A 72,089-nucleotide genomic window follows, 5' to 3' on the forward strand; every position below is an offset into this window, starting at 1 on the left:
GGTTGTTGGTGAAAGGTCCATCCAACGTGTGTCCTGCGGTGTGCGTGGGTTTTTTAACAATTTGTGTAAGACCGGCTGTCTCTAAATCTCCAAGTAGCGTTGTGGTGTCTGGGTCTTCTGAGACTTCGAGGTGAAAATTGAAATCCCCTAAGATGGTAAACTGTGGTGATCCAATTGACGTCTCGATTATGTGATCCAACCGTGATAGAAATTTAGCTCTGGATCCTGGGGGGCGGTAAATCAACATACCTTTGAATGTTGATTTGCTGGAGAGGCCTATCGAGAAAAGGAGGGCCTCGCATTCAGAGTAGGTTGTGTCTGCCGTAGTTATTTTAAAGTGGTTTTTATAAGTGATCGCGACTCCTCCTCCCTTCCTTATGGGTCTGTCTAACTTACACACACAATAATTGTTAGGTGTAGCGTCTCTGAAGTCTGGGCCGGAGGCCTCGTTTCCCCAAGTCTCAGTGATAAATAATATATCTATCTGTTGAGAATCTATGAAATCAGCGATTTCGATTTTGTGTTTTGGCAGTGATCTTACGTTTATAAGTGCTGCTGTTACAGGTGTAGGGTGTGTGACCGGAAGAGTAGGTGAAGTCTCGGTACAAGTGGGGCACTTAAGTGGTCCGATCCTAGGATTGTTATAGTTGAGGTGAGGTAGGGAGTGAGGGAGTCTAGTTGTTTGCTTGATGCTGAGGAGTTGGGTCGAGGTATACGTTATTGGTGCGGAGCTGGTGACAGGATAGGGGAGTGATGGATCAGGGGGGGTGGCCCTGTGCCCGGTCTCGGCGCGGACGAGCGCAGACGAGCTTGCCTTATGCGCACCTTCGGCGCGCATTGGTCGCGCCCGCTGCGCTCGTCCGCTGCGCTTAGGGATCCGGTACATTGTACATAGGGGAGATTTGGGGCGTGGCTGTGCCGAAGAGCGGCGTTGCTATGGCAACCCTGGTCCGCGTCAGCTATCAATCAGCTGGGCGGAAGAGTGCTCGTAGCGGCTGGTAGGTCAAGTTTTCAAACCCAAAGTGTCACGTTTTAAACACAAAGTATCACAGTATCACAGTGTAAAAGCAATTTTAAACGAGCGTAAAATCTCCCGGCTTCCGCCTCAGGAGAGAGTTTGTGCAACACGCGTTTGAGTTCAGCGCAAGCTTTTAAGCAGAGTGGCTGGGGCGAGGCCAACGCAAGTGGGCGTGGCTGTGCCGAAGAGCGGCGTTGCTATGGCAACCCTGGTCCGCGTCAGCTATCAATCAGCTGGGCGGAAGAGTGCTCGTAGCGGCTGGTAGGTCAAGTTTTCAAACCCAAAGTATCACGTTTTAAACACAAAGTATCACAGTATCACAGTGTAAAAGCAATTTTAAACAAGCGTAAAATCTCCCGGCTTCCGCCTCAGGAGAGAGTTTGTGCAACACGCGTTTGAGTTCAGCGCGAGCTTTTAAGCAGAGTGGCTGGGGCGAGGCCAACGCAAGTGGGCGTGGCTGTGCTGAAGAGCGGCGTTGCTATGGCATCCCTGGTCCGCGTCAGCTATCAATCAGCTGGGCGGAAGAGTGCTCGTAGCGGCTGGTAGGTCAAGTTTTCAAACCCAAAGTATCACGTTTTAAACACAAAGTATCACAGTATCACAGTGTAAAAGCAATTTTAAACGAGCGTAAAATCTCCCGGCTTCCGCCTCAGGAGAGAGTTTGTGCAACGATTCAGAGGATTCCTTTCTGGCATTGCCCGTCGGGAAGTTGACCCGGTTCCCGTGTCCAGGCACAGCCCGTCTGAAGTGCAGAAACTCAGCAGGTACACTTGATGGAGCGCCGGAGCACTTCCTTCAATACCGAGACTTTGTTTACTTTCATAAGCTGAGATATTATCAGCCCCTCCTGTCTCTCAGTTCGGTACAGCAGTCAGGGCGCCACAAATGATTAGCGGAGTGGGTTTTGTGTTAAAAAGATGTTCAGACACTGGATGAGTTGAAGTTGTAGTTTAATGATAAAACATCACCAACAGCTCTCAATGTCACAGCCAACTTCTCCAGGCTCCAAGGCTCAAGTGCTCATGGAATAACAAGGAGTAGAACAGAATGAGCCAGTAAAAGAATGTAACTATGTCATAAAATGAGTAGTAAGAAACAAGCATATGTACATTACAACACATCCCCATTACTAAAGAGAATGAAGAAAACAAGGAGAGAAATAAAAACAAAAACAAAAAAAAATCATTGAACCATGAGGAACTCACTTGAAAAGGATAAAGGATAAAGTAATCTAAACATAGTCTCTGAAACATGCAGGAGCTTGATGAGTTCTCTGAGGAAACCTTCTAAAAGGGACAGCAGCATGAGCATCAGGAGGGGCGGAGGGACAGGAAGAATCCACATGGGAAGAAGAAGAAGAATCCCCAGGAGAGAACTTAACAAGCCTAGACATGCTCCATTTACAACCATTTTGCAAGGTAACAACATTGTTGTGAATCTTGGTAATCCTGAAAGGACCCATGAACTCAGAAGAACCTTTTTTAGAAAATCTTGGTTTTTTAACAAGGACCCAATCTCCCACACTCCACAACATAGGTTTGGTAGAATTCTTCAGATCATAACGCTCTTTGTACCTTTGTTGGTGAGAAAGAATCCTATCCCCCACACTTCCCCTATCCAAGGGAAGAGAAGATTGAAGAGGAAGCCAAGGGGGGTTCAATTTGGAAGAGGCTTGCCTACCTCGTAGCAAAAAAAATGGAGAAGACTTGGAAATGTAATTGATGGTGGTGCGATGTGCCCACCAAGTATCACGCAAAACATCCTTGAGGGAACATTTCATTTCAATAGCTCTCTGCACACACCCTTTAACAACACGATTCATTCGTTCAGCAAGACCATTGGCTTGAGGTGCATAGAGTGCAGTTCTAAGATGGGATATACCATGGTCATTTAAGAAAAACTCCATATCGGTGGAAATAAACTGGACACCATGTTACATTCTATGTTTTCTCTGCCAATTATTTATTTATTTGTGCTTGTATGACATCACTCTGTTCTTCTGATGTCTGCTCTGCATATCATGTTATGATTCCAACAAGACCTGGAATTCTAGAAGGTTTAGTGTTAGTCAGTCAGTTGTACCTTGGATCTGACCTGTGTACCTGCTGATGCTGTGCTGGACATTAAATCTACTTACTTCTACAAATGTTTCCTGCTTGATTTCAACATATTTTGGTGACGAGGGAAAGAACCACTTTACACTCCTGTCATCTCACCAGCACAGGTACGGAGTGTCTAAAGATTTTTTACAATTTTCCTTAAATGTGCTCTGATTGCAGTTTATTTCATAAAATTCATTATATGTGTTTTGATAGCACCTGCGGCTGTATCTTTTTTATTGTGACCTTGGATTACCTCTATCTACACTGTTCCTGTGTTCGTTTTTCATTTTGTGAAGAATACCAACGTTTTATTCTATATTTTACCTGTCTTGGATTTTACCTTTGGAACGTTTCAAATTTCGTTTTCTTGTGACTTTCCTGCATCCAATTGCTTATTTTTGTGCATTTTTCCCATTTCAAAACTGTCAGCGTCATCTGCATCTTTTAATTCACACGCGAGCAGCCGCTTTCCTCCTACGTGAGTGTGTACTGTTGCTAAGGAAACATCATTTCTTCAGCGCGAGCTGTTGCCAAGGGAGTGCCTCGCACTGCTGTCAACGCGAGATTTTGCCAGCTTCTTCCAGCGTCTTCACGCAGCGCATCATCACGCGTCTTCGCATCATCACGCGTCTTCGCATCATCACGCGTCTTTACGCAGCGCGTCACAACGTCGGCGGCCATTTTAGGTTGCCAGGACAACGGAAAGTAACAATACACGGAGCTTCGATAACGAAGCATATTTCACATCAATTCCGATCGTTTTGGATGCAAATTTCCACACGGCAAGACTATTAACTTCAATTTTGTTTACATTTTACTTGTATATATACCAATATTATTTTTTTTTTCCTTATCGTTTTTCTGCATTTCATTCCTACTGTTTTAGCTATCTTGTTTCTTTATATTGATTCACTGAAGTACAATTGGTGTTAACTTACAGCTTTAACCTTTATACACCGTATTATTACTTATCAACTTCAATTCAATATGCAGTTTGACCCCCCAGCAAAATTCCTACAAACTAAGGGTGACCCTCCCATGCCCTGGGTAAGATGGAAGGAGGAGTTCATTACATATATGAAGGCAATTGATGGAGAGCGTATGGGGGCAGAAAGAAAGAAAAGTATTTTCCTTCATTGTTTAGGATCAGAAGGTCAGGTTATTTTTAGATCTTTACCTCAGGTTACAGTACAGAACGATGGTAGTGGTGACAATCTAAATGTCTATAACGAAGCCTTATTACGTATAGAGAAAAGATTTAAACCTGTCACCAGTATTGCTTTAAATCGATTTAAATTTTATACAAGGGCACAGAAGTCTGATGAAAACTTTGATGATTTTCTTACAGGTTTGAGATCATTATCTCTACATTGCAATTTTGGGTTGTTAACAGATGAAATGATCAGAGATCAAATCATAGTACATGTTAAAAATAAGAAAATACAGGAGAGATTGTGGGTGTTGGGTAATCCCACGTTATCTGAGGCTATTTCAGAAGCTAAAGCTTTAGAACAATCCGAAAAATGGATGGAAGTTGTTAAAGATAATGCTAATAAGAAAGTTACAGAAGAGGAAATATGTAATGTTAAACTCAGGAACGATAATCATATGCAACAAACCTATCAACGTTCTCAACCTTCACGTTTCCAACAAAATTACAGAGGAGTTTTCAATAGGAATTCTCAAGGAATGTTTGGTGGTATGACTGTTTGTTATAGATGTGGGAATAGATCACACTTAGCTTCTTTTCCTGGATGTCCTGCTCTTAACAAGGAATGTAGAAATTGTGGTAGAATGGGACATTTCACTAGTGTTTGTAAAGATATCAAACGGAATGCACACCCTCTAAGGGAGCAGTTTCATTTCTCACTTGTAATGAAACCGCTCACAATAGCGTTTTACAAGATTCATTACAAGAAACAGACATGATTGACAAAGGTTTTGTTGTTTCTATAATTGATATTGTTCCGGCGCACATAAAAAAATCACCCAATGCTGATTTTGTAATATGTCAAGTTAAATTATCCTTAATGGTAGACTCAGGTTCGCCATGGACAATTATGACAGAACATTATTTGCTTGAGAAGTTGAGTGATCATCTTTGTCTTAGTAAGTTGGAACAACCAGATATTAAGGCTGTTAGTTTTGAGGGGAATCAAATTGAAGTTGAAGGTTTTTTTGAAGTGTCTATACATTTTAAACACAGATCTGCTGACATAAAACTTTACATTGCAAAAAAAAGTGTCAATGTCCTGGGTTGGCGTGACTAATACAAGTTGGGTATTATATTAAATCCCAGGGCTAAGGAACCTGTTATGGTATGTGATGATACACTATATAACCAAGTGGCCACAGTGGAATATAATTTCAAGATTGATGGTGAAGAACAAAAACTTGTCAACTCTTTTAAAAATGTTTTTTGTGACAAATTGGGAAAGCTAAAGAGTTTCTTACACAAAATTGTATTGAAAGACAATGCTACACCATTGAAGCAAAAAATAAGGGGTGTACCCATTAGTGTAAGACAAGAACTGAAAGATATGTTAAAGGAGTTATCAGATGAGGGCATAATTGAAACTATTGAATCAGCAGAGTGGGTTTCTCCCATAGTTTTAGTCCGCAAGCCTGATCAAAAATTAAGAGTGTGTGTAGACCTCAGGGCGCTGAACGCTAATATTGTCATAGACTGTCACCCTTTACCAAATATCAACGAGGTAGTATCAATGTTTGAAGGTGCCAAAATATTTTCAACGCTAGATTTACGTTCGGCGTACCATCAGATTGAACTTAAAGAAGAATCTAAGAAACTGACAGCATTTATCACGCCTTTTGGTTTATATCAATATACAAGAATGCCTTTTGGCCTGGCGTCGGCTGCGTCAGTTTTTCAAAGGGTTATGTTTTTGATTTTCAGAGATTTAGATGAGTATGTTAAGTGTTTTCAGGATGACATTCTGATTTTCTCAAGAAATGAAAATGAACATGTAGGGCATCTTTATGAGGTTTGCAAGAGGTTAGAAGATCATGGCTTTACCTTAAAAGCCCATAAATGCAAACTGTTCCAACATTCTGTTGAATATCTAGGACATACTCTATCTGGAGATGGAATTATTAAAAAAAAAATAATGTTGATGCCATAGTCAAAGCACCATCACCTGTCAATAGAGATCAATTACTGTCTTTCACAGGAATGTGTGAGTACTATAGCAAATTTGTGCAAGGTTTTGCTACCAAAATGGAACCTCTGCGAAGTTTGTTAAGACAGAATGTGACGTATGTCTGGTCTAAGGAACAACAGGAGGCTTTTGAGTTGATAAAAAGGGATATTGTCAATGCCCCCACGTTGAAACCTTTCAGGATGAAGAAAGAATGTGTTATAACTGTAGATGCGAGTCTATATGGTCTAGGGGGTGTTCTGTCACAGAGAGAAGGAAAAGAGGAGTGGAATGTAGCTTTTGCTTCACGCACACTAAATGACTGTGAGAGGAAGTATGCAGTGATTGAGAGGGAGCTACTTGCATGTGTGTGGGCTGTTGAACACTTTCGGTTATATGTCTGGGGCTGTAGATTTGTTCTGCAAACGGATCATAAACCGTTAGTTAATATCCTATCTACTGGTGGTGGTTGGAATTCGACTGCCAGGATTGCAAGATTGTCATCCAAGTTACAGGAGTATAATTTCAGTACAGAATATGTTCCAGGTAAGAAAAATGTTACAGCGGACTTTCTTTCTCGTCTTCCATGTAAACAAGATGATGTTGATGTTATTAGAGAAGTTGATTTTTCCTTAACTATTGCTGATGTATTGGGTGATCAGTTTCAAGAGATTACAGAAGAGAAGTGGAACAGTTGCATTAGTGAAGATGATAAGTGGAGCACCCTCAAAAAGTTTGTGATGGAGGGTTGGCCCAAGAAAAATTTTATTATGGAAGAGTTGTTACCTTTTGCTAAGGTTGCAGATGAGTTAGAAATGGAGAATGATTTTTTGTTTAAATCTGGCAAATGTGTTCCACCGCAGGGTATACAAGACATGATTCTTAAATTGGCTCACAAGACACACCCAGGCATATCGTCTATGAAGAGATTGATTAGGACTTTTTTTTGGTGGCCAGGAATGGATGCGTACATTGACAGAACAGTAAGGGAATGTACCGAGTGTGTATCAAGTGAAAAGATGCTCAGAACTAATGTTCCACCTTTAAAGGTGGTGAAATGGCCAGAGATGCCTTGGAAAAAATTAGCTTTCGATATTGCAGGACCTTTCAGGAACTTACCAGAGAATTCACGGTTTGCATTGGTGTTAATTGATTTTCATTTGAAATGGCCAGAGGTGAAGTTTGTTTCTAGTGCCACCACCAATTCTGTTATTTTGTTTTTCAAGGAGATTTTTGCTCGAGAGGGCTGCCCTTCTATTCTGGTAACGGACAATGGTGTCCAGTTGAAGTCATCAGAGATGGAAAACTTTTTGAAGGGACATGGGATTGTGCACAAATGTACATCTTTGTATGAACCACATGAAAACGGTCAAGTAGAAAGGTTCAATAGGGTGTTGAAATCTTACATTGCTGATGTCATTAATACAAGTGGAGAATGGTTGAGTGAGTTGAGAGAGAGGTTGTGGGTTTATCGAATTACGCCTCATTCTACAACTGGAATTAGTCCTTTCAAATTATTAAAGGGTAGAGATCCGGCCTCTAAAATTTGTCCATGGTGGCTTACGGATAGATGTCAAGATAAATTAATTACTAAGGAATGTGTACATGACACTGCTAAAAGAGTTGAAGAAAAACAGAACAAGACCATGTGTTGGTACAACAAAAAATGGAAGGTCAAAATGCATGATTTTGTTGTAGGGGATTGGGTGCGAATTAAAAAACCTGGTATAATGACTAAAGGTTCATCTAAGTTTGGTAGACCTATACAGATTAAAAAAGTGTTCTCTAATTCTGTTATTACTCAGGATGGTAAGTTATGGAACACAAAAAGAATTGCAAAATGTAACTATGCTGTTCATGGTGCCTGTGCTAAGAATTTACCTAGTTCTGATATTTCAGGGCAGGGTAATCAAGACACCATTGCCTCAAGGATCAAACGTAATGTTCGCGTCACAAATAGACCTTTGAAATTGAGAGATTATGTTTAGTTTTATCTTTGTTATGGAAAAGGGGGATGTGTTACATTCTATGTTTTCTCTGCCAATTATTTATTTATTTGTGCTTGTATGACATCACTCTGTTCTTCTGATGTCTGCCCTGCATATTATGTTATGATTCCAACATGACCTGGAATTCTAGAAGGTTTAGTGTTAGTCAGTCAGTCGTACCTTGGATCTGATCTGTGTACCTGCTGATGCTGTGCTGGACATTAAATCTACTTACTTCTACAAATGTTTCCTGCTTGATTTCAACACACCATTATCTGTAATGATGCATTTGGGAATGCCTTCAGAAACAAATTCATCACGTAAGAAATCAATAACCACCCTAGAAGTGACTGTGGCTACACACTTAGTGGAAACCCATTTTGAAGTATAGTCAACAAGAAGAATAACAAATCTTTCAGAGGGTGTTAGTAGATCAAAAGTTCCCATGATGTCCAAACCCAGTTTGAACCAAGGTTGGTTAGGAACAGACACAGGAGAAAGAGGGGCCTTACTCACAACCTTGGACTTATCATTAGTGGCACACTGATAACAATCCTTAACCACTAGCTCGACATCACTGTCCATATTAGGCCACCAATACCTTTCTCTAAGGCGAGATTTAGTAAAACTCCTACCCATGTGTCCATCATGAGCAAGATTGATAAGTTTTGAACGCATCACGGAAGGAGGGATCAACCTCTCACCACGCATAACAATGTCATCAACAATAGTAAGTTCATGTCTTATTGACCAAAAAGGTAGAAGGTCACAACTGATGTCTCTGCTGTTACAGGGCCAACCTTTAACCACCAAATCCTTGACCAAAGGTAAGACTAAATCATTAGACTGAGCAAGTACCCAATCATCCAGAGAAACAGCACTCTCACAAGCCCAAGACACCTTGACAGTACCTAAATCTAGATGTTCATCCTGATTCTGTAAGGGTAAACGTGAGAGACAATCCGCAATCTTATTCAATGATCCTGGAACATATTGTACAACAAAATTAAATTCTTCTAACCCCTCACTCCAACGTTTTAGTCTAGGAGTTAATCTCTCACTCTCCATACAAGAGAACACCTGAATTAAGGGTTTGTGGTCCGATTTTACAATAAAAGGAATACCCCACAAATAAAACTTAAAGTGTTTAATAGCCCAAACCACAGCAAGAGCTTCTCTTTCTATACAAGAGTAATGTTGTTCAGCCTTTTTTAGGGCTCTGGAGGCAAATGCCACAACTCTTTCTCCACCATTGTCCACTTGAGAAAGAACTGCGCCCAAACCGGAAAGACACGCGTCAGTTGAAAGAATCGTCTTTTTCTTGGTATCAAAGTGACCCAAACTTGGTAACTGACTGATGGTTTTTTTTACAACAAGAAATGCACCATTGCAATCATCACTCCAATCAAAATGGACACATTTTTGAGAAGATTCCTAATAGGCTCCACAATAGAGGCAAAGTTCTTTATGAACTTGGAATAAAACTCAGCTAGGCCAAGAAACGACCTGACTTGGTCCTTATCAGAAGGGGTGGGAGCCTCAGCGATACTTTTGGCTAATTCCAATTTGGGTTGTATACCTTCACAAGAAATTACATGACCAAGATAGGTAACAGAAGTTAGCTCTATCTTGCACTTGGCTTTGTTAACTGTTAAACCTTTATCAGCCAACCTGAAAAGAACTGCCTTCAAAACTTTTTCATGTTCCATATTGTCTTTGCCAAAAACCAAAATGTCATCTTGGAAAAATATGACATTAGGGACATCTCCTACAACCATTTTCATAATTCTCTGAAAGCAAGCCGCAGCGGATGCCAGCCCAAAAGGCATCCTAACAAAACGATAAGCTCCTAGAGGAGTAACAAAGGAGGTGAGGTGTTTGGAATCATGATGAAGTGGGACCTGGTGGTAAGCTGAGGACAAATCAAGAACAGAGAATATTTTAGCCCCTGCAAGCATAGTTATGGACTCAGGGATATTAGGTAGGGGTTGCCGATCTACCCAAATACATTTATTTAAACCCCTAAGGTCCACACACATGCGAATGTTCTTTCCTCCATCCTTGGGGGCCAAAACTACTGGGGCCAACCACTCTGAAGATTCAATTTCTTCAATAACATTCAATTCCATAAGTCTAGAAAGTTCTTGTTTAAGAGGAGCAAGCATCATGTTAGGAACTTTCCTAACCTTAAACACACATGGAACAGCATTTTTCTTTAAAATAATTCGATGTTGAAAATCTTTCAATAAACCCAATTTGTCAGAGAAAACATGTGGAAATTCATCAAAGAAAATGTTGGAGATAGAGATTTGATCAATAAGCATGACCTGGTCAGAGGGTTTGAGGGCATTAGGATTAAGAATAATTCCCAAATTTCTCTGGTGTCTCCAGCCTAAGAGATTGTCACCTCTGTAAGCAACATAAATTTTTCCCACAGTTTCGCGACCTTTGAAATGGATTCTCATAACAGTGTAGCCTGATACTTCAATATGAGAACCATTGTAACTAACAGCATTAATATCAGGTTTGAACAAGTCAACTTTAGGAAATGTTTTGTTCCAATTCTCATTTCCTATTAGGGTAAAGGGAGAACGAGAGTCAGCTAAGACAACAAAATCTTCCCCACCAATAATCACATTACACTCAGGCATGACAATAGGATCAGCATCAATGTTCCCATCACTTGTAACACTAGAAACAACAAATCTAGGAGAATCTGGGGAAGGCATGGAACATTCGATAGAGTGTACTTTGGTGGAGGATTTGCATACTCTGGCATAATGGCCTTTAATACCACATTTGATACAAGTGGAAGATTTGGCATAGCGGTTGGGAAAGGATGAAGAATGATTAGGGCTGCCACATCTGTAACACTTGATCTTACTACGATCAAAAGCAGTTTTAGGCTTGGTGTTTTGCATAACTTTACAAATAGTATCTTCAGAGATGGGAGGTTGAGAAGAACTGAGAGGTTGAGCAACTTGATGAATACTACTGGAGGCGGAAGAACCATCAGGAGAGATTTTGTGTTCCTTCATCTCCTTAGCCCAACCAGAAGTATTCTCAATACCCTCAACAATGGCTAATGCTTCTCTGAGGGAGGGATTTTTAGACAAGAGTTTCTCTTGTACTCTGGGGTTATTTGTACACCTTACCAACTGGTCACGAATCAAGGAATCAGTGAGTTCTCCAAACTCACAAGTACGAGCCAATGTCTTTAAGGAAGCAACATACAAACCAACCTTTTCCTTAGGCTCTTGTACTCTTGCAAAGAACTTATGACGTTCTAAAACTACATTAATTCTAGGACCAAAATAATCCTCTAACATTTTTAAAGACATGTGAAAGACATCTGTGGGAGAGTCACCAGAACCATCATTGATGGGTATTTCATCAATACTGTCATAAATATTACGACCTTCTACACCTAGATTGTGCAGCAAAATTGCTTGTTTTCTTACAGCAGAAAATTTTTCACCACCTATGGCCAAAAGATAAGAGTCAAAAAGATTTTTCCATCCTTTCCAAGGGAGAATAGGTTCACCCTTTTCACAAAGGAAAGCAGGGGGTTGGGTCATGGAAGAAGAAGAAGCCATTATGTGGTGAAGCAACACAGAACTAAGTAAATAAATAAAACTGCAAATATGTGTGTGTGTATCACAGAAGATACACAGTCAAAAACAAAAAAGAAAAAAAAAACGTAGAACCTGAATACGCCGATATATGAGGATCGAAAGTCGTTATGAAAACAAGGCAAAGTCACAATGTGAAGATCTATACAGTCCGGCGAAGGCGCTGATGTTCCGTGAAAGCGCTGATGCTTGGTTACTAAGCAACCAGTCAAACGAAGATGGCGGCACGTATGCGCAATGACGTCACAGCGTTTAGACGTCGCGCAAGGGAAGCCGGGATCTCCAGGGGAAAGCAGAACTCGATGGTGAAGTTCTATGTCGAGCGCGGCTCTTGCGCGAATGTCAGCACCACTCCAGCGTGTTGAGCAGATGGCCGAATGGAGAGAGAACGATGCAAACTCTCGAGGCAATGGCCGGAGCGCGCACAACGGCAGGTAAGACCGTTGGAAGTCAGAAGTAAACAGGGCAGTAAATTCAATGGGAAACAAGCAAAAATGGGGAAAACAATACAGCGAGTTACCTTGAAGGGAAAAAACGTGGTTAATAAAAGGTAACAAGACAAAGTGAAATCAGCGCTTCACATAAGTAGAAAAACCAAGAAAAAGAAACGCTCTTATTTGATGAAAAGCCAGAAAGTCACAAATCCAGGGAGTCTTAAATCCAGAAAGTCTCAAATCCAGAGAGTCTTAAATCCAGAACAGGATAACGTTAAATCCAAGTAAGATAAATCCATAGATCCATAACGTATATGTTGAAAAGCCAAATCCAACTAAAATCCAAGAGAGTGGGTTCAGGGTTGAGTGGTGATGTGGCTTGTCCCTTCCAAGCTGCCAATCGTCGCCAGTGTTAAAAAGATGTTCAGACACTGGATGAGTTGAAGTTGTAGTTTAATGATAAAACATCACCAACAGCTCTCAATGTCACAGCCAACTCCTCCAGGCTCCAAGGCTCAAGTGCTCATGGAATAACAAGGAGTAGAACAGAATGAGCCAGTAAAAGAATGTAACTATGTCATAAAATGAGTAGTAAGAAACAAGCATATGTACATTACAACACATCCCCATTACTAAAGAGAATGAAGAAAACAAGGAGAGAAATAAAAACAAAAACAAAAACAAATCATTGAACCATGAGGAACTCACTTGAAAAGGATAAAGGATAAAGTAATCTAAACATAGTCTCTGAAACGTGCAGGAGCTTGAGGAGTTCTCTGAGGAAACCTTCTAAAAGGAACAGCACCATGAGCATCAGGAGGGGCGGAGGGAAAGGAAGAATCCAAATTGGAAGAGGAAGAAGGATCTCCAGGAGAGAACTTGACAAGCCTAGACATGCTCCATTTACAACCATTTTGCAAGGTAACAACATTGTTGTGAATCTTGGTAATCCTGAAAGGACCCATAAACTCAGAAGAACCTTTTTTTAGAAGATCTTGGTTTTTTAACAAGGACCCAATCTCCCACACTCCACAACATAGGTTTGGTAGAATTCTTCAGATCATAACGCTCTTTGTACCTTTGTTGGTGAGAAAGAATCCTATCCCCCACACTTCCCCTATCCAAGGGAAGAGAAGATTGAAGAGGAAGCCAAGGGGGGTTCAATTTGGAAGAGGCTTGCCTACCTCGTAGCAAAAAAAATGGAGAAGACTTGGAAATGTAATTGATGGTGGTGCGATGTGCCCACCAAGTATCACGCAAAACATCCTTGAGGGAACATTTCATTTCAATAGCTCTCTGCACACACCCTTTAACAACACGATTCATTCGTTCAGCAAGACCATTGGCTTGAGGTGCATAGAGTGCAGTTCTAAGATGGGATATACCATGGTCATTTAAGAAAAACTCCATATCGGTGGAAATAAACTGGACACCGTTATCTGTAATGATGCATTTGGGAATGCCTTCAGAAACAAATTCATCACGTAAGAAATCAATAACCACCCTAGAAGTGACTGTGGCTACACACTTAGTGGAAACCCATTTTGAAGTATAGTCAACAAGAAGAATAACAAATCTTTCAGAGGGTGTTAGTAGATCAAAAGGTCCCATGATGTCCAAACCCAGTTTGGACCAAGGTTGGTTAGGAACAGACACAGGAGAAAGAGGGGCCTTACTCACAACCTTGGACTTATCATTAGTGGCACGGCAACCCCTACCTAATATCCCTGAGTCCATAACTATGCTTGCAGGGGCTAAAATATTCTCTGTTCTTGATTTGTGCTCAGCTTACCACCAGGTCCCACTTCATCATGATTCCAAACACCTCACCTCCTTTGTTACTCCTCTAGGAGCTTATCGTTTTGTTAGGATGCCTTTTGGGCTGGCATCCGCTGCGGCTTGCTTTCAGAGAATTATGAAAATGGTTGTAGGAGATGTCCCTAATGTCATATTTTTCCAAGATGACATTTTGGTTTTTGGCAAAGACAATATGGAACATGAAAACGTTTTGAGGGCAGTTCTTTTCAGGTTGGCTGATAAAGGTTTAACAGTTAACAAAGCCAAGTGCAAGATAGGGGTAACTTCTGTTACCTATCTTGGTCATGTAATTTCTGGTGAAGGTATACAACCCAAATTGGAATTAGCCAAAAGTATTGCTGAGGCTCCCACCCCTTCTGATAAGGACCAAGTCAGGTCGTTTCTTGGCCTAGCTGAGTTTTATTCCAAGTTCATAAAGAACTTTGCCTCTATTGTGGAGCCTATTAGGAATCTTCTCAAAAATGTGTCCATTTTGATTGGAGTGATGATTGCAATGGTGCATTTCTTGTTGTAAAAAAAACCATCAGTCAGTTACCAAGTTTGGGTCACTTTGATACCAAGAAAAAGACGATTCTTTCAACTGACGCGTGTCTTTCCGGTTTGGGCGCAGTTCTTTCTCAAGTGGACAATGGTGGAGAAAGAGTTGTGGCATTTGCCTCCAGAGCCCTAAAAAAGGCTGAACAACATTACTCTTGTATGGAAAGAGAAGCTCTTGCTGTGGTTTGGGCTATTAAACACTTTAAGTTTTATTTGTGGGGTATTCCTTTTATTGTAAAATCGGACCACAAACCCTTAATTCAGGTGTTCTCTTGTATGGAGAGTGAAAGATCAACTCCTAGACTCAAACGTTGGAGTGAGGGGTTAGAAGAATTTAATTTCGTTGTACAATATGTTCCAGGATCATTGAATAAGATTGCGGATTGTCTCTCACGTTTACCCTTACAGAATCAGGATGAACATCTAGATTTAGGTACTGTCAAGGTGTCTTGGGTTTGTGAGAGTGCTGTTTCTCTGGATGATTGGGTACTTGCTCAGTCTAATGATTTAGTCTTACCTTTGGTCAAGGATTTGGTGGTTAAAGGTTGGCCCTGTAACAGCAGAGACATCAGTTGTGACCTTCTACCTTTTTGGTCAATAAGACATGAACTTACTATTGTTGATGACATTGTTATGCGTGGTGAGAGGTTGATCCCTCCTTCCGTGATGCGTTCAAAACTTATCAATCTTGCTCATGATGGACACATGGGTAGGAGTTTTACTAAATCTCGCCTTAGAGAAAGGTATTGGTGGCCTAATATGGACAGTGATGTCGAGCTAGTGGTTAAGGATTGTTATCAGTGTGCCACTAATGATAAGTCCAAGGTTGTGAGTAAGGCCCCTCTTTCTCCTGTGTCTGTTCCTAACCAACCTTGGTCCAAACTGGGTTTGGACATCATGGGACCTTTTGATCTACTAACACCCTCTGAAAGATTTGTTATTCTTCTTGTTGACTATACTTCAAAATGGGTTTCCACTAAGTGTGTAGCCACAGTCACTTCTAGGGTGGTCATTGATTTCTTACGTGATGAATTTGTTTCTGAAGGCATTCCCAAATGCATCATTACAGATAATGGTGTCCAGTTTATTTCCACCGATATGGAGTTTTTCTTAAATGACCATGGTATATCCCATCTTAGAACTGCACTCTATCCACCTCAAGCCAATGGTCTTGCTGAACGAATGAATCGTGTTGTTAAAGGGTGTGTGCAGAGAGCTGTTGAAATTAAATGTTCCCTCAAGGATGTTTTGCGTGATACTTGGTGGGCACATCGCACCACCATCAATTACATTTCCAAGTCTTCTCCATTTTTTTTGCTACGAGGTAGGCAAGCCTCTTCCAAATTGAACCCCCCTTGGCTTCCTCTTCAATCTTCTCTTCCCTTGGATAGGGGAAGTGTGGGGGATAGGATTCTTTCTCACCAACAAAGGTACGAAGAGCGTTATGATCTGAAGAATTCTACCAAACCTCTGTTGTGGAGTGTGGGAGAATGCTTCTCTGAGGGAGGGATTTTTAGACAAGAGTTTCTCTTGTATTCTGGGGTTATTTGTACACCTGACCAACTGGTCACGAATCAAGGAATCAGTGAGTTCTCCAAACTCACAAGTACGAGCCAATGTCTTTAAGGAAGCAACATACAAACCAACCTTTTCCTTAGGCTCTTGTACTCTTGCAAAGAACTTATGACGTTTTAAAACTACATTAATTCTAGGACCAAAATAATCCTCTAACATTTTTAAAGACATGTGAAAGACATCTGTGGGAGAGTCACCAGAACCATCATTGATGGGTATTTCATCAATACTGTCATAAATATTACGACCTTCTACACCTAGATTGTGCAGCAAAATTGCTTGTTTTCTTACAGCAGAAAATTTTTCACCACCTATGGCCAAAAGATAAGAGTCAAAAAGATTTTTCCATCTTTTCCAAGGGAGAATAGGTTCACCCTTTTCACAAAGGAAGGCAGGGGGTTGTGAGGTTCCATGACGATTTGAACCCGTGTTTTCAATATTGTCGGAAATACATAATATTGGTATCAGCGAACCGCAAATGATCCATTTAGCATATCCTGGTGTTTTCGCTACGCTACGAGCAAGAGTACTCCTGTAATCAACACATTTCTGATCTACCCATGGCATCCATCTTAGATCATGTCAGCCATTTTGTGTTTCTTGCCCTCACATACGCAATAACCTCTGATCACTTCATTTCAATTAAGGACACGTAGCCTTAGCCGGAGATTCACCTCTCTAGTGACACGTGCACCTTAGGCCAGATCACGTTGTAGCTGCATGACTCGACAAAGGCTGCCTCCTATGCCCGAGGCCAGCCCTGCTGAACTGGTTCTCGTGTCCATTGGCCTGATCACGATTAGGCGACCGAAGCTGGTAGCCTTGCCCATTTACAACCCACAAACATCTCTTATCCTGCTTTTCTATCTTCTGCACCTGGCTCTGCTCCTTTCCTTCTGGGCCTTTATTAGGGGGAGGTAACGAAATTTACGATGAGGCGGTCCGGGTCCTGAATGAAAAGTTGACATGAGATTATGATGGAAAAGTGGGAACCTCTCATTCGTAATGTTGTGTCATCAGATATTGTCGACGATTCCTGTGCAACGCCAAATATTTATTATTTAGGACACAAAGGTTTGGGAATGTACTAACATGTGAAGAATTTGCCCGAAGCCCAATTTCCAGTATATAAGGAGCAACCCTCTTTGTACAAATCGAACAGGCTCCTAGATACTGCCCATGCGTAGTTTCTGTGACTTCTGTGTCCCTGCAGTAATAAACCTTTGGTCTTTGACGCCACCATCGAGAAGCCCGTGTTTCTGTTTATTTGTGCACCAAGACAGGTGGAACTCCGGGGTCTTCGGGTGTTGTTCCCTGACACCTCTGGACGGAACCAAAAAGTCCAGAACTCCAATTGGCACCCAACATGGGGCGACGTCATTCGGTACCGGTCCAAAAGCCTGAAGAGTTCGAGAAGCTTCGTGTGAAGATTCCTGAGGGAGGCGCCCCACTTCATCGATCCCGGCATATCGCAAAAGTGGCCCGAAGTTCTCTTCCACGAGGGTTCCCGTTCAGGACGGCTGCAGTGGGCCGTTGCCTTGACCGTCGCCCTGTCTTGGACCCGAGGTGCAGTCCTTAGTACGGCGAAACGTGACGGGTTTCTCCTTGGTGACGTCTTCAGTGCCTCAGTTAAGTATTTAGTGGTTGCTAGTTGGTTACTTCGTGAGGGTTGTTAAAATCCTTTTTGGTTCTTGGTTTGGTTTGGTTTCGTAAGATTATCACTGGTTGTTCTGGTTACGATAATCTAATTGGTTTAGTTTGGGTATCGATACATCAGTTCGTTCTTGGTAGGCCTAAGTTCTTGGTTCAGGTGCACATATCTGTTTCTTGTTTTGTTTGTTCTGTGTTCCGGATTGCAAAATGGTAAGTCGGAGAAATTGTATGTTGTCTTGTTTTGGTTGCAACAGTGATTCACGATTGGAGGACTCATGTCTGGTTCCTCCGATTGGGACTCCCTTATATGATCTGTACTGTAAGCATGGTGTGGGTCCTATATCTTATAATGAGGTATGGGTCCGCTATACGGAAAAGGATGGTGTCCTTAGTTGGCCACTGCATGGTAGTTTTGAACCCGAAATCCTCGATAATTTAGAAGCGAAATTGTTTAGGAAGAAAGCCCGGCCGGCAATGTTTGATTCTTTCCGTTACTGGCGAAAAGAATCTAAACAGAGAGAAATTAAAAGGTTGAAGAAAGAACAGAAAGAGCAAGAAGAGTTGACTTTAGAACAAGCGGCTAAACAGCTGCAAGTTAACGAGTCTGAGAAGGCCATAGAGGTGGCCATTAGAGAGCATAATTTAGCGATTGACAAGTGCTATCCTGCCTTGCCATCGAAAACAGCTAAGATACTGGAGGACCCCGAAAACGATCCTCTGTTGTCTTATTTGTTACGGTCACCTCCACCGTATGCACAAGGTGCTACGGCTCCACCTGTACCGAATGTTCAATTGCCGGTTGCTGGACAACCTGGTATTCCTGCTCCTGCCCCTCAGAATCAAGCTCCTATACCTCCTGTGGTCAATGTGAATGTTCCTACGGCACCTCCTCTTCCTGGGTTGCCGACTTCTATACCTGTACCTGTATCGCTTACACCTACTGTTCCACAAGCTATCTTCCTCGATACTCCTACTGTTCCGCTATCTATTCCAACTGCTACTGTGTTCTCTGCATCTGCTAGTATGTTGACTCCGCTTTCTGTTCGTCGAAGAATCACTGATTCTGTCTCTAGCATCCTGTCTCCTCTCTATAAAACTTTAATTAAGACTCCTACTTCTGACTCTGTACAAAGACGTAGTCAGCTTCCGAGTACTGAGGAACGGGGAATATTAGATTCCACGGCTCTCAGATGGATTTCGAAGAGTAGGAGATATAGCACGAGAGATGTACTAGATACATTTATGCAGTGGAATGAACCAACGCAACGATATGTCTTTGACGAGATGTGCTCTCTTTTACGTGATGAGTTAGAAGAAGATGACTCTGAATCTAATTTAGAAGACTTAATTAAAGTTCAGAAAGAGTTTGCTGCAGGAATGATAGTAGGTCAAAATATAAAAGAAGCAATGGAACTGATTTTAAGTTATAGAAATGATCCATCACTTCGTTCACCGAGAGACTTAGAGAAAGGTAGCACGAAGCAGACTCGCCAATATCCAATGAGGGAGGTTTCTCCAATTTGGCGCGAAGCTGTGCAAGCTGATGTACCGAATGGTATTCTTGCTGCTCCGGCCCAATTCCAAAGAGTGTGGATACACATTCCGTGGAAGCGAGCCGAAGTGTTAGCAGTGAAGCAGGCCTTGCCAGATCCGCGTAAGAATCCTGCTGGGTACTATAAGGAACTAGCGCAAACAGTTGAGGCTTGTGTAATGAACTTAGCGGACATCGACATGTTATTTGGGAATGTAGTTCCACAACCAATTTGGGCTAAAATTCGTAAAGAGAATCATCCAGTTGCCCTAGGTGGTGATTGGGCAGCTATCATTGCAGCGGATGGTCAGCAAATAGGTGGTTCCAAACCCGAACCTCTAATTGCTAATCTTCCAGGTAGGATAATCGACTTAATGAAGACTCTGATGCCCGCATTGCGCGTTAATTGGGACAAGTTGTCCGCATGCAGGCAGAAGAAAGACGAAAGTGTCTCCGACTTTTTCACGAGGTTCGAAGAGACTTTTGTAGATCATAGTGGTCAGGATATGAGCACAGAAGGAGGACAGAGACTGTTTGTCGATAAATTCGTACATAATTTGTTACCTGAGTTATGCAATAAATTAAAAGATTCCGAGAGTGCGTGGGCTGTCTCTACAACTGCGCAAATACTTGCAACTGCACAGTATTATGAAAATAGGGATAAAGAGGAGAAAGAGAAATCAGATAAGAAAACGAAAGACTTAAAGACTAAAGTTCTCTTGCAACAGGCGTATCCGCCTCGCATGAATCAGACTAATACGCAACAAGGGTCATATCAAAGGACAGATTATAGTTCACCGAGACCTCAATATCAGTGGAACCAGTGTGCGTACTGTAAGAAAGAGGGTCACTACAAGAATGAGTGTCCAGTCTTAGCGCAAAATAACGAAGCAGCAGCTCAGAGAGGTCGTGGTGGTTTTGTGCAGAATTCTAGAGGTCGAGGACGAGGTGCTATGCCTCCACAGACGAATGATCGCCCTTCCAATCACTTTGATCAACGAAATGGACAGTCTGCCCAGCAAAATAGATCTCAACAGTATCATGTTGAAGACTATTGTGAAGTGGATGAGGGATTTCAGCAAAATGGGTACTAGGACAGCCATGGACAGAGAGAGGGAGTAGTATCAGTTCCAGTGGATCAGAGTGGGCCTTATGTCGCAGTAGCAACATCAGGTGTAGTCGAACCGTTTCTGTTGGATACTGGTGCAGCAAAAAGTTCTATCATTCATGCGAAACTCCCTGGCGCACCTTTGTCCGGCTCAACAAATATTTCTGTAGGTTTTTCAGGCGCCCCTGTTTACAACCCCATATCTGGTCCTTTGTCTATTTCTGTTGGACCGTGTCAATTGAAAGCACCCCTGATTTTGACGACAGGTTGTAATGAAAATCTGCTTGGTTTAGACTTGTTAAAACGCCTATATGCGACATTGTACTGTTCTCCGGAAGGAGTACAGCTTACATTGGGCAAAAGAATCACCTCTCCGATGTACTTGTCAATGGATGCACTCCCGCCAGAGCTGCGTTCACTCCCTGATACTCTTTGGGCGACTGGTCCTAACGATGTAGGCCTTTTTGAAATACCACCATATGTAGTCACTTTGAAAGCAAATGTAAAATTTCCACGAATTCCTCAATACAAAATATCTAGTGAAGGTGAACGAGCACTTTTATTGATTGTACAAGATTTGATTAAGAAAGGTGTGGTTGAAGAAACTAGAGGAAATGTCTGTAACAGTCCTGTATTACCGATTTTGAAACGAACTGATCCTACAAAGCCTCCAGTGTATAGGTTTGTCATTGACCTCAGAGAAGTTAATAAGATTGTGATTCCGCAGTTTCCTGTAGTTCCAGACATTACTGCCTTGTTAACATTGATTCCTGCTACAGCCACATGGTTTTCAGTCATCGACTTGAAAAATGCCTTTTTCAGCATTCCGATAGCCGAAGAAAGCAGAGATATTTTCGGCTTCTGTCTAGGAGGTCGAAGCTTCAGGTTTAAACGCGCTCCACAAGGCTATTGTGAGAGCCCATCCATTTACAGTCAGGCATTAAAAAGTCAGTTAGATTCTTTTGTACTTCCTCAAGGTTCGGCTCTAGTACAGTATGTAGACGATCTTCTAGTGGCTGCCGATGACAAGGAAACTTGTAAAGCAGCTACGATTTTGTTATTGCATCATTTGTCCAATTTGAATCATAAGGTATCACCTTCGAAAATGCAATACTGCTGCCAAGAATTGACCTACCTAGGTCATCTCTTGTCAAAGGAGGGAAGGAAGTTGACCCCAGAGAGAATAAAAGCAATTACGCAGATGAGTGTTCCTCGCACACAGAGAGAAGTGCGTGCGTTTTTGGGTATTACCTCTTACTGTAGGCAGTGGATCCCAAATTTTTCTCTTTTAGTAAAACCGTTGGTAGCTTTGACTGGGAGAAATGTTCCGAGTCCGGTGCCATGGTCTGATGAATGTCAGGAGAGTTTTTCTGAGTTACGAAAAGCATTGTGTTCAGCTCCTGTATTGGGTACACCTGATTACAGCAAGCCATTCACGCTCTATGTTCACGAGAGAGAAGGTTGCGCGTTGAGTGTTCTGACACAGAAATTTGGTGATAAACAACGCCCTTGTGCGTATTTTTCATCAACATTAGATCCAGTAGCTAGAGCGTTACCTAGTTGTTTGAGAGCTACAGCGGCAGCTGCGGCTTCCATTCGACAATCTGCTGGTTTGGTGATGAACAACATGCTAGTGGTCATGGTTCCTCATGCAGTGGATACACTCATGAACCGAACCAAGACGCAACACCTTACCAGTGCGAGATTATCTGGCTACGAGCTGACACTGCTAGCGAGTCATATTCAGATTAAAAGATGCAATGTATTGAATCCAGCAACATTGTTGCCGACTAATCAAGAGTCGAGTGATTCCGAGCCCCATGATTGCTGTTTTAGAACCGAGGAAGAGACAAAAGGACGAATCGATTTAAAAGACACTCCGTTGTCAGATCCAGATGGCACGTTGTATGTTGATGGGTCATGCTTTAAATTGGAGAATGGTGATGTGACTGCTGCCTATGCGGTAACGACTCTAAGAACGATTGTGGAGACTGCAAGAGTGAGTCAGAATTCTGCCCAAGCTGCAGAATTGATAGCTCTAACAAGAGCATGTGTTTTAGCTAAGGGAAAGAGAGAGAATGTGTTTACAGATAGTCAGTACGCGTTTGGTGTGGCCCATAGTTTTGGCCGTTTGTGGAAAGAAAGAGGTTTCATTATGTCCCATGGGACTAAGATTCAACATGGTCAACTAGTTAACGACTTGTTGGAATCTCTAACCTTGCCGACTGAAGTTGCGATTGTGAAGTGCAGTGCTCATAAAGCAATCACGGATGATGTTGGTCGTGGGAATGCTTTTGCTGATGAGACCGCTAAACAAACAGCTAGAGATATGATGAGTAGAATGTATGTTGCTACGTCTGCAAGATGGATTTCCGAGTCTGGAATGTGTGAGGATACAGTGGAAAGTGTGAAAGAGATTCAGAAAGAGGCAACTGAGGAGGAAAAACGTGCATGGAAAAAAAGTATGGGCAAGTTGGATTCGAGTGGGTGTTGGATTGATTTGTCAGAACAACAGCGTTGGATGTTGCCTGATGCGTATGTACTTGCAGTGGTGACAATGGCGCATGGAGTAGCGCATATAAGTTCTAAAGGAATCTGTAAGATGTTGGCTCCGGTCTGGAAGAATGATGGGATCAGTAAATGTGCAGAGAGAGTGGTGAAAAATTGTATGGTATGCCTGATGCATAACCCTGGCAAGGGAACCCCAACTCCTGCTGGCCACTTCGCTCCTCCTTCTTGCCCCTTTGAAGTGATTCAGCTAGATTTCATACACATGGATCGCTGTAATAATTTAAAATACGTCCTGGTGGTAGTCTGTGAATTTTCCAGATGGATCGAAGCATATCCACTAAAGGACAATACTGCCCTATCAACTGCCAAAATTCTTCTCAAAGAATATTTCCCTAGGTATGGAATGCCACGGATTGTATGGTCAGATAACGGAAGTGAGTTTATAGGGAAAGTTATGCAGAGTGTGTGTGCCGGTTTGGGCATTAGACAGAAATTTCATAGTGCAAACCATCCCCAGTCTGCTGGTTTAGTTGAGGGTTACAATGGCACCCTCAAATTAAAACTAGCTAAAATACAGGCATCCACGGGTTTATCCTGGCCAGACGCACTACCCTTGGCTTTGTTATCAACGAGAGCAACTGTACATTCTAGAGTAGGGCTTAGTCCCTACGAAATTGTTTTTGGCCGTCCGGCAAATGTGTGGGGTGTGCCTAGGCCAAAGGAGTTTTGTTCTCTAGAATATCCTATGTTGATCGATTACCTTTACGACTTGACTACTAAATTGAGTCTTATTCACCAACAGGTTTTCGATGCATTGCCAAAGCCTCCGGAGAGTCCAGGGCATCAGCTGAAACCTGGCGACCACGTTGTGGTCAGAAACTTCGCGAGAACGAAGAACCTTCAACCAAGATTCGTTGGCCCCTTCCAAGTGTTGCTTGCGACAAGAACCGCTGTTCGTGTAGCTGGTCGCAAGCACTGGGTACATGCGTCCCATGTCAAACGTGTGCCCCTACCACTTCCTTACGACGACTGGGTGAAGAAGGGAATTGGTGCCTCCGAATTTGAACAAACGCCAAAGTTCATCCCTTTCAGCGATGCCGAATTGATTACCGACACTCTGAACTCTGACTCTCCACTTGAAAAGACTCCTTTGAACTCTGAACATTTGTCCTCTGCATCAGAAAAAACTCTGTCATCTGCGAACCTGAACACTGCAACAGCTACTAGTGATACGTTATTTGCCGATCAAACAGTTCCTGCAAAACAAAGATACAACCTACGACCTCGTAATATGGACAAATAAAGCAGGCAACTGCCTATTGTGATATTTTGAAATTTTGAACTTTTGCCTTCAGCCAGGAAGTTTGTTATTGTTTTATTGTTTTTAAAATTGCCTTGCCGTCTGGGTAGCCGTAGGGTCGTGGCTGTGTGCCTAGTTGAATCTGCGGGGGTCTGACACAAGGTCGTTCTTTCTGTTGGTTCTGGGAACTCCCAGGGCTGATAGAGGCATTTTCATCTACGTACACTTCATCAGTGGTCGCGAGCGGATTGTAGAAGATGGAGCTTCCTGCGCTGCAACGAGAAAATGTGATTTATGTTCGCAGAAACAGACTTTACAGAATTCTTCACAGCAAATGCTTTTTGATACAATGTGCCATTACATTTTTGATTGTTTTGATAACGTTGGTGGGTGGAATCGTCTTTGGTATGGGTTTGATTTTTGTACCAGTAACTACAGTACCTCCCCTTGATCCTGCTACTTCTACTGTTTCTTCCATACACTCTTTTCACTCGTTTCCTGAACATGAGCAAGCTCGACGCTCTGAATTCATCAATAACACTTTTGTACAGCTCTTGCACCAACACCAACTGGTAGTTAACACTACAGACTGCTGGGTGTGTGGCTTGATACCCCACACTATGGATAAAGGCATTCCTTACCTGGTTTTGCCTTTTAGCTATAATGGATCATTTCAGGCCCTTCAAACCATCTTTGCTTATGCCCTTGAAACCTATCCTCCACGTCCACCACGTTCCACTAAATATAACTCTGCCAACAAAGCCTTAGTCCAGGGAATTATTGACATGATCAAGGACGTCAATAATACTCCATCTTACCCTAGAGACAAATTACGAGTATATTTGAGTTGGAATTCTTCAGAGTATCGCCTTAGTTTGGGAGAAAGCAAGCGTAAAAGCTCAACTCCAATCTGGTTCGTACCTCACAGAGGTCAAGTCTGTTTGCAAGGTAATGGGAGAAATCCGAAAGCTCAGCTAGGGAGGAGTGAATGCGTAGAGACTTACGTGTTTCCGTCTATCTCTTCCCCTGCTTTTCTTACTGCTAGGGGTACTTACTTCATCTGTCGAGACAGAGCGTATACATGGTTGCCTGCCGACTTTTCAGGATCATGTTATATTGCTCGATTATTGCCTCCAACATACACTGCATCATCTGACTACCACAAGACCAGAGTAGCAAGAGGTGTCTTCAGTAAGGAAGATACCGCTGGTCAGGAAGCTGGAAACTTCTTCAAAGGTTTCCTTCCGTTCTGGGGGCCTATGGCCAATAGTAGAAACATACGTCAGCTAACACGGGTAGTTGAATCTACTATTACCGAAACTGCTGGTGCCCTTAGCAATTTGACAGCTGAGCTTCAGGCGGATAGACTCATGACGTTGCAGAACCGTATGGTTCTAGACGTAATACTTGCAGATCGAGGTGGGGTATGCAGAATGATCCAATCGAGCTGCTGTGTCTTTATTCCCAATAATGCTCCAACAGTCTATGAGGCGATCTCTAAGCTACACAAGATTTCCGACTCTATACACGTAGACAAGGGAAACTGGTCCTTCATGGAGTGGTTTTGGACTCTGATCTCAGCGTGGGGATGGAAGGTTCTGATGGTCATTGGTGTCATCTTAGTATTCCTATTCTCATGCTGCCTGATTATCCAGTGTGGTCCAGCCCTGTGTAGTCTTTGTGCTGCAACCTGTTTTAGAAAACCACCTGCGTTTGGAGAAAAGGCACGAGAAAGGATGATGATACAACAACATATCACTGACCTGATGAGCATAGAATTAGACTCTGACATAGACTGAGTAATTGCCTATGTAAGGGCAAAAGGAGGGTCTGAGGTTCCGTGACGATTTGAACCCGTGTTTTCAATATTGTCGGAAATACATAATATTGGTATCAGCGAACCGCAAATGATCCATTTAGTATATCCTGGTGTTTTCGCTACGCTACGAGCAAGAGTACTCCTGTAATCAACACATTTCTGATCTACCCATGGCATCCATCTTAGATCATGTCAGCCATTTTGTGTTTCTTGCCCTCACATACGCAATAACCTCTGATCACTTCATTTCAATTAAGGACACGTAGCCTTAGCCGGAGATTCACCTCTCTAGTGACACATGCACCTTAGGCCAGATCACGTTGTAGCTGCATGACTCGACAAAGGCTGCCTCCTATGCCCGAGGCCAGCCCTGCTGAACTGGTTCTCGTGTCCGTTGGCCTGATCACGATTAGGCGACCGAAGCTGGTAGCCTTGCCCATTTACAACCCACAAACATCTCTTATCCTGCTTTTCTATCTTCTGCACCTGGCTCTGCTCCTTTCCTTCTGGGCCTTTATTAGGGGGAGGTAACGAAATTTACGATGAGGCGGTCCGGGTCCTGAATGAAAAGTTGACATGAGATTATGATGGAAAAGTGGGAACCTCTCATTCGTAATGTTGTGTCATCAGATATTGTCGACGATTCCTGTGCAACGCCAAATATTTATTATTTAGGACACAAAGGTTTGGGAATGTACTAACATGTGAAGAATTTGCCCGAAGCCCAATTTCCAGTATATAAGGAGCAACCCTCTTTGTACAAATCGAACAGGCTCCTAGATACTACCCATGCGTAGTTTCTGTGACTTCTGTGTCCCTGCAGTAATAAACCTTTGGTCTTTGATGCCACCATCGAGAAGCCCGTGTTTCTGTTTATTCGTGCACCAAGACAGGTGGAACTCCGGGGTCTTCGGGTGTTGTTCCCTGACACCTCTGGACGGAACCAAAAAGTCCAGAACTCCAGTTGGGTCATGGAAGAAGAAGAAGCCATTATGTAGTGAAGCAACACAGAACTAACTAAATAAATAAAACTGCAAATATGTGTGTGTGTATCACAGAAGATACACAGTCAAAAACAAAAAAGAAAAAAAAATTGTAGAACCTGAATACGCCGATATATGAGGATCGAAAGTCGTCGTGAAAACAAGGCAAAGTCACAATGTGAAGATTTATACAGTCTGGCGAAGGCGCTGATGTTCCGTGAAAGCGCTGATGCTTGGTTACTAAGCAACCAGTCAAACGAAGATGGCGGCACGTATGCGCAATGACGTCACAGCGTTTAGACGTCGCGCAAGGGAAGCCGGGATCTCCAGGGGAAAGCAGAACTCGATGGTGAAGTTCTATGTCGAGCGCGGCTCTTGCGCGAATGTCAGCACCACTCCAGCGTGTTGAGCAGATGGCCGAATGGAGAGAGAACGATGCAAACTCTCGAGGCAATGGCCGGAGCGCGCACAACGGCAGGTAAGACCGTTGGAAGTCAGAAGTAAACAGGGCAGTAAATTCAATGGGAAACAAGCAAAAATGGGGAAACAATACAGCGAGTTACCTTGAAGGGAAAAAACGTGGTGAATAAAAGGTAACAAGACAAAGTGAAATCAGCACTTCACATAGGTAGAAAAACCAAGAAAAAGAAACGCTTCTTATTTGATGAAAAGCCAGAAAGTCTCAAATCCAGGGAGTCTTAAATCCAGAAAGTCTCAAATCCAGAGAGTCTTAAATCCAGAACAGGATAACGTTAAATCCAAGTAAGATAAATCCATAGATCCAAAACGAATATGTTGAAAAGCCAAATCCAACGAAAATCCAAGAGAGTGGGTTCAGGGTTGAGTGGTGATGTGGCATGTCCCTTCCAAGCTGCCAATCGTCGCCAGTGTTAAAAAGATGTTCAGACACTGGATGAGTTGAAGTTGTAAATGTATAGGCATTTATATAGCGCACTACTTACCCGTAGGGTCCCAAGGCGCTTCAACCGCTGCGAAACCCTTCCTGGCTTCCCTGAGAGATGGTCCCTTAATGGGTATCTCTAGGGTGAGGCCAGGCATCCCCGGCGGTCTGGTGGGGCCGTTAGTGAAGATGAGGCAAGCTAATGCCCAGAGTTGCCGAGTGTGATCGCTGATCAGAGTGGGCACCGAGGCGAGAGAATTATCGAGTCCGCTGACCCTGGTCCAGAAACCTGCCGCGCCGGGAATCGAACCCTGGTCCCGGGCCGTCCTCTGCTCTCGGGTCTGCCGCCTCTAACCAGTGAGCCACACTACTTCATAAAGTTGTAGTTTAATGATAAAACATCACCAACAGCTCTCAATGTCACAGCCAACTCCTCCAGGCTCCAAGGCTCAAGTGCTCATGGAATAACAAGGAGTAGAACAGAATGAGCCAGTAAAAGAATGTAACTATGTCATAAAATGAGTAGTAAGAAACAAGCATATGTACATTACAACACTTTGTTTCTCTTCTGCATTTTTTACTTCTTTATTAACTAATTACTTTAGCATAAATCCAGCACAGTCTTGTGGTAATAGTACCGTGACTGTGTGCTGGATCTCATTTTGCTCCTTGTTCGCAATTCCTTGGTGTCGGATTTCAAGGGTAGACACTTTTTAGTTCTCTCTGGCTGTGTTTATATTTACTATATTCATGCAGTGTGACTGGTAGTGTTCTTACTGTGAATATTGAACAGTAGGAATGGCTTCACTGCATAACTAACTTGAGGCTAGCTACCTCTTCCCAGGTGGAATCCTTTAATTGGTGTACTGTCCTGTGGAGCTACGCTGTTACTCTGGTTTATCAGAGAGTAGCTGCAGGGCTCCTGGTGAGTGTATGCATGAATTAATATTCTAGAACGCATCTGTGTATTGAAGTGTGGTGCTTCTCATACTTGTTTGTTTTCTTTTACACTGCACTGCCAAAACCTAGAAGGGTGCCATTCGGACTTCTAGACCAGAACAGGGGGGTATGAGAGCAACTGCAGAACAGTTTGTTATTTTATCCCTTTCCCTTTTCCCCTGGGCTGGACCTCCCGCAGCAGTGTTATCTATCTCTTTTGGGTGGTTGCGTTCAACGGAATTGGGGGGATTTTTTACTACCATCGTCTCCGCTGGCCACGGTGAAAGGTTAGTGGCGTTGTTTGTTTCTTGTGCTGCTGACAACCTGACAACAACATCAGGAGGGGTTGCGGATCCTCTGCGTCCCTATATCTACAACTGGCAATTTTGTTCAATAACTCCATAACTACTGAACAGATTAACATCGATTAACAAAAAGAGTGCTTTCTGGACCAACAGCTTCCTTTATGACAAATTTAGTGTAGTTCTCTTCAGCAGTTCAGGCTGTAGCAGTGTCTAAAGTTCCTACGGAAATTTCTCAGTCCCCGCTCGACAGATCACAGCAACATTTTCAAGACGGCATCTCAAGTTAGTGGCAAACGAGGTTTCAAAAATTCACGAGCACTCATCAAACAACCCTAAAGTTTTTTGCAAATGAAAAAACGCTCATCCTATGGAAACTGCATCCTAACTATAACTACCTACTGGCAACCGCCAGTAGGTAGGGTTGTGGTCAGCTAACTATGGTATTACTGTTGGTGCATGACTTTGTGAATATATATCTATATATATTTTTATGTGTTGATAGTATATATGATACCTACTGGTTGCGCCTGCCATTTCAGTATATGGGATTGGGGTCCAGGGGTCTTAAAATGTATCTGCAAAATGATTAAAGGGGTCAGGGTAGAGATACCCTGACCACATGGATTTGTTAGAGGATTGTGAGAGGGACAAAAATAAATAAGCTCTATCAGGTTTTTTACCACTACAGGAATCCATGGATCCCCGCATGTCTCACCGATGACCCTGTGTATATTGTGATGGAATCTTCTTGATGCACTTTGCAAAAAACACTTTCAGACCCATTCAAACACCCATGCAGGTACTCTCACAGCCATTTATAGACCTGCTTTGACAGTGATGCACTCACTAGCAGACCCAGCAGGCATTCACACACCCACTCATAGAGTTATACATATACTCTCCGACTCACTCACAGACCCAGATGGGTACTCACTCACCCACTTACAAGCCTACACAGGCATTTATACACCCACTCATACACACACATAGAAACTCACAAACTCACTGAGATACTCAAACTCCCACTCCCAGACCCACTCAGACACTCACAAATCCAGTGACAGACCCATATAGGAATGCACACATCTTTTCACAGACCAACTCACACACTCAAAGACGCACACACTGACTCACACAGACACTCAGTCCCACTCAGAGATCCATACAGGCACTCGCACTGAAACTCATACTCTCATGCAGGTACTCACACTCCCTCTCAGAGCTACGCACAGATACTTACAGGCCCACTCAAACATCAATTCAGACACTCACATACACACTCACATACCTATGTAGGCACATCCACACCTAGACACCGACCTAGACAGGTTCTCACACACCCACTCACAAACCCACACAGACACTCAGACAACCACTCAAAGACCCACTCAGAAGCTAACACTCAAACGCGCAGACCCACTCAGATACTTTCATATTCAATCATGGATCCACACAGGTACTCACACAGCCATTAACATACTCACACAGGTACTTACACACCTACTCACAAACCCACACAGACACTCATAAAACCACACAGTCACAAGGGACTCACACAGTCACTCACATACTCAATCAGGCACTCACACATGTACCCATAGACCGACACAGACACTTGCATAAACACTCAAAGACCAAACAGATACTCACTGGCCCACGCATAGTCCCACACAGACATTCAGACAACCTCTAACAGACCCATACAGACACTCATATACCCATTCAGAGATCAACTTAGACAATCTCACACCCACTCACATACCCATTTAGAGGGTCACACACCCACTCTCAGAACAACTTAGACACACTCACATACCTACTTACAGACCCGCACAGACACTCACACACCTCTTCACAGACCCACACACACACTTACACACCTACTCATAGAACCACATAGACAGTAACACAAACACTCACAAACCCACACAGACAACAAACACCCACTAACAAACCCATTCATTTACTCATACACCCACTCATAGACCCACTCACAAACTCACAAACCCACTCATAGACTCATACATTCACACACCTATTCACAAAGCCACCCACCCACTCACATACTCATACAGACACTCATACACCCACTGACAAACCTACTCAGTCACTCACACACCCACTCACAGACCCACTCACACACTTACAAACCAACTCCTAGACTCACATAGACATTCACACACCCACACAGACATCGATACAGACACTCACACAGCTATTTACATACTCACACAGGCACTCACGCACCTAACCAAAGACCCCTACAGACACTCACAAATCCACTCACAGACCCACTCAAACAGACACAACATATAGAAAACTGGCTCTCTAGATAGTGTACTCAAATGAAGTAAACATTGCAGACAGTCAAATAGATCCCTAATTGTTCACTGATTAAAGGAGATCATACTAATGCTCCTTTTGTGGTAGTGTGGTTGAGCAATTAGGCTTATCAGAGGGTAGTACTAAGGGATGACGGACACAATATTGATGTCAAAAAATTGATATGCAAAAATATTGAGTTAAAAATATAGAATGCCAAAATATCGGCTTCCTATCTCCAAACAGGTAAGTACAAAAATATCGAATCAAAAATATCAATGTAAAAAATATAGTCAAAATATCGACTTTTTCAAATAGTTAAAAGTAATTTAAAATTAATAAAATAATAAATATAACTAACTTAAATAACATTAAAGCTAATAGATATTTAATATAAATAAAATATATTCACCAGATGTAGTGAGCAAGGCAGACCTGTCCGCCGAAAAGCGTCTTATCGTTTTTCTTGTGAATAAAGACCCTTGATTTGAATCCCACGGAGTCGGTGCCTATTTTTCGAATATATATATATATATATATATATATATATATATATATATATATATATATATATATCACCTTCGCTTCTTCTCCTACGAGTTCGTAGATAAAGACACGGCACAGCAACAATTGATCTTCTCACAGTTTTATTTACACACCATGTGCAAAAGAAAGTGCATCAAATAGACGGTCTACGCGTTTCGGCTCTTGCCTTCAACTGGACCATCGCTTCAACTGGACCATAGAGTCTCTTGGTCTAGACCTTACTTTTATACAGTGATATGTGAAAGTACCCTCTTCTATTTCCATAGTCATTCAGACCTCCAACCCTGCATAGTTAATGAATGGCTAGTTCATGCTCTTAATACTTTTACCGGGATATTTACAATTCATGTGAAGTACAATAAAACCCTGTATCCCAAATAAAGTATTTACAATCAAAACAATTTCTTTCCTATGTATAGAAATTATTCGTCAGATCATGATCTTGGACCGTCTCAGTGAAGTACTATCGGAAAACTGTATAAATGCAATTAAGACTATTTTCGTAAGGTGCAGTTAAACTCTGTGTCTAAAATAAAGTATTTAAGGAAGGTACAATTTTAACTCTCTATCTACACGAGATATTTATATTTAAGTTTCTTCTATATACAGTTTTGATTCTCATTTGTTCAACTATTTCAGTTAAGTACTCACATTAATTGGTAACGAAGACAAGACAAAAGAATATCAAGCAAAGGTTTTTTTTTTAAGATAAACAAGGCTTATTATAAACATTTTAACCAAGATTTCATTTGGGGGCTTATATGTGTTAAGTACCAATAAAAGGGGGATGGTGATGGTAACTATATATAATATAAAGTATACGAGTGGAAAAAGTTAAACTAGGTCAATGTATAACATATCCATTTACAAAGGTCTGCAGCCTGGATTTACCAATTATTTACATTTCTAGTCCATTTTAATTTTAAACCCTTCTGTGGTAGTGTGGTTGAGCAATTAGGCTTAGCAGAGGGTAGTGCTAAGGGATCACGGACACAATATTGATGTCAAAAAAATCGATATGCAAAAATATTGAGTTAAAAATATAGAATGCCAAAATATCGGCTTCCTATCTCCAAACAGGTAAGTACAAAATTATTGAATAAAAAATATCAATGTAAAAAATATAGTCAAAATATCGACTTTTTCAAATAGTTAAAAGTAATTTAAAATTAATAAAATAATAAATATAACTAACTTAAATAACATTAAAGCTAATAGATAATTAATATAAATAAAATATATTCACTAGATGTAGTGAGCAAGGCGGACCTGTCCGCCAAAAGGCGTCTGATCGTTTTTCTTGTGAATAAAGACCCTTGATTTGAATCCCACGGAGTCGGTGCCTATTTTTCGAATATATATATATATATATATATTTATATATATATATATATATATATAGTATTAATAATAAAATGTACAATGTATTTACCATAGGATAGCGAGAGGGTTAAATTTACTAGTACCACTCCAGTTAGTGCAACAGTAGAAAAAACATTGGATAGCGTAGCAGTTAAAATTACTATTCCCACTCCATTGAGTGCAACAGTAGGGAAAGCGTTGGATAGCGGGAGGGTAAGAATTACTTTTCCCACTCCAGAGAGTACAACAGTAGGGATAGCGTTGGATAGCGTAGGCATAAAAATTACTATTCCCACTCCAGTGAGTGCAACAGTAGGGAAAACGTTGGATAGCGGGAGGGTATAAATTACTATTCCCACTCCAGAGAGTGCAACAGTAGGGAAAGCTTTGGATAGCGGGAGGGTAAAATTACTATTCCCACTCCAATGAGTGCAACAGTAGGGAAAGCGTTGGATAGCGGGAGAGTAAAAATTACTATTCCCACTCCAGAGAGTGCAACAATAAGGAACGTTTATACTTCATATATGAATGAAAATTAATTAAATACTAATACCAATTAATTTTTTTAATTATTAGTTTTTTATAACACATTAATTAATTTCAACAAAAATAACCAATAAATGAATTAAAAAATGTAATTATTTATGATTAAATTACTTCCCACCCTATTCCCCTATAAACCCACAACCCACTACTGACAATTAACATGATTGATAATTAATCAATTATTTAAAATTAATTACCAATTATATTTCAATTACTTAGCAATTATTAATTAATTAACAATAAATTACCAATGTTATTTTAATTAATCACCAATTAATCAGTTAATTAAAATTAATTACCAATTACATTTTAATTAATTACCAAATAATAATCTATTAAAAATTAATTAGACATAAATACCAATAAATAAATTAACCTATTTAATAATTTAAATTAAATTACTTCCCACCCTATTCCCCTATAAACTCACAACCCGCAACAGAAAATAAATTAATATAATTAACATATTTATCAACTAACCAATTAATTATAATTAATTACCAATCTATTTTTAATTGTTTACCAATTAATAATTAATTAACAATTAATAAAAAAATCATACCAATAAACAAATGAACATATTTAATTAAATATAATTAAATGACTTCCCACCCTATTCCCCTATAAACACAAAACCCGCTACAGAAAATAAATTAATATAATTAACACATTTATCAATTAATCAATTAATTAAAATGAATTACCAATTACATTGTAATTCATTACCAATTAATAATTAATTAACAATGAATTCAAAATAAATACCAATAAATAAATTAACATATTTAATTAAGTATAATTAAATTACTTCCCACCCTATTCCCCTATAAACCCACAACCCGCTACTGATTTTTATTACGCAAAAATAAAATACCATAAAATTAATTAATTAAAATAAATTTTAAAATAAATATACACTTTTCACACAAATTTTAACATAAAAAACACTTTAAAAATTTGATATTAACTTACCTCTAATTCGATATTTTTGTTGCCTATATTCTGTCCATTCGATATTGTGTCCATTCTATTTTTTTGAATCAATATTAATGTAATTTGAAATAAAAAACTTGATATTTTGACTCTATACCAGTACTAAGCATTTGCTTCACTCACAAAGGCAGTAAATGAGACACACACTCAAGAATAAATCTGAGACTAATTTATAAAAAATATATAGATTTTTATGTATTTTTAAGACAAAAAAATTTGATCTACAGTAAGTTTTAAGGGGTTACTATGTTTTAAAAGTTCAGAAAATATATCACTTTTGTGTGCCATTACATACCATTGAAATGAATGTGGAAAAACAAAAAAGCATATAAAATCAGGCAACACTTTCATGAAGGTTACCTTTTTGTCTTGAGTCAATAGCAGCACCAGGTCCAAAGTTCCAGTAGCAGAAGATCAGGAGGGTTCTGGATTCATCCAGGAGCAGGTTGCTGAAAGTTTTGAAGCAGGTGAGCTATGATGAAGTGGGCCACCTGGAAAGACACTGCACAGGAGAACTTAAAGGTAAGTACGCTAGGTCCCACTGGAGGAGGAGGTCACAGAGGTAGCAGGATGATGGGAAAATGGCTGGTTGTTTGATAGGTCACCCTGTCATCATGCGTCAAGAACTCCTCATGGTCAGGAGCAGGCAACGTGGAGGGTCAATTTTGGGACAGATGGGGTACTCAGAATGTGGGTCTCAGGAGTCTCAATGTGCTGGGTGCTTTCTTCTGGAATCACTGGAGTCTGGAGTAGACTTTTTGTCTTGCTGTTTGCTGTATAGGATCCGATATCCCAGGTATTGGTTCAGTGCGAATCCAGTAGGTATTCGAAGACAGATCTAAATCTTCAAAGGTGTTGTACCTCTTTTGGTGGGGTGCTGCATTGAGGTTGTTGGGGATGGTACTTTGATAAATTGGACTCAGCAGGATCAGTGCCTGCAGTGGGCAGGAAAGTGATACCTTCACTACAAGGGATGATCTTGGTGATTTCTCAAAGTATGGAGGAGATCTGGCATTCTTGGAGACTTCACAGGTTCAGGGTAACAAAAGGCACTCCAATTGTCAAGTCCTAGCGGCAGCAGTCAGGGTTTGGAGATATTTTCTTCTGCAGCAGGGCTTCAGTTCTCGGGCAGCGAGTCGACTTTGGCCAAGTCTTTTTCTTGTTCATCAAATCAAAGTTTCCAGGTCTAGTAATCCCACCTAAATACTAGATTTAGGGGTGTAAAAGGGAATGAAAGATATTAGCCAATGCGCTACCTACCTTTAGGGTGTCTACACCATCTAAGTGATCACTTCATGTGGGAAGAGGAACTACTCTAATCCTGATATTTAGGTTCTCTACTATATCATGATGATAGATTTTCAGGATAGGGGTCCACATCCTCTGCCACACCTTAGGGGTAGTGCTGGTGGAATGTGGATACTCTTTCTCATCAAACTAATTTTCCTCCCTGTCATCATTTGTGGAGCTAGGCAGGAGGGTTGTCATCTGCTGCTTTCTGGGGAAGCCTGAGATAAAATTATAATTTGGCAATGCCTTTCAAGCTTTCTGCTCTGGAAGGCCCTTCTGGCCTGGAAAAAGTGCAAAGAACCTCCGCACAGGGCCAGCTTGGATTATGTCCTCTGAGAGCACAGGCTCTCACTGCAAGAGGTCAGAAACATGTCTGGTAGTGGCCGTCTGGTTATGACTAGTCTGAGATCTCATCAGTGCTTGGTAAGTTTTCAGTGGAGTCTCCTGTGCCCATTTACAAATAAATCCCACACTGGCATGAATAAGAATTTATGAAGACAAGATGCTTGGTACCAAACATGTGGGGGCACAACGAAGCCATCATAGAGCTAGGAAACCTGTAATGAAAAGTATCCAGCCCTGGTACTCTTTGGGGTCGATTCCGATTCCGGTAAAAAACCGTCCGTACGATTCGTATCCGGAGCCCTTTCCGTACGAATCGTACCGGTCCATCCGAGTCACGTAGTACGATCCGCATTCCGTGAATCCGTCCGAATCGTCACTATCTGTATGTATTGCAAGGCTGAAACCGTGAACCGTACGACTCGTACAGACACCGTACGACCCGACGAGTAAGATCCGGACCGGGGAATCAGGACGCGATTCGTATGGTCCACGTCAGGTAAGGGCGATTCGTATGGAAAATGTAAATGTAAATGTAATTTGGATTTGTATAGCGCCTATCACCCAGGGGTCTCTAAGCGCTGTACGAATACCGCTGTGGAACACTTCCTGGCCTGTTCCTGTAGGTGTCCACTCCTGGGCACCCACAAGGTGAAGCCAGGCATCCTAGCATTGTTAGGGCCGGTGTGGAGATTAAGCAAGCTATTGCCCAGAGTTGCAGAGTGGAACCCATGATTAGAGTAGGCACCGAGGCGAGAATTATCGGGTCCGAGGACATTGAGCCCAAGACCCTGCCGGGACGGGGATTGAACCCTGGCCCGGACCAGACCTCTGCCTCAGGGTCTGCCGCTTTAATCGGTGAGCCACACTACCACCAAAAGCGCACAATCACATACACCTCTTACGGCGTGTACCCGAGGGGGCCATTCCATACCTGTTTCGGGGTAAACTCTGCTTTTACGGCTGTTTTCATCTCTCGTAGTAAAGGGTCGTACGGTGCGTACCCGACACAAATCGTACTTGCCGGGTCTGAAAAAGCAGCCGCGATCCGTACAGATGTCGCGTACAGCGGGTTCCGAGGGAGAATCATGCGAAGAATCGAGTCGTACGGTCTTTCTACCATTCGTATGGAGTCCTGCTCCTGGTACGAATCATACTTTGTCGTACTTACGGGGGACGTTGCAAGGTACGATTCGTACTGGAAAAACGCTCCATACGGCTAATTGGAGCGCTTTTTCCAGGATCGGAATCGGCCCCTTTATGGCTTCCCTGTTATCTTAGAATATCCAAGAAGGGCTCAGGTATTGTAGGGTCATATCTGCTCATGCAAATATGTCCACACATTGGATATAGTTCATCCTGCCTTAGGGCAGTAAGGCCTGCAGTAGGGGTGAGCTACCTAAATCTCATGCAGTGTATTAGGGCAGGGTACACAGGGCTGTCTGCCATGTTGACTCTTGATTTTTCTGCACTATGACATGCAGCCTGCAATGGCGGTGTATGTGGTCTTGGTGAGGGTTCTATAGGATGGCATAATACATGCTGCAGCCCTAGAGGACCCTCTTCAGTATCCATGCGTTACGTACCAGCGGTAACATTCACTACGGACTTTCGAGGATAGCTGAAGTTGTGCCAATCATGGTACAGTTGTCGGAAAGAGATTTGTCCCTGGGAACCTAGTTAGCAAGGATGTAGTGCACTTGCAGTTGAAATCACATCAGGCATCACGCAAAAAGCGGGGGCTAACCATGTCAAAAGAATCAGTTTCTGGCATGATCCCCCACCCAAATGAAAGAGGATGAGAGTAACCTTTCCCTCGGAAGTCTTTATTGTCTAAGTGGAAGAACCTGGAAAGTCCATCTGCATTGGTCAGTCAAAAGGTGTGTGCTCCACAGTAAAGTCAATTCCTTGTAGGGATATGGACCACTTTAACAATTTTGGGGTTTCTATATAGATCTGCATGAGCCATCTGAGAAGTATCTGGTCAGTTTGGATAAGGAAGTGAGAACAAAACAGGTATCATCTCAGCTTCTTCAAGAACCAAACCATAGCAAAGGCCTCCCTCTCAATGGTACTTCAACGCTGCTCCCTGGAGAGAAGCCCCCCACTTATGAAAGTAACCAGTTGGTTATGGCCAAAATAAAGAACTGCTCCTATCCCATGTTCATAGGCATCTGTGATCATTATGACCTGCTTGGTATAATCTGGAGCTTTTAAAATGAGTGCTGAGCAATGTTCCCTCTAATTTCTATCCTATGTGTGAGGCACTGTAAGGTCTCTATCCGCTAGCGACAAGGCTATTTGTACCAATAACCAGACTGTGCATGGGGTGCAGCGCCAAATGTCAATGCAAATATCACTCCACACTTTTGCCTAAAAAAGTGTAAAGTTGGCGTATTTTCACACATAGAGTGCCACATGAAGGGTCTTCAGGCAGGTTTGCAGTTTATGCAAATGTGTACATGATTTGATTACACAGGCAAGTACACTTCAGGTTTAGAAAACTACAAGACTCTAACGGTGGTATCGTCGTAAGATTTTTCAAAAAAATGTAAACGGGATCACTGTTTATAGAGTGGGGAAATGTTGGGAGCCTATACAATATTACATAAACACAATAACATACCATATTTAAAATTTGACGTGCAAGTAATGTCTGGATATCCCGCCTGAAAGATAGTTTGCAAAATGTGTGACATCCAGGCAAACATGGACTGTGGGAGAGTTCACACAAGTCAAGTGCCATCACTAAATGGGTGACATTGTTGCTTCTAACGTGGCTCATGGTGATTTTACCAGTGCGGATAAACTCTATTGGGTCAACTTTACCATTCAGGAGGTAGGCCTTTGTCCTCATCAGCACACCCCAATGCTTCTCCTCTAGTCTATTTCTCAATTTATAGTCTCTGTATTGTCGAACCACATCTTCTGGTGTTTCACAATCACCCAGGACCAATACATTTTTATTCTTTTCAACAAGTCTTTATATATTCTCAGTCCTAAAACCAAAATGTGATTGTGTTGCTATTGCCTGGAATGTAAAACTTGACTTTCCTTTCAGTTCATCTTCTGGGAACCATTTTTGCATGTGGGAAAGAAAATACATACTAGGCTCTCGTCAAACTCTTGCCCTTCCTTGTGCAATACCATCAGATCTCTTACATTGCTGCTCTCAAAGACAAGGTCCCCAAGTACTGTTCCTTAATGCGGCCAATCGTTGCTCTTGCGTACTGTACAGCTTCAACACTAGTCAAATAACTTTTTTGGAACAGTTTGTACAAAGATGCAAATTCGCCCAGAATTCCATTAATTACTGCAAGGAAAATATGGTAGTTTGAGTCTTATAGCTTTTTGTAACAATATTTAGCAACTGGATCATTCTCCTCAACTTAGTCATGCTCAAAGTACTTAAGAACAGCCTCGAAATTATGAATTAGTGCACCAACTGCAAAATGCCTTGCAAGACATTGGACTTCATTCAGTGGTCGAAAGGAGACCACACCACCTTCTTTGACAGATGTGATTTCATCCAGCTTGGACTTCCTTGAAGGAGATCTGGAGAACGCAGTGTAGACAGTCCTCAATAATGTTTCCTTCTCTTTAATCATCGGAACCCTCTTCCAGGCATCATCTACTCCCAAATCTTCTCGATGGGCGACACATGCTGCTCAACTAGATGAGGAATAGATTGTTTAAGGCGAGTAACAACATCATTATTCTTACCCAGCATCACAGATGCACCATCGATGTGACCATTTTCATGAGGTCCAGTTCATTGGCAGCGTAGAATTCTTTCACGGCAGTGGTGATAGCCTCAGCATTACAGCTTGTCAGCTTCATTATGCCCCAAAACAGTGTTTGGTGCTCTGTTGATCTTACAGGTTGGAAATTAAAGTACAGGATGAGCATTTTTGTAACAGAAATATCTGCGCTCTCATCAATTATCAATGTGTGATACAAAGCGTTGTGAAGTTCTGCCATAGTTTCACAGTGCATCACGCTATTGATGGCCTCAAAGAACTCAAAGGAATACTTCTTGCTCCTCCAGCTGTCTTGTATCTTCACATACAAAGCCAGGTGGTCATGGATGTCTTTTACAGACAACATTGAAGTATTCATCTTGACAGCCAGCAACAAGTTTTTGATTGGAATCTTTATCTCTTCAGGCAGGAATCTTTGTCGTTCAACCACTTCCATTTTATCTGCTTCGTCGACAGCAGTTTCCGTCAGCATTGACCGCACTCCATAAGCAAACCTGGCAGCAGCACTTCCGTTTCTCAATATCACCATGGCAGACTCCTGTACTTTGCTAAGTAGATGGCGTTTCATGTAATCCAGTTTCCAGCCATTACTCCATTTCATCCCTGTAGAAAAGTCCCCAACAATCTTGGCTTCGGCACATGCTTTGCAAATCAAGCCCACGTCTGGACTGTATTGAAATAGATCCCTGAGTTGAATGTGAACCTTGCTTTGTGATTTGTGTGTCTCAGCCTCCACAATTTCTTTCATCCACTCTTCCTTGAATACAAGGCAACATTTCTTCCTTTGTGGTGAAGCAACACACTCTGCAGAAGTTATAGCTTTGCGCTTGAACATTTTCATGCTAACAGTTTTCATTCTGCTATGCCACAAAGCCTGAAAAATGAAAGAACATGGCTAAAGCTGATGCCTATGTTCATCAATGCAATCTATCACATAGTAGAGGCATCCCTGACAAAACGTAGAGTGTAATTTCATGGATTTTTCTGTAATCTGCCCTGCCCTTCCACCCTTCATTGTAGCACAGTCCATACAGCCTGCAATATAGGTAAAGATTGTACAGCCCATAGCACTACAGCAATATACCATGTGCACCACAAGGGAACTCTACTAAAAAAATGACCTGTTAATATGCTTGTTTTCATGTATGCCCATTCAAGTGTGTGTGTGGTACTGTCTGCAAAACCTGTAATGGAAGAAAACATGCGTAAGGTATGTTGTGATACTACAATGGAAAAAAGGAAGATTCCCCTGGAAAAGAGCTAAGCAGAGATTGTCATACCAACCTTACAATGTCACACGTACATACAACAGAAACAAGTAATTAATAAAAAAAATGCATTTATTTTTGAAAAACGTAAAAACACAATTGAGAGTTCAACTGATCTAGATCCCTAATCTTAAAACACATTTAAAATAATACACACAATTGCGACCTGCGCAATTGAAAAGACAGAACAAGTACAACATTAATTTGTTGAATACAATTGTATATTCTGGCTCCGTTATAGAAACACCGGTATTGTATTGCTATTGCATCAGCATATCAATTTTGGTGTTGGAGGCTTGAACTATACCAATTTATGCGTTGACGCGTTTCGGTGGGTTCACTTGGTCATTACCACCTTTATCAAGACCAAAGATTTGCTGTCACAAGCAGGGGTTAAATGCCATTGCCCTGTAAGGAATTATATGCAAACAGTTAACTTTAGACTCAATGTACATACATTTTTTACTTCGCATTACATCCTAACGTATATACTGTTCCATTGTTACTGAGGACTCATTTATAGCTGTCTAAACATGTTCAACATCAATCCTTTACTCATCTTTTGTCGTCTGGGGGTCGGGATAGAGAAGGTCAGCAAGTTTATCTCAGATCCAGAGTAAAATGAAACACCCAGACTACCTCGTTGCTGACTTTCTCTATCCCGCCCCCCAGACGGCAATCCATCAATCGATTAGTCCTTATACTGGCTACCAGATTAAGTGATGAACTGTAACCATGTGTCTTATAAGCTTTGCAGCATAACCAATGTATTAAATTCATGTTCTCATGTGGAAAATGTATCAGCAATTCCTTTGTGATAAATGCAGGCCGAGTGATAATAACTAAAAAGAGGTCTTTAAGATGAGTAATCATGGGGAAAGAAATAATTGATATGTTTGTTTACCGAATTCCTATCTTTACAATTGATAATAAGGACAGAAGTAACCAGTCTGATATCCCCTTCTCCCTTTTTGTATAGGATTGATGTTGAACATGTTTAGACTGAAATTATGAAAACGTCACACATAGCAATCTGAAAACTTGTCAGCTATGTTGCTGCATTTCTTTTCTTAATCGAGCGCAACTGCGGGGTGATGGGGACCCTTTGTTAAAGTTTCCTGCAATCGTAAAAACACAAATATCATGGGAAAACTCAATAGGTCTGTACCTAGGCACTACTTGACTTTTTCTTTTACACGCAGCCATCTACCAGCTGCTCAGTCTCTACTCTGGGCTAGGACGCCGTCTTTCCCGCTTCTTACAGTTACCAGATCCAGCGCTAGGACGCCGTCTTTCCCGCTTCTTACAGTTACCAGATCCAGCGCTAGGACGCCGTCTTTCCCTACTTCTTATAGTTACCAGATCCAGCGTTGTGAAATGAAATATTAGGGGCCGGGTGTGATGTCCTCCAATCTACTCATCCCGCTCATACCGGGACCCGGGTCCAGGATAATAGTGGCTCTCTCCCTGCCCCCGGAATGCAAAATGTTCCTTGCTGCATATACTAATGGACTGAAGGCCAGATGTACGATGGAACATCGTATGTGCAAATGGGTTTGCAAACCGTTTGCGCATGCAGTTTTCCTCTGGGCCATGTACTAGCACTATTTTGCAACTCGCTATTTGGAAGGGGCGTTCCCTTCTTAATAGCAACTCATAAGCCGTGTACAAATGTTTTGCTACCAAAAATGAGGTTGCAAAACACTAGCAATTTACCGCCCTCTTCAAGTGGGTGGTAATGTAGTCGCAAATGGGGAGGGGTCTCCAGGGGGCCCCTTCCCCTTTGCAAATGCAGGGGAAAATATTTTTAGGGAAACGAGCTGCATTTAAACAAATCTGCTTTATTGAAATACAGTCACTCGTGGAGGTCTGCTGAGCCCAGCAGGCCGCCATCCCTGGGAGGGCCTGCCATTCCCAATGGGGTCACAAATTGCAAGTGCCTCATTAATATTCATGAGGCTCTCATTTTGCGACTCCATTGGGAATCGCAGTGTCTCTGACACTGTTGTACATCGTAAATTGCGAATCGGAGGAGGGAAGCTGTGGCGTTGTTATCAGAAATGAGTTGTTAGGATGTGGCAGTTGGGATTGCTTTGTTTTTACGGTCTGTTAAACAGAATTTTTATCATGAATTTTAGTGGGAAGGGGTTGTCGGGTAGAAAGATGGAGCTTTTTTATTGATTTTATTTATTAAATTTGTTTTTCACCTACTTATTTTATACATTTCTCAAAATATTTTCTAGTGCAAAACAGAGGACACAGAGACATAATATTTGTGAGTCACAATATTTATTTTCTGATATTTCCGTCTCTAAAAGTTTTTAAATCGATGTTTTGTCCAAATACCGATGTTGGAAGATCAGGTTGAGAATATAGTGTTGCAGTGGGGTTTTTGCACAACATGACTAATCACATTTGAGGGAATCAAAAGCAGACCTTTGCTTTTTGATGTTTGAGTTGGCTGGAAGATTAAAGTCACCCTGCAGGGAAATGTGGGCATCTTTGCTGACTGAGATTATGGGGGTGTCTGCATATTTGTTTATTCATCCTTGTCCTGAGCCAAGGATCTGTAAAGGAGGTGAAAGGTAGTGGGAGGGGGCGTGTGAGGAGTTCCATAGAGCGGGGCTGCTTGCCTGGGGGGGGTGTTTGAGGAGTTCCAGAGAGCGGGGCTGCTTGCCTAGGAGCTATGTGAGGAGTTCCATGAAGCGGGGTTGCTTGCCTGGGGGCGTGTAAGGAGTTCCATAGAGCGGGGTTGCTTGCCTGGGGGGGCATGTGAGGAGTTCCATAGAGCGGGGTTGCTTGCCTGGGGGGCGTGTGAGGAGTTCCAGATAGCGGGGCTGCTTGCCTAGGAGCTATGTGAGGAGTTCCATGAAGCGGGGTTGCTTGCTTGGGGGTGTGTGAGGAGTTCCATAGAGCGGGGTTGCTTGCCTGGGGGGCTTATGAGGAGTTCCATAGAGCGGGGTTGCTTGCCTGGGGGGCGTGTGAGGAGTTCCATAGAGTGGGGTTGCTTGCCTGAGGGGCGTGTGAGGAGTTTCATAGGGCGGGGTTGCTTGCCTGGGGGGCGTGTGAGGAGTTCCATGAAGCGGGAATGCTTGCCTGGGGGGCGTGTGAGGAGTTCCAAAGAGTGGGGTTGCTTGCCTGGGGGGCGTGTGAGGAGTACCATAGAGCGGGGTTGCTTGCCTTGGGGGCGTGTGAGGAGTTCCATAGAGTGGGGTTGCTAGCCTGGGGGGCGTGTGCGGAGTTCCATGAAGCGGGGTTGCTTGCCTGGGGGGCGCGTGAGGAGTTTCATGAAGCGGGGTTGCTTGCCGGGGGCTTGTGAAAAGTTCCATAGAGGTGGGTTGCTTGCCTGGGGGCTTGTGAGGAGTTCCATGAAGCGGGGTTGCTTGCCTGGGGGGCGTGTGAGGAGTTCCATAGAGCGGAGTTGCTTGCCTGCGGGGCGTGTGATGAGTTCCATGAACGGGGTTGCTTGCCTGGGGGGTGTGTGAGGAGTTCCATAGAGCGGGGTTGCTTGCCTGGGGGCTTGTGAGGAGTTCCTTAGAACGGGGTTGCTTGCCTGGGGGCTTGTGAGGAGTTCCATAGAGTGGGGTTGCTTGCCTGGGGGGCTTGTGAGGAGTTCCATGAAGCGGGGTTGCTTGCCTCGGAGCTTGTGAGGAGTTCCATAGAGCGGGGTTGCTTGCCTGGGGGCTTGTGAGGAGTTCCAAAGAGCGGGGTTGCTTGCCTAGGTGGCGTGTGAGGAGTTCCATGGAGCGGGGTTGCTTGCCTGGGTGGCGTGTGAGGAGTTCCATGGAGCGGGGTTGCTTGCCTGGGTGGCATGTGAGGAGTTCCATGAAGCGGGGTTGCTTGCCTGGGGGTCATGTGAGGAGTTCCATAGAGTGGGGTTGCTTGCCTGGGGGCCGTGTGAGGTGTTCCATAGAGCAGGGTTGCTTGCCTGGGGGGCGTGTGCGGAGTTCCATGAAGCAGGGTTGCTTGCCTGGGGGGCATGTGAGGAGTTCCACGGAGCAGGGTTGCTTGCCTGGCAGCATGTGAGGAGTTCCAGGGAGCGGGGTTGCTTGTCTGGGGGGCGTGTGAGGAGTTTCATAAAGTGGGGTTGCTTGTCTGGGTGGCGTGTGAGGAGTTCCATGGAGCGGGGTTGCTCTCCTGGGTGGCGTGTGAGGAGTTCCATGGAGCGGGGTTGCTTGCCTGGGGGGCGTGTGAGGAGTTCCATAGAGTAGGGTTGCTTGCCTGGGGGCGTGTGAGGAGTTCCATGGAGCGGGGTTGCTTGCCTGGGGGCTTGTGAGGCGTTCCATAGAGTGGGGTTGCTTGCCTGGGGGGCTTGTGAGGAGTTCTATAGAGCAGGGTTGCTTGCCTGGGGGGCGTGTGAGGAGTTCCATAGAGCAGGGTTTCTTGCCTGGGGGGCGTGTGAGGAGTTCCATAGAGCGGGGTTGCTTGCCTGGGGGCGTGTGAGGAGTTCCATGGAGAGGGGTTACTTGCCTGGCGGCCTGTGTGGAGTTCCATGAAGCGGGGTTGCTTGCCTGGGGGCTTGTGAGGAGTTCCATAGAGCGGGGTTGTTTGCCTGGGTGGCGTGTGAGGAGTTCCATAGAGCGGGGTTGCTTGCCTGGGGGGCATGTGAGGAGTTCCATAGAGTGGGGCTGCTTGCTTGGGGGCTTGTGAGGAGTTCCATAGAGCGGGGTTGCTTGCCTGCGAGCTTGTGAGGAGTTCCATAGAGCGGGGTTGTTTGCCTGGGTGGCGTGTGAGGAGTTCCATAGAGCGGGGTTGCTTGCCTGGGGGGCATGTGAGGAGTTCCATAGAGTGGGGCTGCTTGCTTGGGGGCTTGTGAGGAGTTCCATAGAGTGGGGTTGCTTGCCTGGGGGGCGTGTGAGGAGTTCCATGGAGTGAGGTTGCTTGCTTGGGGGCTTGTGAGGAGTTCCATAGAGCGGGGTTGTTTGCCTGGGTGGCGTGTGAGGAGTTCCATAGAGCCGGGTTGCTTGCCTGGGGGGCATGTGAGGAGTTCCATAGAGTGGGGTTGCTTGCTTGGGGGCGTGTGAGGAGTTCCATAGAGCGGGGTTACTTGCCTGGGGGGCGTGTGAGGAGTTCCATGGAGTGGGGTTGCTTGCTTGGGGGCTTGTGAGGAGTTCCATAGAGTGGGGTTGCTTGCCTGGGTGGCGTGTGAGGAGTTCCATGAAGCAGGGTTGCTTGCTTGGGGGCTTGTGAGGAGTTCCATAGAGTGGGGTTGCTTGCCTGGGGGGCGTGTGAGGAGTTCCATGGAGTGAGGTTGCTTGCTTGGGGGCTTGTGAGGAGTTCCATAGAGCGGGGTTGTTTGCCTGGGTGGCGTGTGAGGAGTTCCATAGAGCGGGGTTGCTTGCCTGGGGGGCATGTGAGGAGTTCCATAGAGTGGGGTTGCTTGCTTGGGGGCGTGTGAGGAGTTCCATAGAGCGGGGTTGCTTGCCTGGGGGGCGTGTGAGGAGTTCCATGGAGTGGGGTTGCTTGCTTGGGGGCTTGTGAGGAGTTCCATAGAGTGGGGTTGCTTGCCTGGGGGCTTGTGAGGAGTTCCATGAAGCAGGGTTGCTTGCCTGGGGGGCGTGACTGAGAGACTCACGAATGAGGGCAAGGCCTCTTCCTTTTTTATGTCTCATGTTAGGTGCTACTTGAGTTAGCAAGATTGGGGGCAAATCCCCTGTCAGTAGTGTGAGGTCACATCCTGTGTGTTCATATTTTGGAACACAGTAGATAAAAAGGCTATTTTATCTGTTTGGCAGAGGTCTTACTAAGCCAAGTAAGGCACACTCCCTGCACAGGGAAGGATCTTCTTTTTCTAAAGTGGGGCACAATACAAGGGCACACGAATAAATATACATTTAACTTGCACTTTCAAGACCTGACCATGGATGGCTTTCTTTTTTAATGTAATGATTTATTTGCCCCTGTACTGCATATAAACAAGTCCCTGATGCAATTATCCTCAATTGGCCTGGAACTTGTCATAAGCCAAAATGTGTTGACAATCATAGGAGAGGGTTTTTTAAAAAAAAAGAAATTGAAAAATTAACTCAAAGAGACAGCCTTTGACATCAATGATTTGTTTGTCTTCGTAGTAGAATTACCTCCACTCATAAATTAATACACAGGTAAACTATTTTGTTCATTTTGAATGAATAATTTGAATCAAGGAAGTTCTAACACAATGCTGAATGTAGGTTGATGATTCAATAGAGGGGCGGCTCCGCTTTGGCGGAGGAGCGTCACCCCACTGCTTTTAGGCAATGAGAAACATACAATGACAATAACTTAGAGTTATTGTCATTTTTTGTTTTGTGTCCTGCTGCTTTGCCGCGGGCGAAGGGTCGGGCTGCTCTGATGTCCGAGCAGGAAGAGAAAGAGTGTTTTGCGCACTCCTAAAGTGTGCAATGACTGGTCGGCCATCACGGGCCGCCCAAAACAGTCATGTGCACTTCCTGGTTCCCATGCAGGTGCATTACAGCCTGCAGAGGAACATGGCCACCCCTCCAGACCCTGGCTGAGTGCCGTGTCACAGCGCTCAGATCACTCTCAGCACTGCTTTGCAGCGTTGTGATTGGCTCAGGGGAGAGAGACTGGCTGCCTGCTTCCTGTGCTGTCGGAGGCCGAAGAGTGGAAGCAGAGAAGATGCAGGATGGTACCTCAAGGTTCATTTTCATTTTTTTTAATTTCTGATCCCCTCTCCCCCATATGAGACCTGCCCCCCAAAGTCCTGTGCCTGCCCTGCCACCCATGAGCCAGGCCAGCCATGACTGATGCAATACTTCTTGTGAAGAATTGATTTTTTTGTTTTAACTTGTGATGTAAATATGGTAAATATTTATTACATTCATTCTCCTGATAAAATCATGTGGCTGTTTAGATACTTAAGTAATGGTGTTAAGATTATCAGTAGTGTGGGTACCTATCCCAGAGAGAATGCATTTGATACATGATTCGGTCCCCATATTCTCAAGGAATCACAGGGGTTCCCCTTCAGTAGGATAGAGGGAACTGCAGCCATGCCACTTCACCCTGGTAATGAAATGTACCTGGACTCTCTCTCACTGCTCTGCATCCCAGTGCTGAATCTGTCAGCAGCTTTTCTTCCAGATGTGGAGACTGATGATCGGTAGTTGGGTCCAGGGGCAGGACAAGGGCCATGGCGAGAAGGTCTGACCTATAGAAGCATACATTTGTGTGGGCCAGTTTTAAAGCATCCTAAGAGAATACTCACTCTTTCAGCGCTTTCTCATTGGATAACAACTACCTATATATAATTATAAAATGTACAATAGCTCTCCAAGTTGATGTAATTAAGAGGGTATACACCTGTTACAACACAATTTTTACTCTGCACTACCACTACAAGGCAGGCATTACAACGCATACCGTTACAACGCATTGCGCTGGGGGGCGCTCTAGGATAAGAGGTAAGTTTAATTTACTATCCAACACCTTCCCTAGGGTCCACGGGGACTGGAGTTAGAATAGTAAATTATACTTACCACTATCCAGCACCCCAAAGCGCTATGCGTTGTAACGGTATGCGTTGTAAATACCGCGTTGTAATGGTATGCGGAGTAAAAGTATGCGTTGTAACGTCATACATCCAATTAAGAGTAATTGAGCAGACAAATATAGAACCAACGTTTAAAGTAATGTATCTACAGCTACAAAATGAATCTCATAACATTTAAAACTTATCTCTGAATGCTTTGACACATGACATTATGTGGCGAGTTAAGTTACCTTCAAAGTGTTCAGTTCAAATTGTTTTTGGGGGCCTCAGATGTAAGCAGAGATGACACTTCATATAATCACTAAATGCTGTCGCCGTGTTTGTAGGCTTGCTGCATTTCTTTTCGTAACAGAGCGCAGCAGCGGGGTGATTGTGTGCTTGTATTAAAGTTTTCATATTAATTGCATCGCCTGTCGTGAGCTGCAATTAACATGAAAACTTTAGCAAATGCACACAATCCCCCTGCAGATGAGCTCTATTTAGCAAAGAAATCTAGCAAACCTACACACATGACGTGTGCTTTCAAGTGATTGTGAAAGCACATGTTGTGTTTGTAGACTTGCTTCATTTCTTTGGTTATTAAAGTTGAGCTGTGGGTCAGATTGTGTGCTTTTGTGAATCTATTCATGCTAATCGCAGCTCGTGAGGGGCGCTGCAATTAGCAAGAATACTTAAACAAAAGCACATATTCTGCCCCACAGCTGTGCTTTAGTAACCAAAGAAATGCAGCAAGTGCGGAGCCACTTGCTAGTGAATGCATGCCCTCCCTAACCCCACAGGAATGTCCACAATAGACAAATGTACCTGCCGCTCCCTTGTGTCCTCCACTTCATTGTGGTCTCTTTTTCCAGTTTTTTGCGCCACTCACCTTTTAAAAGTGGTGGTGCAAATGCTCTTGGGAGATAGGCTGTGCACTCTACACATGCTGCTCTGCGCACTCGGCGGGACAGAGGTGAGCACGTGTGCGCACCTTATAGGGAACAGTGGTGCTGAGCACATTGCTTCTTTCAAGGTGTCATATGCCTTTTGACAGCCAGTTTCCAGTTAATCTTTTCAGGCATTTCTCTGGAGGTCAATTCGTGATGGGGCCACAATGGACCCATATCATTGCACAAACCTCCTGTGGTAAACATTCAAGTAAAACAATGACTTGGCTTGGGTATGGGTGGTTAAGCTTCCCAATCTATAATAGTCTGGATGTTGGGTTGTAGTGGCTGAACCTGGCCTCCACCCACAAGGTATACAACCTTGCCCTGTCCTAAATGGCACCTACTTGCCTTGATAGAGAGGCCTGCAGTTTGCAGAGCCTTCAGGAACTTTTGGAGGTGGATCAGGTGATCCTGCCAGATGGAGCCAAAGACAGCAAGATAATCTGAACTAAAGGATTCCAATCCTGCATGGACTTTATTCACTAACCTCTGAACAGTAGCAGGGGCATTTTTAATCCAAAGTGTCACAGTGAACTGGAAGTGCTCATCTGGGGTTGAGAATGCTGATTTCTCTTTTGCTCCTGGGGTCAATCCTATCTGCCAGTACTGTCATTTGATATCAAAAGCACTCAGATATTTGGCTGCCCACAATCTGTCAATCAGTTCATTAGCGCTAGAAATTGAATGTGCAGCAGTTTGTGCGACTGCATTGAGGCCCCTGTACTCCACACAAAACCTCATTGTTTTCTTTCGACCCTGGGAATGAGGCTTTGGGAATAAAACATCTAGCCTGGCCGAGGGGCTCTGTGAGTGTTCACTGTTAACCCCTTAGTGGAAGAAGCTATGGAGACTATCGGGGAGGATACTGGGTCTGTGTTGTATTGCGGTGCTTGGGCACTTGAAGAACAATAAAGGCAAGCGTGTTCAGTGTGGCACTAGCTTTCAAAATTCTGCATTCTGCCCCTTGCAAAATAGAAATAAAAAACCCAACTAATAAAACCAATATAAACAATATTACAAGTTTGAGCCAGGTAACAATCGGTTGCTGTTGTTGGTGGTGGGGTTAGCTGTTGGATTCCAGGGGTATCCTTCCTTGCTCTGACTCCATCCCGGCGGGTGCTAGAGGGCCCTCTATGCCTTATAACTACTATGCTACCCTCCAGTTGCAGATAGTTCATGAGAGCCCAGCAGCACCAGTCCAATCAGGCAAATGAGGATAGTGGCTCATCCTGTCACTGCCGGTCCAACTGTGCATCTGCAGTATGGGAGACATCCCCCATACCACGTCTTGTGTAGTGATTCCTTGTAGCGGAAAAACAGTTGTGTCAGGAACGCCAATGTTAAGAGATTTTATGCTCCTCAAGGTATTCTGTGGTGAACGTCAATGATTTGCGGATGTCCAAAGTCATAGCCAGTGTATCTTGACACAGCACCAGAGATGAGACCCGGGACACCAAGGCATCTGTCGGTTGCACTGCCCTCATGATTTCTGCCTTTCTTTCGAAGAGATGGAGCCTTGTGAAGACATCCAGGGTTAATTTGATCTTCCCTTGGAAAGCATTTTGGAAGTTGTGAGTTTGATCCTGTGCAATGTTTGAGTCGCTCTAATGATAGATGTGAACAAAACAAGTCCTGGATGTATTATGGAAGCTCTGAATCAGAGATGGACTCCAGGATGCCTTTGATCTGAATGTTGTTTTGCCTAGACTGATTTTCTCCATCCTCAGCTTTATCTGTCACCCACAGGCATGTCTTTTCTACTTGAACAATTCCTGTGTCCAATTTTTGAATAATGTTGTCTAGATGAGTGAGCGACTTCACAAAATCTTGGTGCAGGAGGCCCATCTGGCCCTTTAAAGCCACCAGCAACTGGTCAATGTCACTTTTCATGTTGAGGGACTATGCCCCTACACTTTCAAGTGGCTGGTGAACTATTCTTTAATTATTGGGGGCTGTGTGTGGGTCACAGGCATGAGCATCCGGGTCTGGAGGAGGTCCTTTATCGAGGATGCTTCCTACATCCCAGATCAGTATATCACCAATTTGGCAAGAGTCGGGGACCCAGCATCCGGGTGCCACAACTACTTAACCTCAATATTGTAGGAGGGGGAAGAAAAGCAAAAGAGGGTGGAGGCTCTCCAATGCTGCTCATGTCCCCGAGAAACACAATCTGTCACTGTGAACTCTCCCACTGGGTGCACTCTGGTCCAAGTCCTCAAGAGCCGACAAGGTTAGCCACTCCCCATAGATCCTCAAGAGCCGACAAGGTCAGCCACTCCCCATAGATCCTCAAGAGCCGACAAGGTCAGCCACTCCCTGTAGATTAATTCTGGCGTCCAGACCTACCTCCCACTCGAAACACAATCCTTTCCAGCAGGAAGGAGAGGTGCCCCCAAAGAGTATGTCAGCAGACACCTCCACAGTGGCTCCTGCCGTCACCTTGCAGCACTTCCATGTACACCCAGATCATTTACTCACCACTGCCAGATGTCCTGTGGGGCCACCAGGCATTTAGGAGAAGTGTGGCTCAGGGGTTAGAGGCGGCAGACCCGGAAGCTGAGATCGGCCCTGGACCAGGATTCAATTCCCCGCCTCGGCGGGTCTTGGGCTAAAAATTCCACGGACTCGATAATTCTCGCTCCGGTGCCTTCTCGACTCATGGGTTCACACTCTGCGACTCTGGGCAATAGCTTGCTTAATCTCCACAACGGCCCCTCGCGGCAGGATGCCTGGCTTTCACCTTGTGGATACCCTGCTGGGGTTATCTCACAGGGGAATACCAGGACGGGTTCCCTAAGCAAGCACCGGGAAACCCACTGTGGGTAGCTGTGCGCTATATAAGCTCAAATACATTTACATTTACATTTACATGTTCACAAGCCTCCTTGGGCCACTGGGCTTGGCCCCAATCAGCTGCTGAGATCTCGTCTCTGGCATCACTCCGGTTGTGCACCCATGAGCCCCAGCCTCTGTGTACCATGTACACAGCTATCTTGCAGCACAGGTGCCCGGGTAGGGTATAGCACCATTGGGGTCGAAGTTCTCCTCCTCTATCCTCTACGCTGGTGGAATTACTCTTTCCAGGTTGGCCTCTGGCTCCCCCGCATGTGCACTCACTTCTGGAGGTCATGTCACTATGGAAGCTGGGTGCGGGAGGCTCAAGGCCTGGCTATCCACAGAGCTTGGTGAGGCCTCATCTGCATGGGTCCTCGCTGTGTCCATGCACCCCAGCGGTAATGGTTTTTATGGTGGTGGTAATGGTGTTGTTGATGCTAATTGTGGTGGTAATTAAAGTGGAGGTGATGGTTGTAATGGTGTTGGTAATGGTGGAGGTAGTAATGTGGTACTAGTAATGGCAACAGTGGTAATAAGTGTTGGTGATAATGGCAGAGATGGTAATTCTACTGTGAGTACCATTGAGTTGTATAACAGTAAGCATCACTTATTTATTAACAAGGTGCCCCAGGGTGTGAATATACATTTTCAAATGCACATAATGTTATAGTGGTGGTAATATGATAGTGGTGGTGAAGCTAGTGCCTGTGAATGCAATGGTGGTATGGCAAAGGTGATTGTAGTGGCAGTAATGGGCCTAGTGGTGTTGGTAATGGTGAGAGTGATAGTGTAGTGATTGTGGTAATGGTGGTGGTCATGGTGCTATTGATTGTCTTGGCAGTGTTAATTGGTCAGCAGTATGTATACTGCTGATAGCAGTGATGGTATTGATACAGTTGATACTGTTGGTGGTGATGGTAGCAGTGGTGGTGATGGCTGAAGCAGTGACACTGGTGGTGGCAATAGTGATAGTGGTATTGCTCATGATGGCAATGGTGGTGATTATCTTGGTGTTATCGGTAATGATATTGGTTTTAGTAATGTGGCGTTGATAATGGCAGTCCTAGGTATGATTGGGATAATATTGCTGGTGATGATGGAGATGGTGATAACTGTGGTGTTGCTAATGTAATATTGGTGATAGTGGTAGAAACGTCCATATGGGAAGGTTAAAAAGAGGCTTTGCAATTGCATCTTTCCTCACCTCTGGCAGATGCGCAGTGTGTGTGCTGATATCACATATGAGGCTCTCTCTTGCACACTCAGAGAAGAGTTCATCTGAATAATTTCATTCTTTCTCCATGATACTCACACACTATTGGTGGTACGTCACCAGATCCAGCAAAGTCATTCCCATGATCCTTTGAGCAGCTTCCAGGAAACCTTTGAGTTCCGGGGGAGGGGGATAGGATGGCTGCAAAGCTGAAATGTTAGATAATCGATAGAAAGGCAGCACCAGGAGTGAAGCTTGTGCCTTATTTTGGCTCAATGTGGGAAACCTCGCCTGGCTCCGGCAATGAAAGAATTGGCAGGTCTTTCTTGATTCTGTGGATGGTGATGTATGGCATTCCTATTTGGTGCAGGGATTCATCTGTTTAATTCTTATAACAAATGAAAATTTCATCAAGTATCAAGATTCAAGCTACGCCACCTCCAGCTGTTGGATATGAACTTCTCATATGGACAAGCGGGTTCCAGCTCCACAAGATCAAGGAATAACAGGTCTGTGATACCCTTAGTCCAGGACTGCAAGTGCACTAGACTGACCGGTTCATCATCTGCCTACCTTTCACTGAAACGTGTGGGTAATCCATTGAACCAAGTTCAAGTTGGGTGTTGGGGTTTTCAAATATTGCTTTGATGAAGTCTCTGTTTTAAGGTAGAGCTTTCAACCTCTTGCTTACACGTTGGTATATTCTTCTGCATGGGACTTGTTTCAGTGTCCTTTAAAAATCTTTGCTTGCTAGTCATCTGTCCTGACTCTTTGTCCCTCCTTTTTCTCTTCTGCTCTTCCCACGGAGCAGGGATTAAATACTGTATCATTGTGCTTTGGTTGTTCATCTGTTCTTTGGAGGACTATTTGGGTTTCACCTGCCCAGCACTTGCACTGTGCTTGTGAAATCAATTGTTTTTAATAAATGCTTAAAAGAGGCTTACATCCTACCCCCACTCTTTTCTCGCTTTTCATTGGTTTCTGTATATGCCATTTACTTTCCTTCCAATTCTATTGGCTGTAGCCTATATTCCTCCTTTTACCGATGCTTATTCCTTGTCAGCTTCTCTTATCAGTTTCCCATAGCTGAAATACTGTTAACATCAGCTTAGGTTGAACTATTGTTTCATAAAGTTTTGCTTCTTTTTGCTTTTTCATCTTGCAGAAGATTTATGTAGCATTTTTATCATACAGAGAGATTAAAGTCTAATTTCTCAGACAGCTCATCAATTGATTTTCGCCAAAGATCATGGGTTTCCGTCCAACTGCCATATAACGATACGGCCAGGCAAAGGCAAACACATGGGGGAATTCTGATCTACTTCCGCCGGGCTCACAGAGCCTATCAGGAATGCAGCCTCAGCTCCACCAATGGGATTAGGATGTTGCTTTCCGCCTGCCCTTTCATGGTGGTCCGCTCGCCATGAAAAGGCAGAAAGAAAGTAATTTGGGGATGTCTAGCAGGGCCCCCTTTCCCTGGGCCATCCACAATGTGGCCTGGGTGGCCTAAAATGTCCCCATAAAAACATCCCTGAACTGTGTGGTAGGTACCATGGGGTGCCTGCCACACAGTGCAGGGATGTTTGGAAAAATAAATGTTTCTGTTGCAGCTTGTGCTGCGACCCTTTTCCGGCTGCCGCACCAGCTGCAATAAGAAAATGGATGTTTCCAACAACCCACAGGGCAGTTACATGTTAATGCTTGGGTGGAACAGCTGACTAACAACCGGTTGGTCCCATTCCACTGTGGTGGTGGTTGGACGCTAGTCTGACTGACAACATACTCAGGCCCAATGTGATTTGCCCAAGATCACAGGGGGCCTCATTTATGAAAAGTTACGCATCGCTGCATGAAAACAGTGATGCGTCACTTTTCATTGCGCCCTCCTTTGTGGTACTGAAAATTCTGGACCCTGCTATTGTGTGGTACCGAAGCTCTACACTCGTGCCAAAAATATCATCGTATCATGACGATTTTGGTATTGTCAGACCGGTAATGATTGAGATACTATACATAAGCATTTGCGTCATGATCGAGCGACGAAATCACCCTGAAATTGTAGTTTTCGTCTTGAAACCTCGGGTTCCATTTTGTGAGCGGCATCCATTTTGTGATTGCCCTTACATAGTCAAATGACTAAGGCCGAATTCGATCTGAAAGGACACGTACACCTTTGCTGACTCCTCTGTGACCTGGGCGAGCTGACTCCACTGCCTCAAGCCAAACCTGTTCGGGCAGTTCCTCTCCCAGTGGCCGAATGAGATTAGTACCAAGGCGCAACATGTCATAAACCGTTCATCGCACACACGCTATGCCTAATCTCACACACACCTGTCCCTGTTTCTTTTGTATTATCTGTTTTACAAGGAGGAGGTGCCCGATTTTATTAGGGGTCCGTCAATATCTGATGAGAGTTCTGGGCCTTGCCGGGTAATCTATCACGAACTGGACAAACTAAAATGTGGGCTTGTCATCATGACTCTGCTTTTTCTTTGTAGTAGAAATATTTGTATGACCAACTGTAAAATGAGGAATTCTTGCCTGAAGCTTATTATTTCGTATAAAAAGAATGTAAATGTAAATGTATAGGCATTTATATAGCGCACTACTTACCCGGAGGGTCCCAAGGCGCTTCGACCGCTGCGAAACCCTTCCTGGCTTCCCTGAGAGATGGTCCCTTAATGGGTATCTCCAGGGTGAGACCAGGCATCCCCGGCGGTCTGGTGGGGCCGTTAGTGAAGATGAGGCAAGCTAATGCCCAGAGTTGCCGAGTGTGATCGCTGATCAGAGTGGGCACCGAGGCGAGAGAATTATCGAGTCCGCTGACCCTGGTCCAGAAACCTGCCGCGCCGGGAATCGAACCCTGGTCCCGGGCCGTCCTCTGCTCTCGGGTCTGCCGCCTCTAACCAGTGAGCCACACTACTTCACGAAGGCTGGTTCTGTAAAAACGAGCAGTTTCCTGAGAACATACACGCTGTTGTACTTCTAGGATAGCTGTTACTGGTTGCAGCCAATAAATTTGATCTTTGACTTCACCTAGAAGACTCTGTGTTTCTGTAGTCCGAAACAGGAAGGACTCGAGGTCTTTGGGTGTTCTCCCTGGCACCGCCGGGTCCATAAAAACCTGGTACCTCAGTTGGCGCCCACGTTGGGCGGTATCAGCGGTACTGGTCCAAGCCAGAGGTTCGTGAGGAGCTTCGTGTGAAAATTCCGGAGGACGGCCAACCACTTCAGCGACCCCTGTATGTCGACGTGGTCCGAAGGTCTTTGCTGCGAGGTTCCCCGCGTCCCGACGGCTATGAAGGACTGCTGCCCTGACAATCGCCCTGTTTTGGACCCTTGATGATCGGTAGAGCGAAACGATAGACGAGTCTTCTGGTGACGTCATCGATCATCGATACCTCAGTTAAGTATAAGTGGAGCGTCTCCCAGTCCTTAGTTTGGTTCTTAGTTTGGTATCCCTTCGGGATCGCTTTGATTTGGAACTTGCAAGTGCCAAAGCCGAAGGATTCGTGTATTCACGAGACTATCGTATTCGATAATCCTTTTAAGTTTGAAGCTAGACTAGAGAGAGAAGATGCCTGGTTTTAGCAGACTTGGGAATTTGTTTTGTCTTAGTTGTAATAGGGACTCCCGATTGGAGGACTCATGTCTGGTTCCTCCAATTGGAACTCCAACATATGAGGTCTATGTGAAGCATGGCGTAGGCCCTATCACATATAACAAAGTATGGATCTGATACACCAGAAAGGATGGTGTTTTAAAATGGCCCCAATATGGTAGCTTTGACACGGAAATCCTGGATAATCTAGAGGTTAAACTTTTTAAGAAGAAAGCCTGGCCGGCGATGTTTGACTCTTTTCGCCTATGGCGCAAAGAAGCCAAACAGAAAGAAATGAAATTAGCAAAGAAAAATAAACGAGGTATGTCAATGGTACAAGCTGCTGTTGCATTCAGGGATAATGAAGCAGAGCAAGAAAGTGAACAGATGAAACGAGTAAAGAAGTTAGCTGTAGATAGATGCTACCCAGCTTTGCCAACTAAAGAGCAGGAAGCAAGGAACGATCTTGAGAAAGATTCGTTGATGTCACATCTCCTGAGTTCACCACCCCCTTATGCACAGCATGCTACGGCACCACCGCCACCAGTTGTGGCTGTACAACATCCGATTATCGTGCCTCCTGTGATTCCTCCACAACCAGCTCCTCTTCCGTTGGTTGCTGTTCCTTTGGCGCAGCCTCCTCAGGGGCTGCCAACTTTGCCTTTGCCTGCTACTTCTACATCTGTTCCTAATGCTCCTTCTGCTTTGACTCTTGATTCTTCTCCGTCTTCCCTTATTCTCTCCTCTTCCCCTTCTGCCAGACAGCGAATGACTGCTGCCGTTTCTGGTTTCTTTTCTCCTTGGTTGGGACAGCTGAGTATGTCCCCTGCTACAGAGCATAGACAGTCACGCAGTCAATTGCCTGACTCTAGAGAGAAAGAGATATTGGATCGGTTGGCGCATAAATGGGTTACAGACCCCGTGCGATATGAGCTAGATTCTATTATGGATGTCTTCCATCAGTGGGAAGCATCGAAGCAGAGATACATTTTTGAGAAAATGTGTGTTTTCCTTTGTGAGGAATTGGAGGAAGATAATTCGTTACGAAATATGTCTGAGTTGTATCGTGTGCGGTTCGAGTTTGTGAAGGGCACAATTGTGGGTTCCGATGTTGAGAAAGCAGTTGCGACATTATTGTCATTTAGGAGTGAGAGTGTTTCCCAGTCGTTGTTTGACTCTGAGGTTAAGAAAAAGGCAAGACAATATTCCATGAGAGAAGTCCCCCCAGTTTGGAGGGAAGGAAACGCCAATGTTGTTCCAGCTATTTTGCCACATTTTCAGCGTGTGTGGGTACATGTCCCATGGAAGCGAGCTGAAGTTTTGGGTCTTAAGTAGACATTGCCTGATTCCCGTAAAAATCCTGCAGGGTATTACAAGGAATTATCACAGACTGCAGGCTCCTGTCTCATGAATTTAGCCGAAGTAGATATGTTGTTCGGAAATGTTGTTCCACAGCCTTTATGGGGAAAGATTCGTCATATGGATCATGATCAAGAGTTAGGCGAGACATGGTTAAATATTGCCGCTGCTGATTCTAGACAAGTTGGTGGTGCTATAACCTGAGCCTTTAGTAGCAGAACTTCCCGGTAGGATTATTACGTATATGAAAACTATAGCGCCCGAATTGCGCGTGAATTGGGATAAGTTGTCTGCGTGCAAAGAAAAGAAAGATGAGACCGTGTCTGACTTCTTCACGAGGTTCGAGGAGACTTTTGTAGATCATAGTGGTCAGGATATGACTACGGAGGGTGGCCAAAGATTGTTTGTTGACAAATTTGTACATAATTTGCTTCCCGAATTGTGTAATAAGTTGAAGGATTCTGAGAGTGCTTGGGCTGTTTCCACGTCAGCACAGATTTTAGCCACGGCCCAGTACTATGAGAATAGGCGTAAAGATGAGTTAGAGAAAGCAGACAAAAAGACTAAGGAATTGAAAACTAAAGTCCTTTTACAGCAAGCTTATCCGCCCCATAATAATAGCCAGCACGACTACCAGCAACCTCAGCAATATTCGAGGAACTCGCAAAGAAACGAGTCTTCTCAACAGCGTTTACCGTATGGTCCCAATCAGTGTGCATATTGTAGGGAAGAGGGTCATTTCAAGAGTAGTTGTCCGGTTTTATTACAGCGTACGAATGGTGCTTGTGGTGCGAGAGGTCGAGGCGTTCAACAAGCTCCTAGTGGTAGGGGATGTGGAAGTTTCCCCAAGAACGCAGGTTCCTTCCCGCCTCAGAATTCTATGAATAGTTTCGACCAGCAGAATTACGCGTTTGCTAGGACGGCTCAGTACTATGCTGATGACTACTATGTAGAGGATGGGTATATGGAAGGTGATGATTGTTAGGACAGCCATGGACAAAGAGAGGGAGTTGTTTCAGTTCCAGTAGATCAGAGTGGGCCCTATGTTGAGGTGATTACATCAGGTGTGCCAGAGCCTTTTCTGTTAGATACTGGTACTATAAAGAGTTCTATTATGCACTCAAAACTCCCTGACGCACCTTTGTCTGGCGAAATGAATGTTTCAGTTGGTTTTTCTGGCGCCCCGGTTAGGAACCCGATTTCTAGTCCTATGTTCTTTTCTCTTGGACCTTGTGAATTCGAAGCACCCCTCATTCTTACAACAGGTTGTGGTGAAAACTTGTTGGATTTAGACTTGTTGAAAAGATTATATGCGACTTTGTACTGTTCTCCTTCGGGAGTACAACTTACACTGGGTAAGAAAGGGGTTTCTCCAATGTATTTGTCGAAGGATAAACTCCCGACAGAATTGTCTTCTCTTCCGGATATTCTTTGGGCTACTGGTTCCAATGATGTGGGTCTCCTGGAAATAGCGTCATATGTTGTGACACTAAAAGCCAATGTTAGAATGCCACGCATTCCCCAATACAAGATCTCTAGTGAAGGTGAAAAGGCGTTATTAACGATCATTTATGATTTGATTGAGAAAGATGTGATTGAAGAGACAAGAGGTAACGTTTGTAATAGTCCTGTTCTGCCGGTTCTGAAGCGTACTGATCCTTCCCAGCCACCTGTGTACAGATTTGTGATTGATCTTAGGGAGGTCAATAAGATAGTTGTGCCTCTGTTTCCCGTTGTCCCTAATATCACTGCCCTATTGACTATGATTCCAGCTTCAGCCACTTGGTTCTCGGTGATTGACTTGAAGAATGCTTTCTTCAGCATCCCGATTGCTGAGGAGAGCAGGGATATTTTTGGCTTCAATTTAGGAGGCCGAAGTTTCCGCTTCAAACGCGCTCCTCAGGGCTATTGTGAAAGCCCATCAATATTCAGTCAGGCTTTGAAATCTCAGCTTGATACGATTGTTTTACCTGATGGCGCTGCTCTTATTCAGTACGTCGATGATTTGCTAAGAGCTGCAGATACTGAGGATATTTGTAAAGAAGCCACATTGTCGTTGTTGCGTCATTTGTATGATTTGTGCCACAAAGTCTCTCTTTCGAAATTACAATATTGTCGACAAGAAGTAACCTACTTAGGTCACCTCTTATCGAAGGAGGGACGGAAACTGACCCCAGAAATAATTCAGGCAATTGCAAAATTGAGTGTCCCAAGGACGCAGAGAGAAGTGCGTGCTTTCTTGGGCATTACATCATATTGCAGACAATGGATACCGAATTTTTCCTTATTGGCCAAACCTTTGGTGGCACTAAATTGTAAAGATACACCGAAACCCATTCCGTGGTCTGATGAGTGTCAGAAAAGTTTTTTCGAATTGCGCGATGCATTGTGTTCGGCTCCTGTGTTGGGTACTCCCGACTACAGTAAGCCTTTTACATTATATGTCCATGAGAAAGAAGGTTGCGCATTGTCAGTCCTGACACAGTCTTCTGGGGACAAACAGAGTCCATGCGCGTATTTTTCGGCAACTTTAGATGTGGTAGCCAAGGCGTTGCCAAGTTGTTTGAGAGCTACTGCGACAGCAGCTGTCTCCATTCGACGGTCTGCTGGATTAGTAATGAATAATATGCTGATTGTAATGGTTCCGCATGCAGTGGATATTCTGTTAAATAAAACAAGGACACAGCATTTAACTAGTGCTCGATTGTCAGGGTATGAGCTGACACTATTGGCAAATCATGTGCACATAAAGAGGTGCAATACACTAAACCCAGCCACACTATTGCTGATTTTAGCTGAGACAGATGAGGATAGTGAAGATCAGCATGACTGTTTTCTGAGAACAGAGGAAGAAACGAAAGGGAGGATAGACTTCAGAGACACTCCTCTTCCAGAATGTGATGGTACTTTGTTGGTTGATGATTCGTGTTTCAAGTTGCCGAATGGTGATACGACTGCAGCATATGCTGTGACGACTTTGCATACTATTGTTGAAGCTGCACGTATCCCCAATAATTCAGCGCAAGCAGCAGAGTTGATTGCACTCACAAGAGCATGTGTGTTGGCGAAAGGAAAACGAGTGAATGTCTATACGGACAGCCAATACGCATTTGTTGTGGCTCACAGTATTGGACGATTGTGGAAAGAACGTGGGTTCCTGACTTCGCATGGTGCTAAGATTCAGCATGGTCAGTTGGTGAATGAGCTTCTCGAGTCACTGACCTTGCCGCTACAGGTTGCAATTGTGAAATGCAGTGCACACAAAAAGGTGACAGATGATGTTGGTCGTGGAAATGCATTTGCGGATGAAGTTGCGAAAGAAACCGCTAGGAATGTAATGAGTCGAATGTATGTTGCAGGCCCTGCAAGATGGATTGGTGACGTTGGTATGTGTGAATATACGATTGAGAGCGTGAAGTCCATTCAAGCTGAAGCCACAGAGAAAGAGTTGAATGAATGGAGAGAAAGTAAGGGTAAACTGGATGAGAATGGTTGTTGGATTGAATTGTCAGAGCATCAGAGATGGTTGTTACCCAATGCGTATGTGCTTGCAGTGGTGACAATGGCTCATGGAATGGCTCATATCAGTGTGAAAGGGATTTGTAAGTTGTTGGCTCCAGTATGGCAAAATGGTGGAATCCCTAAGTGTGCAGAGAATGTGGTCAAGAATTGTATGGTATGCCTGAAATACAACCCTGGTAGGGGAACTCCAACTGCAGCTGGTCATTTCGCGCCTCCAACGTATCCGTTTGAGGTTTTGCAGCTAGATTTCATCCACATGGAAAGGTGCAACAATTTGAAATACGTACTCGTTGTTGTTTGTGCCTTTTCAAGATGGGTTGAAGCATACCCCCTGAAGGACAATACTGCTTTGTCCTTAGCCAAAGACCTTGTCAAAGAGTTCTTCCCTAGATTTGGAATGCCTAGAATGGTTTGGAGTGATAATGGGAATGAATTTGTGGGTCAAGTGATGAAAATAGTGTGTGAGGGGCTAGGCATTCAGCAAAAATTCCATGCTGCAAATCACCCCCAATCAGCTGGACTAGTAGAATGCTATAATGGCACGTTAAAACTGAAACTGGCCAAGATTCAAGCAAGCACAGGTCTTAAATGGCCTGACGCTCTGGCCTTGGCACTCCTATCAACGAGAATGATTGTTCACTCTAGAGTGGGACTTAGTCCCTATGAAATTGTGTTCGGCCGCCCGGCCAACATATGGGAAGTGCCAAGGCCCACCAGGTTTAGTGAAATAGAACATCCTGTACTGCTTGATTATCTGTATGAATTGACGGCTAAATTGCGTGTTTTACACCAACAGGTCCACAACACATTACCCCAGGCCTCTGAAGCTCCAGGGCATCCTATCGATCCTGGATCCTATGTGCTGGTTAAGAATTTCCAGCGAACAAAGAATGACCAGCCCCGATGGACCGGCACTCATCTAGTTCTTCTCTCGACAAGATCTGCCGTCCGAGTAGAAGGAAAGAAGCATTGGGTGCACGGCAATCATTGTAAGAGTGTCCCACTGCCTCTTCCATACGACCGGTGTGTAGAAAAAGGGTAGGGCTGATGGCCTGTTTCAAGATTGCCCGGCGTTAACCGCCTCTATACCACTCTAGTTACCAAACAAAGAGGCAGGCGCTGGAGACTGGAAGGCAGGAAACAGAAGTTTTTATTCCGACGGATCAGAACACATCAGATCAGACAACAAGGTATCGTCTCAAGGTGCTCTCTCAGCCTCTCTGAGGTCTGGCCTCTTATACCCTGGTTTATGACGTGTGAGCATTCTTTATTGCATAAAAAAACTCTGTGAACTCACAAAAAGACATCCCCGTAATCCTCGTGTCAGACCCGCCCCCACATGTCTCCACAATAGAGGTCCTCACCCTGCTGATAATAAGAGGGGGCTATCACGCAGCTGAGTGTTCCACCGATTCTTAGGATGTGTGCGCCTGATCGTATCCCAAGGGGTGGGGAGGCCAGGATCAATAGTGGGCCCTTTGAAGAGGAGCGACTCCATACAATAGGGGGCAGTAAACTGTATCTCCCGGCTAGGCGATGGCCTCGGACCTGTGTGGACAATCGGACTCGGGGGAAGGGGTCATCAAAGGAGAGGTATTCATGCCGCGTGGACAATCAAGCGCGGAGGGAGAGTTTACCAACAGAGGGGTATTCATGAAAGGAAAGGAGGTGTTGGTCAGGCACCAGCGTGACTCCCAAGGACAGAGTCATGCAGAAGAAGAAGGTTTATGACTTGCCCATGTGAGGGAGGGGGGGGGAAGCCAGGGTGCGCGGAGGATGCTCGCAGGGTCAGGGGAGCACGCTGGCGATCGATCGTGGACAGGGAGACCATGATACCTAAAATGGCTGTCGTGCATGTTGTACGTGGGTGACAAGCTGGCGCAGATGATGTTCAGCTTGTGTACTAAAATTCCACAGTCCTCCCTTTTAACATGTCTCGCCAACTTGTCAGTTCGGATTTATCCCGATAAGGCCACGTATTTCTACTTCATAGAGGGGACTCATGCGCTCATTTCTGAAGTCCAAAGTCTTTGGGCACATACAGTTAGTAACGAGTGCACACAAGGATGGCAGGCATTGGATACTTAAGCAACACACACACAGTATCACAATCGGTATCAATAAAAAGGTAAACAACCTCCAACCCCAGTCCTTCAAAGTGTCCCAGAACCAGCTCCCAAGCGACCATCCTTCTTGTTCTTGGTGAACCTCCGAGGAAAGTCTGTGGAGGTGTTCAATTGCTTTGTAGACTGAGGGCGAGTTATCTGGCACGTAGGTGCAACAGCTAGATCCGATGATGCGGCATGCTCCTCCTCGATCGGCTAGAACCACATCTAGAACAAGGCGGTTTTGAAGGGCCACAAGGCGGACCGCCTGAAGCTCAGCCGTGTTGTTAGCGAGGATGCCAGCCGTGATGTTGATCGTTGTTTCTACTGCCTGGGTCAGGTGTCGGATAGCGCGACTGTTCGCCATTGGGCCCCACAGAGGAACAAGTCCCTTTGCTGCATCCAGGAACTGTGCTCCAGTGGAGTCGGCTTGTCCAATGTCATTTGCGCGCCTCTGCCGGTGATGGTTAGCAGGGGCTACATATGTGGGAGGAAGAACGAAGGCGATGTAGCAGGTACCCTTCCAACCTTTCGGGAGCCAGGTGTAAGCTTTGGTGCCACAAACAAAGTACATATTTGGAGAAGCAACAAAGGAGGGGGGATCAACTGAGTCCAATGTTCTGGTGATGCGGCAAGAACTGTGACCCACCAGCGGCGTTCCCCGGCCTTCGAGGCACACAAGACCTGTGACATTGATAACGGACAGGGCCACAGTCAGAGTGGTGGCAGTCTGTTTCTGCAGATGAGAGAAGGTGGGTCTAGCTGGATTGTGGAGCACTTGCACTTCAACACGTTCTTTGGCTGGGATGTTCATAAGGAAGGCGGCACCCGAGGGCACAGGACACAGGGAAGCAGAGGTCCTTCCGGTTTTGTTCAGCCAAAACCCATAGTAGAAGTGTGATACTGTCTGGCCGGAAGAGGCGTTGTCCTTGTGGCTCTCTTGCATGAGGATCAGCCAGGGGAGGCAGGAGCCGTGAACTGAGAAAGGAGAAGGGATGAAGGGGATGGAGTTTCCAGTGGCATGCGGGAGCAACCCGCAGATCCAGCAGTTCGTGGCATTTGCAGCAAGGTTGTGTTGGTGCAGCAGTTGCACGAAGGAATTGTTCCAGAATTCCCTGCGCCTTTCTCGGAGCTGAGGCGACAGGGAGATCAGGTGATGTTCTTTCATGGGGGTCAGTTGTGCAGTGGGCAGCAATGCCTGATGAGCGGGTGTGCTTTCCTCCAGAATCCAGAAGGAGGTCATGAGGAGGAGGCAGAAGAGGAAGACAATGAAGAGGGCGATTGTCTTTGATTTGTGCAAATTGTCAGTCTTTGGGTTTCTATAGTGGATATTTCCGGTTGCTTCCATCATCTTCTTATCTGGCGCTTCCATCATCTTCTTATCTGGCGCTTCCATCATCTTCAAGGTGCTCGGTAATGGGCAGAACCACAGACTTCGTTTAGCTTCTCTCCGGGTAACCCTTAGTTGTGCTTAGGTCACCGTTCTGAGATTTAACTTAGTCCGTGGCCTACTTAGCCGAAGCTCCCTCCTTTCGACGCAGGAAATACCCTTCTCTGGATGGCACAGTGGGATCAGGGAATTTTGCAAGTTCAAGTGCCTCGGTATCGGGATAACAGTTCAATGCTGGCCGGTCTTTGTTCAGGAGCTCTTCTTGGGTGTTGACGTTTTCTGTCGTGGCCAGGGTCGGGGAGACCTTCCTGCAGTGGTGCGCGTGCAGCCAGTGCCTCTTCCCCTCCACTCGAAGCGCCGTCCAGGTGGTGATCACTACTTGCCAGGGGCCCGTCCACCGGGGTTCCAGACTCTTGGCCCGTTGAAAGTTCCGGACTAATACGTAGTCCCCCGGTTGGATGTCGTGGCCTGGGCCCCTGGAAGCATCGGGATGGCCTGCTGCACCTGTTGATGAATGACAGACAACGTTTTAGTTAACTTGCCCAAATAATCAGACAGAAGGACGTCCGGGACGTCATGAATGGAGGCCGGTTTGGGGGCAGTCCAGAGGTTCATCGGTCGCCCGAATACAACCTCGTAGGGGGTCAAATGGTGTTTGGTGGGAGTGGAGCGCATCAATAGCAATGCCAGTGGGAGGGCATCTGGCCATTTAAGTCCAGTGGTGGCCACTATTTTTGACAGTTTCAGCTTCAATGTGGCATTATGTCGCTCCACCAAACCGGCGGATTGGGGGTGGAAGACTGCATGAAACCTCTGCTTCACCCCCAACCCTTTCAAGATTAGTTGGATGACCTCAGCTATGAAGTGGGGGCCATTGTCGCTCCATAAAATTCGACAAAGGCCATAGCGAGGGAAAAACTCTTTCAGTAGTACTTTGGCAGTAGTCATGGCAGTGTTGTCACGGGTTGGATAGGCCTCTACCCATTTGCTGAAGGCACATACAATGACTAGTACATACTTCAAGCCTTGGCATCTCTCTAGCTGGATGTAATCCATCTGGAGGACCTCAAAGGGGTCATCGGGGATCCCAAACCCTCCCCGGGGCACCACAGTTCCTTTCCCGGGGTTGTGTTGCAAACAGATAAGGCACTGCTGGACCAGGCGTTTGGCTGAGTCGGGGATTTTGTCGTTGTACCAGACTTTGGAAATGAGTTTGATCATGGGTGCAGATCCTATGTGTGCGGGGGAATGTGCCATAGTCAGTATATGGATCAGGTATGAGTCAGGCAGCAGCCATCTGTTTGCATCTTTTGTCCGCCAGCAGCCCTCATCGTCCTTCAAACCCACCCGTGCCCACTCGGTCAGTTCGTGAGGGGTGCTGGCCGACTGGATGTCTCTAATCATTTCCCTAGCGTCAGTCCATTTCTCTGCTTGTGACCTGGTCACATACATGCGTGTCACCGTCTTATTCTCAGCTGTGGTTCGTGCAGTGATGTCGGCCAGTGCGTTCCCTTGTCCGACTAAGTCTGTCACCTTCTTGTGTGCTTGGCATTTGATCACTGCTAATCGTTTGGGGAGGAGAACTGCTTCAATCAAAGCAGAAACCAGATCTCCGTGAAGGATGGGTGTGCCGTGGGACGTCAGGAATCCCCTTTCCCTCCACAGGAGCCCAAAATGGTGAACCACCCCGAAGGCATACTGGCTGTCTGTGTATATGTTCGCAGTGGTTCCTGTTGCTATGATGCATGCTCGTGTGAGGGCTATCAGCTCTGCCGCCTGTGCAGATCGTTGTGTGATGCGGGCTGTCTCAACTACTGTTCGGGCTGTCGTTACCGCATAGGCAGCTAAAGTGGTGCCATCTGGGAGTTTGATGCATGAGCCGTCTACCCATAGCTCTCCATCAGGGTCTGTAAAAGCAGTGTCTCGGAGGTCAACTCTACTCCTAGTCTGTTCGTCCGTGAGGGTCACACAGTCGTGTATGGGAGGCACGTGTGGGTCATTTCCAGGCAGGGGCAACAGTGTGGCAGGATTCAAAGTCGTGCATCTCTTTAGTGTGATGTGGGGTGCAAGTAGCGTCAATTCGTACCCTGTCAGTCGTGCGCTAGTCAGGTGTTGAGTCTTGGTTTGGTTCAAAAGGGTGTCGACCGCATGGGGTACTAACAGGGTGAGGGAGTTTGAAAGTACGATTCCCTCGCTCTGACGGATAGAGACAGCAGCGGCAGCTACTGCTCGAAGGCAGGCAGGCAAAGCTCTGGCTACAGGGTCAAGAGTGGCAGAGAAGTAGGCACAAGGGCGCTGCTTAGGACCGATAGACTGTGTTAGGACAGACAATGCACACCCCTCCCTTTCGTGGGTGAAGAGGGAAAAGGGCTTGGAGTAATCCGGTGTTCCCAGGACGGGGGCTGAGCAAAGGGCATCCCGTAACTCCTTAAAGGATGCTTGACACTCAGGGGTCCAAGGAAGCGGGAAGGGGGCATCTTTGGCCAGCAAGGCAAGTAGAGGTTTTACAATGAGGCTGAAATTTGGTAACCATTGTCTGCAAAAAGAGGTAAGGCCAACCAAAGAGCGGACTTGCTTTTGTGTTTTTGGGATGGGGGTGTCTAGGATGGTTTGGATTCGATCGGGCGTAAGGTTCCTCCCTTCTTTGGACAGGAGATTACCTAGGTATGTCACTTGTGGCTGGCAGAACTGTAATTTCTTTTTGGAGACTTTGTGGCCATTTTCTGCGAGAAAGTGTAGGAGTTGGACAGTGGCTGTGATTGCAAGTGGGGTGGTGTCAGCCGCCAAAAGGATATCATCGACATATTGGATCAACACCACTCCATCTGGTAGCTGAACGGCGTCCAGCTGTCTTTTGAGGGCCTGGCTGTAAATGCTGGGACTTTCAGTGTACCCCTGGGGAGCTCTACAAAATCGGTACGAGCGGGATTTTAGGGTGAAGCCGAAGAGATAACGGCTGTCTGGATGGATGGGGATAGAGAAAAACGCATTTTTGAGATCAATAACAGTGAAGGTGGTGGCAGTGGACGGGATGAGGGTCAGAATGGTGGTGATATCTGAGACTACGGGGTATTGGGGTACCACCACTTTGTTAATCTCTCGCAGGTCGATGATGAAGCGGTACGCTTTCTCATCTCCCTCGCCTTGCTTCTTAACAATGGGTAGGATAGGGCTGTTGCAGACATTGCTAACCACTTCTTCGACCAATCCTGCATCTACCAGAGACTGAATGATCGCTACCAGTGCCTTCTCGCCCTCGGGCGATATCCGATACTGTGGGAGTTTCGGGAGCATGGCGTCCTGTCTTACAGTTATATGAATGGGGTCAATCATCATTCGTCCCACATCAGAGTCATTTTTGGCCCATAGGTACGGGGGCAGGGCGTCGAGCAAGGACAGATCACAGTCAGTCAGGGAGTACATGTGTCGTGTTGGGCAAGATTTAGGCACGCTCGGGTTGTCGTGCAGGATGACTCGGACTCCATCTGGGGAACACCTGATAGTAGCTCGAAAATGTTTCAGCAAATCAATGCCCATAATGGCGTCAGGGGAGTTGGAGGAGAGCAAAAATGTTGTGGCAGTGGTGTTGTTATCTAGGCCAAAGGAGATAGGTACAGACAGGGGGTTAGTGGAGGGCGTCCCATCGAAACCTATCGATGTAATGTGTGAGCCAGACAAGGGTGCCCTTGGAATCAGTCATTTCGATAACACACTACGTGTCGCCCCAGTGTCTACCAAAAATGGAGACTCTGTACCCAGGACATTAGCAGTGATGTAAGGACCTTGCTGGTCAACACAGAGCTCGACTGGATCCCTCCCTTGCCCCTGGCAGTCCTATGCAAAATCGGGGGCATTCTCACCATCGGATAGTTGATACTGGTTCTGTCGGGGACGGTCAAATGTGTTCGATCTCCCTGGTCTGTCATTGTTGGTGTCGTTTGTGTACCCTCGTCCTTGTCCCCTATTTCTCGGCCCACCCGCTACGTCCTTGGGGTCCCTATTTCTGTTTATCTCTAACAGAACCGGACACTGGGATTTCCAATGACCGAATCCTTTGCAGAAGGCACACTGGTCCCCGCTAATGTCTCTACGTCCAATGTGGGGTGTCGGGGTGTGGTCTTTGGGGGGTGGATTTCTAGGGGTGGTCGATTGGTAGTTCCCCCTGTGGGGTTCCCGTCCGACCGCTATACCTTGTATCTGGGCTATCATCACCCTCTCTTTCAAATCTTTCTTCTTTTTCTCGGATGCCCTATCACTCTCATTCTTCTGGTGCCCGTAATACTGAGCCATCTGAAGGATAGCTGCGGGTTTGGAGGCCCCCCAACTACTCTCACTCGTCTGCAGCTTTTGGGAGACCTCTTGCGATAGACCCTTTACATAATTTTGCACAAACAGGTGTTGTCCGGTTGCGGTGGTCATGTCTTGGCCACTGTAGTCGGAGAACACTGTCTCGAATCGGGAGAAGTATTCCGATACATCTTCCTGGGGTTTCTGACGACAGGCCGTGACTACCGACCAATCTACCTTTTTCTCTGGGATCAGTGTCTTTAACTTCTGAACTAATTTGTCTGGGAGTTCTAATATGTCCTTTACTGGTTTCCTTCCGGGCTCTCGCTGTCTATCTAGCTCACTGAGTTGCTTCCAGGTATGTCCGAACAGATCCGTGTGGTCAGCCTTCCGGATTTGCTTCCACACGTCAGCTGGCAGGCATAACCCGAAAAACAAGTCAATGTCCGCTAAAGTCATTATCGTCGAACCCAAGGCTGTGCCTAATTCGGTATAGAATGCTGTCGGGTTCTTTCTTAAATCGGGCAGAGTTTGTCTAAAGGTTAAGATATCTTGTCGGTCCCATGGTTGGTAAACCCAATTGTACACAACCCTCCCCTTTGCATCTGCATGGTTAATATCGTTGTTTGTTCCCTGACCACGTGGCGGAACCCAGTAAGGGGCCGCCTCTCTGATGGGCATCATAGTGTTGGCTACTTCTACTGAGGACTCGGTTGTTTCAGGGGCTGTAACCTTGACTTCTGGTTTCTGTTCCGTGAGGTGGCGGAAGACCTCAAGCATTTGCATGAAGAGGTCCGTCGCATCACGTTCAGTCCCATCTCCAACATCAATCTTTCTATATAGCGCTGTCAGTTTAGCGGGGCCCTTACTCTGATACCTATCCTCATATGCGTTCAGGGTGTGGTAGCTGAATCGTAAAATGAAATGCCGTCTGTGGCTGTCGGCATGTGAATTATACATGTTCATTGTGAAGTAGTGTGGCTCACTGGTTAGAGGCGGCAGACCCGAGAGCAGAGGACGGCCTGGGACCAGGGTTCGATTCCCGACGCGGCAGGTTTCTGGACCAGGGTCAGCGGACTCGATAATTCTCTCGCCTCGGTGCCCACTCTGATCAGCCATCACACTCGGCAACTCTGGGCACTAGCTTGCCTCATCTTCACTAACGGCCCCATCAGACCGCCGGGCATGCCTGGTCTCACCCTGGAGATACCCATTAAGGGACCATCTCTCAGGGAAGCCAGGAAGGGTTTCGCAGCGGTCGAAGCGCGGGGACACGCCGGTGCGCGTAATAACCCAGCGCTATATAAATGCCCCTATTACTATATATTATTATTGTGTATTCTTCGCTCTCCTTCCATTCTACTAGTGTCTTTGCTATTTTGTCAATCCCATCCCGCTCATCTTTACTCAACCTATTTGGTCTGGCTGGTGGTTGCTTGCTAGCCTCGGGGTCATCTGGCGGTGTTGCTAATATGGCTGGTGCGGAGGCCGTGAGGGCTGGTGCACTAGCGCTAAGGTCGCTCTCGTTCGCACTCAGGGCTTGCAGGTGTTGTTGGCAGGGGGCATATGGAGGGGGCATGTAGATGATTGGGGGACCTAGCAGTAACTCATCGT

This window comes from Lissotriton vulgaris, chromosome 6 (genome assembly GCF_964263255.1).
Source record: "Lissotriton vulgaris chromosome 6, aLisVul1.2, whole genome shotgun sequence".
Lineage (NCBI taxonomy): Eukaryota > Metazoa > Chordata > Amphibia > Caudata > Salamandridae > Lissotriton > Lissotriton vulgaris.